The following is a 72,089-nucleotide window of genomic DNA, read 5'->3' as shown; positions in this document are numbered from 1 at the left end:
ATGTTCCGAAGCATCCTCCTTTTAAGTTCCAGTTGATGTGGCTTCGTGACTCCTCTCTTCATGATTTTGTTTTTTGTTGGTGGAAAGATGGTGCTCCTGCATATGGTACTGCAATGTTCTCATTTTCTAAAAGGCTTCGATATGTTAAAAGGCAGCTCAAGATATGGAATAGGGAATGTTTTGGGAATCTTCACTTTATGAAGAGGCTTGCTCAAGAAAATCTTGATGTCATCACAAGGGAGATTAGAGATCGAGGTTTCTCAGAGGATCTTGGCCAGGCTGAATCCCTTGCTTCTAGAGCTCTAGAAGAATGGGAACTTCAAGAGGAAATTTTTTGGAAGCAAAAGGCTCAAGTTGGTTGGCTCTAGGAAGGTGATCGAAACACTGCTTTTTTCCATAAAACAGTGCAATCTCGCCGGAATCAGAGCACTATCTCTTCTTTGGTTAATTCTCAAGGTATCCAACTGAATTCCTTGCCAGCTTTGTTCCAGGAGGCTATTTCATACTTCTCTACCCTCTTCTCTGAGGACTCTCCTCCTGCTGATAATGAAGAAAATATTATTTTGTCCTGTATTCCTTCCCTTATCACTCAGGAAATGAATGATTATCTCATGTGTCCTATCTCTTTGGAAGAGTTGGAGGAGGTGGTCTTTGGCATGCCTAAGGGGAAGGCTCCTGGTCCTGATGGCTTTCCAATTGAATTCTTTCAGGAATTTTGGGACATCATTAATCATGATTTATTGGAGTTGTTGGTGCTAATCAATTGGAGTCTTTTAGACCAATTGCCTTATGTAATGTGGTTTACAAAGTTATTACTAAGCTGATTGCTAAGAGACTGAAAAGGTGGCTTCCCATTATTATCTTAGAAGAACAAGGTGGTTTTGTTGCTGGCAGACAAATTTTGGATGGGATGGTTATTGCTACTGAGGCTATTCACTCTATGGCTACTTCAAGGGAGAGAGCCATGTTTGTTAAGCTAGATATGGCTAAGGCCTACGATAGAGTTAAATGGAGCTTCCTAAGGAGTATTCTTCTTTCTTTTGGATTTAGCTCTGACTAGGTGAGTTGGATTATGAGTTGTGTTGCTTCTGCCTCTTTTTCTGTTCTTATTAATGGTCAACCTTCACAACTATTCGGTGCTTCTAGAGGCCTCCGCCAGGGTGACCCTCTCTCCCCATATCTATTCATCATCATGGCTGAAGGCTTGGGTAGATTCATTAAGCATCAAGTGTCCCAGAATTCTATTCAAGGCTGGCGGTGGGGTAATGGCTTACCTTCTCTTTCCCATCTTCAATTTGTTGATGATTCTGCTCTTGTCGGTCTTGCTAGGATCAAGGAAGCTGAAGCATTTCGACATGCTTTGGACGTTTATTTGGCAGCTTCAGGCCAGAAAGTTAATGAGCACAAATCTTTCATTTACTTTTTTAACACTCTTGATTCTATTCAGCACAGGATTGTTGGTATCCTACGATTTTAGATAGGTTCACTTCCTTTGACTTATCTTGGCATTCATATTGCTGTTTCTAGGCAGCCACGTCTCTTCTGGAAAAAATTGATTACCAAGCTTCAGGATAAGGTAAATCATTGGACTCATAGATGGCTTTCTACTGTTGCCCGGGTTACTCTTCTTCAAGCTAGTATCCAAGCTCTTCCTACTTATAGAAGCATGGTTCATGCTGCACCTATTTACTTTCTCAAGGAGTTTGATGCTCTTTCTCGACAATTCCTTTGGAGTGGTAATTTGCGTAGTACTAAATGGAGCTTGGTTAATTGGGCAACTGTTTGTAGGCCTAAAAAGGAGGGTGGTCTTGGTCTTCGATCTGCTCTATTGAGTAGTCAAGTTTTGGCTGCTAAACTTTATTGGCGATGGTGCTCTGGACAACATCAACTTTGGGCTCGTATTATCACTCATAAATATTTTCATGGTGTTGATCCTTGCTCTGTTTCTGCACTTCCTCTTGAAGGTCGTGGCTCAATGGTTTGACATACTTTGAAGACAGGTGCGATGTTGGTGAAGAGGGGTCTGTTCTGGATATGTAAAGGAGGTTCTCAGGCTTTGTTTTGGTCTGATGCTTGGGATGGATTCCCTTCCATTTTATCCATATACCCTCATCTTCAGCCTCTTTGTGACTCTTTTCTTGCCGCTGGATGGGATAAAGTGGCTCATTACAAGACTCCTTATCAATTGGGACCTGTTGTTGGTTACAGATGGAAGCATTCCTCTGATTGGCCTCCTGGAGGTACAGACATGGATCGTCAGGAGCTTTCTCAAATTCTGGCCTCTAGAGAGTGTTCTTCTTTGCTTGGTCCAGATGTTTTGGCTTGGGGCGGTACCTTGTCTGGTAAATATCATGTCTCTGCTGGGTATCAGGAGATAACTAGACAATTATTTGGGGATGCTGAGGTCCCTTGGTGGAAGCAAGTTTGGAATAAAGTTTCTTGGTCCAAGTGCAATTTTTTCATGTGGCTAGTGGCTCACAACCGTTGTCTTACCTGGGATAATCTTTGTAAACGTGGATTTCAAGGCCCCTCTTATTGTGTTTTGTGTGGTAATGGAGAGGAGTCTGTCTCCCATCTGTTCTTCCATTGCTCCTATTCTACTCAGATATGGCACCTTTGGTGGATCGCTTGGGGTTGCTCTTGTCGGCATGCTTCCTCTTTGCCTGAGTTCTGGGCCCACTTGGTTAGTGCTCCCTCCAAGTCTTCTTCTCTCCATGCTACTTGGATTGCTGGCCCATCTTTCATGCTTTGGCATATCTGGTTGGAGAGGAATCGTCGCATATTCCAAGATGTTCGGCTTGGTGTTTTGCATCTTTGGTGGAAAATATCACATTCTCTTCAGGAAACTATTCTTGTGAAGTGTGAGCTTGATGGGGGTATGGATCCGGTTGATCTTGCTATCTATAATCGCCTCAATTTTCATCTGCAGGATGGGGTTGCAGCTCATAGGTTTCCTTCTATGTCCAGGCAACTTCACCATCAGAGGAAGGCTCGGGTTAACCGGGATGGGCACTGGACTCCTCCTCCCTGTGGAGTTCTGAAAATTAACACCGATGGTTCTTCCCGTGGGAATCCTGGTCCGACTGGTATTGGCGGAGTGGCTCGTTGTAGTTCTGGGGATGTTAAATTTTTCTTCTCAGTTCATAAGGGTGATTATACTAACAATCTCATGGAAGCTCAGGCTATTTTATATGATGTGGAACAGTGTTGCTTGCGGGGATGGAGTAAGATTATTTGTGAGTCTGATTCCCAAGTGGTGGTGAACATGCTTTCTTCGCAAGAGCTTGAGGATGTTAGTTGGCAGCTGGCCACTGTTGTTAAGCAAATTCTTTTCTTCTCTTCCTCTTTTCAGTTCATTAGGTTCATGTATATTCCTCGTGAATGGAATAGAATTGCTGATTGTTTAGCCAAATGGGCTTCTAGTCATGATCCGGGTTGGAATATTAGGGATAGGGGGCAACTGTCCTTTGAGATGGTGCAAGAATTTGATGGTCTTGTTGCTCAGGATCGAGCTCCTTGTTGAGCTCTCCTTGTTGTATTCCTTTCTGTCTTAATAAATTTTTATCCCTCTTTTTGCAAAAAATGTTGATCATTTTATAATGTAAAATTTGACAAGATATTTTTTAATTAAAAAATACACAATTTAAATTGGTTGAAATGAATTTTCTTCATAAACATATGTCTAACAACAAATACAAACAAAGAAAATAGATATTCATCTTAAATATAATAATACTATTAAATCATCATTTTCAAAACTTGGTGGTGTATATATCACAATGATCTTTTATAGATATAAGAAAAAGAAATAATCAATCAAAGAAGAATAATCTTTTATAGATATAAGAAAAATAAATTTGATTAGTTGTGAAAAAATCTCCTACTTATCACTTGATGAGCTAAAAGGGCTTTGTAATAACAGTTCATAAGGCATAACACTTGTTGAAGGTTTTGCAAATGAGGTTGCAAGCAAAGTGAGTTAAGTGTGCTTGAGATGGAATAGTAATGCAATGGGTGACCTCTTGGGAAGTCTTGGTGCTTCACTTCTGTAAGCATCACCTAGATCCCGAAAGCAATATCACCATTTGACTTGCTGTGGAAATATCTCCTACTTGTCAATTGAAAATACTTGTGATAAAAACTATTAGCAACTATCTTGAAGAATATTTAGTTCATTTTTCAGTTTAATGTCACAAAATTTACATCTCTCAAATAAAAATTAACAAGTGGCATGTACAGGTCTTTATAGTAAATTGTAATAGTAATAAAAATCTTAAACTAGTGAGATTTATTTTGAAAACTATAAAATCTAATATATTTTATAAGAGTAAAGTTGTTTAAAATAATTGAAATTATCAAGTTCTATATTGTTGAAACATAAACAAGTTTATAGTTATTTTCTAAATTTTAATTTCATATCATTAATTTTATATTAATTTGATTTGATTTTAAAATATAAAATATTATTATTTTTAAAGAAAGATTAGAAAAAAAATATTTTAAAAGGATCACATAAAAATAAAACTTATATATAATTTTCTTTTAAAATTTTGGAAAAAATAATAGAATACATGATAAAAAAAATCTAATTTTAAGAAAAAAATCAAAATAGTTAATCGAAGTAAAATAATATTTTTATTGATTTATTATTTCTTTAAATTTAATATTTATTTATTAAGCTATATAATTACTAAATTACCATAAGTACTTTCTTTCTTATATATATATATATATTCCAAATCTTAACAATACTAAACCTACTAATATCATTGATTGAATTTGTTAAAAGTACAGTAACATAAATTACATTAAAAAAATAATAACATTATTTTTTTTTTAAATAACAAAAGTAATTGCAAAACCAAAATATCTTCTTTATTTATATATTTAAATCAAACCAATCTTTTTTTTTTTCTATTAGATATAAGAGAATCAAAAAAAGACCAAAGGTCACCAAAGTTACATCATGAGAGCATCACGAGAGCATACATAGAGGCCCAGCCTCACAATGAAGGAGCTGAAACAACTGAACAGCAAAAAAAAAAAGACAGGACGAAACTATCTAACTGAGAACATCATGGTGAATGTCGACCCAGGCCGTCCAGCCTAATGGACATTCCATCCAAACAATACTTTTGTGCTCTTGTATATGCATCAGCATAGCAAGCTCCTCTTTCCTAGCATTCCCCTTTTCTCTGACTTATTTGTTCAGCTGGTTTCATACAAACTCAAAGATATGAAAGTCATCCAACGTTCTTCGCCACTGGTATCCATGTTTGAGTTCATAGAAGTAAAAGGTAGCATGTCCATCACAGAGGAACCTCCACATCTTATCCCGCTCAATCACCATAGTAGCCTGCACCTGCAGGGATATTTTAAAATAAGTGAATTTTCGAAAAAACTCAGTAAGATCCCTATGCTTACCTTGATACCTTTCCTCGTTCCTGCACTTCCAGAGCTGCCAAAGAATGTTAGACGACAAAATATTCCAAAAAAGATTGGTGTCTTTAGGAAGACCATTAATATAACCAGAAATAATTTAGTTACATTTTTCATTGAATAATGAATAATAGTATTCTTTAATATAATTATATTGATTAATTTTATTTAAATAAGTAAATATAAACTTTATTTGAAGTATGATATATGATTTAAATTGTAATAAGGAGTTATTAGTTGGTAGTTCTTTAATGTGGGATTGTCCTTGTACTTTTTGTGTGGAAAATTTGTCGGATGTTGTGAAACTAATTTAAAAGTCACAAAACAACCTTTAGAAATTTGTAAAACTATTTTGTAACGATGAGAAAATGTGTTCACATTAAAAGCAATGTCAAACATTATATATTTTTTATTTATTTTGAAAAAAATTCTTCTTGTCTATTTTTTAATGAGTAAAATAGTTATTACTAATTATCTTTTTTATTAATCAACTTTTCAAATAAAAATAAAAACAACATTGTATAAAATAATAAATAAAGAATGGATAAAATTAATTCTACAAAACTTAAGATTTATGCTTTTAAATAACAAAGAAATGTATATTTTTGATAAAATATAATATAACAATTTTATTTCTTCTTTAATTTAATTGTTCTTTGAGCAATAAAAGAAAAAATAAAATAAAAATTATTCATTAAAAATAATAATCTTCTTGAGTTGATAAAATAAAATATATATAAATGCAATGATAATATTTAAAGAAAACAAATTTTAATAATATCTTCAAAACTTTAAATAGTAAATTTAAGATTATTTTCTATATTAAAAATTAAATAAATATTTTCTCTAATTTTTTAATTCTTATTAGAAGTATAACTATCATCTATTTAATTAATTTAAACAAACTTATATATGAAAATTAAGAATTTTTTTTATCAATTTTTTTTTAATGTTTTATTATCATAAAAAAAAATATCATGTATTTAATTAATTAAAATATCCTCTATAAAAAAATTATTAATAGAAAAATGTATGACTCTATTTTTAATTTTATCTTTTTTATTAATCATTTTGAAAATTAAAATAAATAATAATATTGCATAAAATAATAGCAAATAGATAAAATTAATTGTATAATACTTAAAACTTATATTTTTGAAGTAAAAAGAAATGTATTAATTAAATAAAATATTAAATTTGAAATATTATAATTGTAAAAAAAAGTTCTAAATTAAAATAATATCCGTCAATGAATCAAATAGAAAAAGTCTAAATGTAATGATAATATCTTCACTTTAATATATATATATTGAAAAACTTTATATAGTAAATTTAAGATTACTCTTTATATGAACAATTAAATAAATAGTTTCTAAATATTTTATTTTCGTAAAAAACAATTTATAATCTATTTAATTAATTTAAATAAATTTAAATTTAAGAGTTTTTTTAATTAAAAATTATATATTTTCTCAATATACAATTTTTTTCTCTATTTGTTAATAAATAAAATAATCAAAGTAAAGTGTTTTTTTTTTTTTTTAAATCGATAAAGGGTCGAAGCCCTATAGATTATATTATTATAGCAACTTTTAGAGTCTTTGTTCTAATGGGTACTGGTAGGAAAGAACAGAGAAAAAAAATCTCTAATATTGCCTGGTACTAGAGGTTTTATACAATGTACAAAAAAAAAAATTAAAAATTATTAAATAAAAATATTTGAAATAACCATAAATTTGAGAAGACTCACATGCTGAAAGGTATTTGACATTCGTATGAATGAAGTTCAAATTTTATTTTTAATTGTCAGTATTTTGGTAGTTATCTATTTTGTATAGTGTTAAGTATCAAATGTCCATTCAATATATTGATTACTTGTAAAATTGAACAACTCCTGCAAGTACTAATATTTAGGATTTGTGAGTTTGAGTTTTAAGGCCTTTTGAATAGACCAAAGATATTTTGTCAAAGACAAATTATCACCTGATAATACCAACCTGTGTTTTAAATTGTAATATTTGTTTGGTTTACTACGTAGTATGGTTTTAGATTCAAATTAGTCCTCTAAATAATCTTGCAATTGTTTTGAATTCGATTTTAGTAAATAATTATTAAATGGATGGTTATTTTTTGGGGTGTACTAATCTTTACGTTCTTTCCTCTTCAAACCTTTTGATCAGGATTTAATAGCTTTGTATGTTTCATTAGCATCTCTATGATTGATATCAAAAGTAGATTGTTATAGACACTTGGTTTATTTGAGCTAACTTGTATAATATTTTTCTTGCAAATGAGAGCCTTTAACCAATGTCACTCTAATTTTCTCTTCTTATTACATTTGCAGGTTTGCAATTATGTGGAGAGATTCTGGTAGTCGATCATCAAATATTTTTCATACCTTCTTAAGAATGAAGGGGAGTTCTATGTCCAAGATTAGATAGCAACATGTGGGAAGGGTTCACTCGACAATTCTCAAAATATTAAAGTATGATATATGTTTTAAATTGTAATAAGGAGTTATTAGTCGGTAGTCCTTTAATGTGGGATTGTCCTTGTACTTTTTGTTTGAAAAATTTGTCTAATGTTGTGAAACTAATTTAAAATTCACAAAACAACCTTTAGAAATCTGTAAAACTATTTTGTAACGGTGAGAAAATGAGTTCACATTAAGAAAGCAATGTCAAACATTATATATTTTTAATTTATTTTGAAAAAAAATCTTCTTGTCTATTTTTTAATGAGTAAAATAATTATTACTAATTATCTTTTTTATTAATCAACGTGAAAATTAAAATAAAAAATAACATTGTATAAAATAATAAATAAAGAATGGATAAAATTAATTCTACAAAACTTAAAATTTATGTTTTTAAATAAAAAAGAAACATATTTTTTTGATAAAATATAATATAACAGTTTTATTTCTTTTTTAATTTAATTTTTCTTTGAGCAATAAAAGAAAAAATAATTATTATTTTTTAACTAATTAAAAATAATAATATTCTTGAATTGATGAAATAAAATATTTATAAATGCAATGATAATATTTAAAGAAAAAAAAATTAATAATATCTTCAAAATTTTAAATAGTAAATTTAATATAATTTTTTATATTAAAAATTAAATAAATATTTTTTCTAAATTTTTTATTCTTATTAAAAGTATAACTATCATCTATTTAATTAATTTAAACAAACTTATATAATAAAATTAAGATTATTTTTTATCAAAAATTAAATTAATATTTTTTTAATGTTTTTATTATCTTAAAAAATAAATATCATGTATTTAATTAATTAAAATATCCTTTTTTTAAAAATTATTAATAAAAAAAGGTATGATGCTTTTAATTTTATCTTTTTATTAATCATTTTGAAAATTAAAATAAATAATAATATTGCATAAAATAATAGCAAATAAATAAAATTAATTGTATAATACTTAAAACTTATATTTTTGGAATAAAAAAAAAGTATTAATCAAATAAAATATTATAATTGAAATATTATAATTGTAAAAAAAAATCTAATTAAAATAATATCCAATAATGAATCAAATAGAAAAAAATATAAATGTAACTATAATATCTTCAATTTTTAAAAAAGATTATAATAATTGAAAAAATTTATATACTAAATTTAAGATTGTTTTTTATATGAACAATTAAATAAATAGTTTCTAAATATTTTATTTTCATTAAAAAAAAATTATAATCTATTTAGTTAATTTAAATTTAAGAGTTTTTAAATTAAAAATTATATATTTTCTCAATATACAATTTTTTTATCTATTTGTTAATAAATAAAATAATCAAAGTAAAGTGTTTTTTTTTTAAAATCGATAAAAGGTCAAAGCCTTATAGATTATATTATTATAGCAACTTTCAGAGTCTCTATTCAAACGAGCACTGGTAGGGAATAACAAAGAAAGAAAATGTCTAATATTGTCTGGGACTAGAGGTCTTATACAATGTACAAAAAAATTTATTTTTTTATTAAATAAAAATATCTCAAATAACCATAAATTTGAGAAGAGTCGCATGCTAAAAGGTATTTATCATTCGTATGAATGAAGTTCAAATTTTATTTTTAATTGTTAGTATTTTGGTAGTTGTTTATTTTGCATAGTGTTAAGTATCAAATGCCCATTCAATATACTAATTACTTTTAAAATTGAACAACTCCTACAAGTACCGATATTTAGGATTTGTGAGTTTGCATTTTAAGGCCTTTTGAATAGACCGAAGATATATTGTCAAAGACAACTTGTCACCTGGCAATACCTACCTATGTTTTAGATTGTAATGTTTGTTTGGTTTACTACATGGTATGGTTTTAGATTCAAATTAGTCCTCTGAATAATCTTGCAATTGTTTTGAATTCGATTTCAGTAAATAATTATTAAATGGATGATTTTTTTGGGGGGTGTACTAATCTTTACGTTCTTTCATTTTTGAACCTTTTGATTAGAATTTAATGGCTTTGTATGTTTCATTAGCATCTCTATGATTGATATCAAAGGTAGATTGTGATAGACACTTGGTTTATTTGAGCCAACTTGGCTAATATTTTTCCTGCAAATGAGAGCGTCTAAGCAATGTCACTCTGATTTTCTCTTCTTATTACATTTGCAAGTTTGCAATTATGTGGAGAGATTCTGGCAGTTGGTCATCAAATATTTTTCATACCTTTTTAAGAATGAAGGGGAGTTCTATGTCCAAGATTGGATAGCAACATGTGAGAAGGGTTCACTCGACAATTCTCAAAATATTAAACAATCAAGCAAGAAACTACAAAACATGAAAGGATGCTTAGGGTTATGCTCTAAATCAATTTTATTTTTTTAACCCATAGTTTGTCACTTCCAATCATCGGGTTTCCTATGAACAAAGTAAAGAGTGTTGAAGCTTTAAAAGGAAAAACACTCTTGCATCAATAGAACCATGACAAATGGCAAGGGAGACGAGAAGGCTTTGTCTTAGAGGCATCCTTCAATGTCACAATGAAGGAGAATAGACTTGATGCTCCCTATAAATTTGAGAAGCAAGATAGTGCGTGGTGGTTTTCCCTAGAATTTCTAGCAGTCGAGCAGATTGAGATACCTTTCCTTTTCTTATTTCTTAAGTTATTGGGTCCATCTGCCATGACAAGAAATTGTGTCTACGTAACCTATCTATTGGGTAACTTTGTTTTTCATGCCAAGACTACAGGAGCCAAGAAATCTCTTTGGTTGGGGCAAATGATGCATGCAGTAGGAATTACCTGGATAATTTGTTCAATTTTACACAGTTGGACATGCAAGTAGTTAAGTTAAAAGATGTACAAAATTGCCTATCGGCTATTCCCTTGCACCTCCTCTAGCACTAGTGTACTAGAAAATAGTTATATTTAACATGGTAGATAATTAATATTCTAAATTTTAGATCTACAAATATAGACATTGTAATGCAATTAAATTTTCATAATCTTGATAAGATTAAGTTCTTTTGTTTGTTTGTAGCAAAAATTTAGCCAAGAAGAAATACAATATGGAGAGCCCTATGAATAAAGGGCTCCTATAACACAAAATCAATTCACCCAATCATATAATTTGATCTAAAAATAATTGTTTGTGATTTGTTGAAACTATTTAGTAACCAAACAGAGTGAATGCAATAGTGCGTTGCCTACAACAAGTACAAAAATAGAAACAAAACATTAATTGTTAACAATGCCAATAATTTATCTTAAGCAAGATAATATGTTTATGTAATTAAATATAAAACTAGCTTTTATATATATATATATATATATATATATATATATACCGAGAGGAATCATTATCTATGAACTCTCTTTCTATAGAAAAATATAATAATATCCTTTGCCTCTCTCTTTAGATATGCCCCCTAATCTCTCTCTCTCTCTCTCTCTCTCACACACACACACACTCGCACTCACTCATATACTCACACAAACACACATCCCTTTCTATTCTCTCTAGATATTCCCCCTAATACACATCTCTCCCTTTCAACCCCACCTCTTCTCACCGTCATATCAATCTATGTCTGTATCCTCTACTCTTGATTGTCACACTTATCTCTTCTACCTCTCTCACTTTTATCTCTTCTACCATCTGTCACAAACTCTCCCTCCCTCCTCTATCCCTTCCTCCTCTCTATATATACCCCAAAATCAGCCTCCCCCACACTCACTCATTCATGTATATCTTCTATTTCTCTCTCAATGGTATTTAAATATCTAATATATTAGATAAATAATGATTAATATTTAATTAGGATTAGGGTTATTATTATTAAATTTAGGTTTCAACATAATTTAATATTAAAGTTAAGTGAATTTTATTAGGTCTATTTATATTTGTATGTGCAAAAAATAATAAATGAGATGAAATGATAAATTTTTATTAAATGTCAAAATATATTGGTTATTTTAGCAATTATTGTAATATTGCTATTGGATAGAAGTAATTTACTAATAATAAATATCTCTACTATTTTAATATTTATTTAGAAGAAACTAAATTTTGTTTTAGTTTTAGATGCAACTTTACAAGGAAAAAAAATTGATTAATCTAGTTATATAAATATACAACTTTTCTAAGTAGTTTGCTAAAACTAAAATCTAAATAGATATAAAATTTTCTAATATCTTTCTAAATCAATATATATTCTTAATAATTATTTTAAAAGAGAAATATATATATATATATATATATATATATATATATATATATATATATATATAATTGAATATATAAATTTTTTTTAAAACTTTTCTAATTTCTTGTAGTAGATAATATTTCGGTAAATTTATATCTATTTTCTAAATAATAAATTTAAAACAATTTTTTTTAAGAATTAGAACATATCTAACATAGATTATAATTTTAAAATATGACCCCTCTAACAGCAAGTAAAACATTACAAAATATAAATGGAATTTTTTCTTTTCACCAACAAACAATATTTACACTCCCATAAATTAATTATTATTACAATATTTACACTCACATAATAATTAAATTAATTACTAATTATTATGTGAGGTAAAATCTCCTTGAGGCCTTTTAACCAAAGGACTTCCATACAACCATTGAAAGCACATAAATACAGGTCAGAAACCCTTTTCCTTCCATTAAATGAAGTTCAGAAAAGATTTACACAACAAATAAAATATTCAGAATTGCACCTCATAAAAATTGAATGGATTGATTTATCACTCTTTCTCTTCTCAAAGAGATCGTATGCCTTAACCATCCCATTAAATAAAAGTTCAGAAAGGATTTGAATAAGTATCTACTATTGTCTTTGAAGAGTCTTCAGATAAATCTGTGTGCTGATTTTTCATATCAATTTTTAGCATCACTGCAATATCCAGAATTTCTTATCCAGGATTTCCAATCTGCTGCAAAGGACCTCCTGTACTTTGAAAGATTTGTTTATCAATCCTGTCACACAACCATTATTTCTTTCAGCTTCAGATCAGGAGACGTTTCGGTAGGTATTTGAATTCCATCCTTCAATCTTCAATCTTTATGATATTGCATCTCACTTGTTTGGACATTAAATTTATGTGTGTTGTACAGGAAGTATATCCTGATCACGTTCATTTTAAATGTTTGCAGCAACTGAACCTTACAAAGTAATGTGCAATTTAAGCTCTTCAAACCTGTACTTTCAGAATTTTTAATGGATGACATTTAAATCGAAGTCTCATTTACTATTTTTATGGAGAAGATCTCAAGCTATCAGATGTAATCCTGCAACAGCAGTACGAGATTGCCATTTCCATGATGACTCGTCTCTGCAGTTTTTTTCCGTCTTCACGCCTATATCGTGATTTGTCATCAGTCACGTTTCGCTCAAAATCGCTATTGTACTCGGTAAGTTGGAGGAAATCATGGCAAGTTGAGGCAGTCCTTAAAACAATTCATGCGCTGATCAAATGGGTATAAGAGAACAAAACATTTCATCCAATCATTTACAATTCATGCGCTTGACGTTGAGGCCTTTTCGTCCGGAAGGTTTAAGGAACCTTTTTAACCAAGTTATTAATGGCGGATCGAAGTTAGGTGCACCTCGATTGACATAACCCTCTCAAATTATGTTGTTTCTGTTCAAAAATTCCATAGCCTGTTTCTTATTCGTTGACTGATAGAGACGATCAATTCTAAAAGCCAGGAGAGAATACACGAACTTCAGATAATAACTGGAAATATCTGTAGGCAGTAACTGGCCGCAGATGTTTTACAGTCTGTCGTATTCAAAGAAAACGATTATTTCAGAAATCAACCGTGTATAGTTTTGTACAAAATAGATTTTTCCAGGAATCAACTGAGAGATTCTTTCTCAGATCATTTATGAAAAGGATTATTTCTAACTGAGCAATTCTCTCTCAAATAGTGTATATTTTTACTGACAAAACATCCATACAAAAAATATAAAATTGATTCCAAAGGTTATCGTCTCTTTTGAATATTGAACGTAAACTTTCCTCGGTTACACTTTCAGGCCCGTCGATGGACTGGAGATGGAAGGGAAAATGCTAATGCTGTCTGTTAGTTTGATTCGAAAACCTAACAAACTATTTCTTCCACTGTGGCGACGTGCCAGATAAACTCGCTTTAAAACCTGTAAGTCAAAAAATAAAATGATCCATTTGAGCGAACGAAAAAAAAAGAGATCGTTACCGAAATAACGATCTAAGAATTCCTGCACGACAGAAGTTGTGGCTTCTGATTATCGCGAATTCAAACACTCCATATACAAACCTAAGCTAAAGATAAAGAAGCGCCTCCGCAATCGCCTTAAAAACATGCACAGAATTTCACTTCTCTGAAAAATTGTTCGTAGCAGTTATCCTCGCATCTAGGGATTTAAAATTCATTAAAAGGTATGCGCTGTTTCAGAATACGATAAGTAGTGCCATAATTTTCACAGTAAACAAAATGGAGATTTAATCGTATTACAGAACTTCGTTTGCTCGTTTTATTGTTATAAACAAAAGGGAGATCCATCCGTAAATTTGCAGAATTCCGTTTGCTCATTAATAAGGTAGACAAAATGGAGATTTAACCGTATATTGCAGAATTCCGTTTGCTCATTTTACACTAAACAAAATGGAGATTTAATCGTATATTGCAGAATTCCGTTTGCTAATTTTACAGTAAACAAAATGGAGATTTAGCCGTGTATTCCAGGAATTCCGTTTACTCATTTGACAGTAAACAAAATGCAGCCCTAACCGTAAATTGCAGAAATTTGATAACTCGTGTCTCAAGCGAGATTCGCATTAAACAAGAACGTGGAGAGATTCAAAAAAGATGAATTGCACCGATATTTTTCAATTACAGCGGCCTTAAATTTTTTCCGCTTTGTTTCTTCTTTCATTATCTTCTTCTTTCATTTTCCCTATACGAATGCCAAAAGAAAGAAACATGTCTAAGAAATAATAACAAATGAGATTACAGTAAACCAAATGAGGTTTTCCGTAAAAGCAGCATCCATACGTATGAAGAACTATACATATGCTATGCGCATCCGATCCTGCTGGTGCTACAACTGCCGCTGCTGGTGCCGCCGCCGCTCATGGATCGCTGCTGCTGAAGGCGGCGAGGGATGCTGTGCGTGTCATGGCCGCTGTAACCCCTCGAATTACTGTTGTTTCGATTATCGTAAGCCTTCGAAGTGGTGGCGTAGGGTTCAGATGCGGCGCTTGCAACAGGCGAAGAGGAAGAAGCGTTTAAATCCCAGCCATCTTCAACGTGAGCGGTGGTGGAAGCAGCAGTAGCAGACGATTTATGGGGAGCAATGTGTCCTCCCATGACCAGAGGCCGTGTGAGTTGCTCGCCATTACGCGGCGGCGAGAATACAAGCGGCAGATACTCGTCTGTGTCACAGGCAAACTTGGAGTTTCTGAAATGCTCCTCCAGTGCGAGTCGACCCTGTGACATCTGGTACGTCAGTAAACGCACAAACAAACAAAGGAAAATGCTAAAAAAAAGCAAGAAAGAAAAATTCCTATTGATCAGAAAACCAATCAATTACTACCTGGACTCTGGCGTAAGTGACTTCGCAGATCTTCCGAGAATTGAAAGCCTCCCAGGGCTGCATGTGAAACGCCTTGTACAGTTTCCAGGTGGCCTTGGACGTCGTCATATTCACGAATGCATATCCCAGGTTGCACTTGTTTCTGAAACCATTTGAATAATTAATTTCAAACAACAGATTAGCCAGAATCAAAGAGCCTTAGCGAGAATCAAAGAGCCAAAAGTTGAATCCAAACCCTGCTAATATAATTCAATGGAAATGCTTCTTTATTTTCTTTTCCCTCCACTCTTACTTGAAATCGATGGGCAAGTATACAAAATCATATGCAGATAACGGCTCGTTGGGGTCCGTGATTGGCTCGTTGCAGCTCATGCAGTGCTGATCCAGCATCGATAGAAGCATCTGTTGACTGAAAATCCAAACCAGGAACAGAAATAAAATAAAGAATTAGCTGATCCTCCTACCTATAAAGGAGCCCTTTCAAACTACGAGAAATGGAGGCAGAGAAGTTATGAGCTGGTTTCACGGTTACCTGTACTTATTGGGTATGTTTTTAATCATGACGGTGGTTCTGGCATCGCTGGAATTAGACTCTGCCTTGGCCTCGTCAAACGTGAAGCTCGAACCGGCCTCATTGCTGTATAATCTTGAGCTGGTCATGTTGGTGGTGTTATTATCATTGTTATTATGATTGCCATTCTTGGAAGATGAATCTGCAGCACCAATGCCATTGCCTGAATCACAAGGGGAAGAAGAAGATGCCCTCATGCCATGTTGACCACCAATTCCTCCTCTCCTCCTCCTCGTGAAAAACCCACCACCAACATGACCGCCATTGCAATTGTTCATGTTGCTACCGATAATGGTATTGTTTTTGGAGGTGGCGCTGCTTCTGCCTGCAACAATGGCGCCTCCTCTCCCCCTACCCCTGCCATTGATGACCTGGCCATGCCACGTGGAATCGACATCGCTGAGATTGCCCCAGCGGGGATAAGCCACTTGCTGACGTGGGTGGTGGAGAAATGGCGGGTGCTGGTGGATTGCATTGGCTCTGGTGCGTGATGGTGGTGGCGGCGGTGGCGGCGGAGGAGGAGAGGGGCGTATTAATGGCCGCTGTTGAAATGGAGGCGGAGAACGTCTTCTGGTTTGGCCGCCGGGTCGGCTGAATTCAATTTTCACACGCTTCCCACCAATCTCCTGACCATCCATCTGCTGGAGCGCACGCGCAGCGTCCCGCACATCAAAAAACTCTACGAACTTGTGCTGCCGCTTCGCTGGCGTCTCCCTGAGCTCCTTCACGGCACCTGCAACAGAACGAAGCTGTCATGCATTTTCATTTTCATTTCTATCTCAAACGTAATGCTCACTGCCATACATCTTATCTAACGCTCAGAGCGCCTCAGAGGACACGCTGGCAGGACAAAGTTTATAAAGGAGAAAGATATGGCATGATTCACCATGTAAGGTTTCAGTCCTACAATCAGAATATAGCTTTGACTAGGGCTTTATGAGCTGGAAAAGGCAGTTCATCAGTCAAATTCTTGCAGACAAAAACAAACTTGCACCAGAAACAGTCTTACAGTTCTATACGATCAACTCTGGAAAGATCATTATCATAGAACCAGAAAAGGATTTGCAAACGGAACAGCCCAGTTGGGAATTACAGGTGAAGCATTACATTCATTCTTGTTGTCGTAGAACTAGAAAGGGATTGGGAAACGGAACAGCCCAGTTGAGAATTACAGATGAAGCATTACACTTATTCCCATTCATGGCTCAAAATTTTCTTGATTCAAAACTAAATGATCCTTGTAAAATCACAACAACATACATGGACGAACCCTATGTGAAGCATACATTCATTCCCGTTGTCATAGAACCAGAAAAGGATTTGGAAACGTAACAGCCCGGTTGAAAATTACAGGTGAGGCATACATTCCTTCACATTAATGGCTCAAAAATTGTTTGATTCAAAGCTAAACCACCATTTCATCTACGTGAGAGAACCACAACATACAAGGACGAACCCTATTTGAATCATGGCGTGAAAGGCTTGGGTTCTCCCTGAGAATTATTGGCAAGGACATCACCAACCCGTTCCAGAAATGATCACAGACCAAAAGAACAAAAGAAAACACTAGAGAGTTTGAAGGCGTGCATACCGAAGGCCTCGAAGATTGATCTGAGAGTGCCAGCGTCGAAATCCACATCCAAATTGAAGACGACAAGCGTACCCTGGTTGTGCCTATCCGGACCAGGGGGAAGCCCAACGGGAAGCGAAAACTGAGCCCAAATTGCCTTCCCTCCAATAAGCCCTCTGGACAAACCCACAGGCGGGGGTGGTGGTGGCGGCGGCGGGATTCGATCACCGTCCTTATCTTCCTCTCCTTGCGATTGCAAAAACACCTGGCTCGTATAATGCTCCCGCAATCTCATCTGTTCCATCAAATGCTGCTCCTGGATATCACCCAAGGCCGCCTTGGCATGTCTCAAGTCATAATAATGCACGGTGACGAACCCTTGATGCCTCCTATCCATTTGAAGAGCCCGTACGGGACCCCATCTTTCCAATTGCTGTCTCAAATCCGAGTCACTCAATTCGCTCGGCAGCGGCACTGAACGGAGAAGAAGCGTTCTCGAAGGGTGCTCCCTGGCAGCCGAAGTTCCAAGCTGCTGCTGGTAATGGCAGGGATAGAACTGCCCGGGATTCGAACCCGGGACGTTCCCGGGCACCGAGCTACGAGGGAAAAACCCGCTGTTCTGAACAATATTACTGGTGCAGTTCACACCAACACTACTATTATACCTGTAGGGCCTTGCAAAGCAAGAACCCGGGCCAATCTCTCCACCCCTAAATGCGGCCTCTTCCTGAGATTGATGCAACCCACTCTCCCAAACCTGCGGAATTGCTGTATACGCCATACCCAACTCGGGGCTGTTGTAAATGGGGCTAATGGGAATCGAACCCGGGGCGTGAGGGGACTGAACATAAGCTCGCCCATCCAGCGGATACGAAGGGTAGTAGAGCGGAGGAGGAGGAGGAGGAGGAGGAGGAGGAGGAGGGGGGCGGAGAAAAGAGTAGGGGCCAGGCGTAAACTCCTGGGCACATGGGTCCAGGTGACCAGAGGGCAAACCGCGACCAGCCGCTTGATTGTTCATCTTAAATACAGCACAAATCTTCTTCACAACCCCGAAATCTTCTCTCTGCAAAGCCCAAATTATTCAGCTCATCTTCTCATCATCATCATCTTCCGCCTTCGCCTGCACAAATTTTCGCCCCCAGCAGAATTAGATTTCCCTGATAAAAAAAACACGCAATCCCAACTCTTCTGACTAACTTTCTAAATTCGCAGGCATTAAAAAGCATCGAAGGGGCCGTGAAAACACCCGCTACTTGCGCGCTGGCGATGCAGAAAACCCCGCAAGAACAGCACACAAAACACAAAGACCCGAAAATCAACAATGTCGGAAACACCCACTCAAAATAGCATCTCCACAAAAACACTTTCTCAAACTCAAAACCCACAACAACAACATACCCAAAAGTTGTAAACTTAAACCCCCATTTCCAATCACTCCCTTAAATCATAGAATTATTATTATCAACTCCCTTTCTGCTTCTGCGACGAATCGACAGCGTGACGCGAAATATCCATTCATCCAGGATGGCCAACAGAGTGGGACAAAATAAAATAAAAAATTACAACAAAACCCCTCTTATTAACCCATCAATCTCAAATACACACAAACAAACCTACTCTTTTTCTTCTGCAATCTCACTCCCCTTCTTCTCCCGCAGATCCTCCCTTTTCTAACATCTGCTGTAAAAACCACCCAGTTTCACCGCCTCCTCAAAAATAAATAAACCAAAACGAGGCCGTCAAAATAACAAACGGTGTAGTGTCCCACAATACCGCTTTCCGCGTGTCATTTCAAGAACAACCCGCCCACAAAACTAGCCTCTCAAAGCGGTTTCCCGGCAGCCGGTTCAAACCCTAACAATCGGCAGCCGTCGATCTTCGTCATCTCCTGCAATGGGCGCCGTCGGATGGACCCGGAGAACAAGTGCCCCCTTTTTCCTCTCCTGCTGGCGGCGCCGCCAGAACGTCATATGGGCAGTGGGAAAAGATTTGCCACGAATATGTCCGTCAATTAATTGAAAGCGTTGGACGGAACGTCGGAGTGGGCCCGTAACGCCGTTTTCCCTCGCACAGTCGCCGCCACTTTGTTAACCCCCCCCGGCAAGGCGTACCGCCATTCAGGCGAGTGCATTAAAGAATAGCAAGTCCGTTTAAAATAACATTAGTGGGGCCTTGACCAATTTATGGGAGACTGCATAGACCATGCGGGGATAATTTCTTTATTTTCTTATTTGGGCCCTCCTTTCGAATTCCCCTTAATAAAAAACAAGCCTTTCTGCCATTCCTTCTATCAAGACCACACAAATCTCGGAGTGGAGTTGTGCTGTTTTTGGTCTGCGAAGAAAGAGAGAAAAAGTCCCAATGCCATCTTTCATTCCTTGTCTTACCAATTAATCTAAGCTATTCGCTAGGGAAGTGTGGCTTTATTCGTCTTCATGCATTGCTCTCTATTACTTCTAAAGTCTTACACCTTTGCACTTTATGCCATGCACTCGTGGGTATGTTTTTTCCTTTTCTAACCTCCATTAATCTGACATCTTTGCCTTGGAAAAAGTCTAGCCATGGATGGACACTACCCATATAATAATATTATGCTTCTATATATGATTGTTAACAACATAGTGTTATGGTTCTAAGACATTATTTTAATAGTATGTTATGGTTCAAGGGCAATAATAATGTTGTGGGTGTTAGGGAGCTTGATTTATGGCAGACAAAAGGTGACATGCAAGCCCAAACAAAAAAAAAACACAAGTGAAATACAACTTTGGATAGCGTTGAGTAGGGTGGGAAACAAGGGACAAAATGGGATTATAAAAATTGCAGAGGCCAAATCAAAAACTCTGTTGAAAACAACGGGGAATGGGTGATAATTGGGGTCTTAATCAGAAGGTACACAAGACATGAAGATGTGGGCTACAAAGGCCCCCCAAACTACTCACTCTTGTTTAAAAGAGCATTCATTCTTTGTTTGTTTGGTAGGTATTTACGAGAAAGATGGTGAGTATGAAGATTAACATGGCGAACATTTGTTCAAGTGAATTTGCCATCGGTCCTCTGATCCACACAACATGCACATTTCCCCACAAGGACCGTTTTCCAAATTCAAGGCATGGAACAAATATTATAAGTACATTAACTACTCTTTGAACATGTCCAATGTGCCAAACCAAAGCAAATGGAGGCTCTTTTTTATAAGTAAATTCCAAAATTTTCTAATAATAAGGTTGGGTTCCATTCAAGTCTAGCTTTGATCTTTTGTTCATGAATGTTTCATATTTTACAATTTTATAATTTATGGATGTGACATAATTGTTGTATGAGGTTTTGTAGTATTATTTTTTATCACATTTTATAATTTGTTGTTGCATCAAGGAAATAAGAGCTAGAAAGATGGTAGATGGATTTGATCATAGATCATAGAGTCTAATTTTGTACTTTAATACAAATATAAATCATGGTTTATGATTTATGATTAGGAAAAAAAACCTAAACACAAGAGGAGGAAATTTTATTATATGTTTATATAAAGTTTCTATGTAATATTTACTAATTTATACTCTCTTTTTGAATTTTACATTTTATATCAACTAAATTTATTATTGATCTATCTTTATGAATGACATATTTAAAATAGTTAATGAGTCATAAGTGTTTAATAATTAAATTATCATTATAATATAATTTAATGTGAATAAATCAAATTATAATTAATTTTTCAGTTTAAGTAAAATAAAAAATTTAAAATATATTTTAAATAGATTTAAAAATATTATTTATTAATATTTAATTTATCATATATGAATGAAATGATTATCTTAAAAAAAATCTATATAAAAAATCTATTATGAAAATTTAATAGGAAAATAACATATAAAAAATAACATTGATAAAAATAAGAGCAACCAAAGAAATTAAAATAATTATAAAAACTAAACTAACTTTAAAAAAAAAATTAAAAATAAGCTTAAATAATTTTTAAAACAAAAAATGAATTAAATTTTAAAAACCAAAATCATATTTGAAATTTCTAAAAGAAAACATAGATTAACTTGTTATTTCTAAAACCACGTGCTAATTTCTATAAAAAGAGAGAAAGTTAGAGAAATTGATTGTAGCCAGAAAATAAAGCTTAGCTTTTTGGAAAGAGCTTTAACATTATAAAGATAAGAGGGAAAATAAACTAAAAACTAAAACCAAAATCATATTTGGATTTTCTAAAAGAAAACATAGATTAACTTGCTATTTTTGGAATCACCTACTAATATCTTATTAAAAGAGAGAGTTGGAAAATTTGATTGAATAATGTTTTTGGGGGAAAGCTCTAACAAGAAAAAGTAATTTGAAACAAAGTTCCCACATAAAGCTAAATGTTTTTTGTAAACAGTTGAATGACATTAAAATGACTAAATTATCATTAAAAAAACCTGATAGGTAGGGGTGAAGCCCGTAACAGGCATGGAATTTGGGAACTGGCTACGCTGCCGACCAAATTGACCTTTTACCATAATTATTATTTCAATCAAAATTTAAAAATAGTTCTTGTGTAATTTTTGATTGAATTAATAATTATGATAAAAGGTTAATTTGCTCAGCTGCATGGTCGTTTCCTGAAATTTGATAGTTGTATTGGCCATTTTAGCACTTTTGAACCCTACATGACATGCTTAAAATTTGTAAGACTATATAGATTGACAAGCTAAATTTTTAGAAAACTGTCAATATGATAAATAAATTTATTACTAAACTATCAATATTTGTTATAGACAACTTAGTATCTTATTTAATAATAAAATATATATTATTTTATATTATATGTTTTTATTTTATTTTAGATATGTTTCTATTTTGATGATTGTATATTTATATTAATTTAGAATCTTGTTGAAATAGAATATAATGAATTTTAAAATTTTATTTTTAGTATTTTACATATGTATTTTTATATTATTTGTTTTATAATTATATTAATTTAAAAATTTGTTAAAGCATACATGAACTTAACAACTTGAAAATTATCTAAATTTAAAATGATTTTTAAAAAAAAACGTAAAATAAAAGGAATAAAAAAAATTAGCTGTCATTAAAAAATCATATGACAGACAAGGCGATGGCAAATTCTAGGCCTTCCTGGTAATGAATATTAAGACTACATTATTAGAATCATGTTTACAACTAAAAGGCAACATAAATTTATAATTATTAACATCAATTCATTATTACATAATAATAATATTTTTACTTTTCTTTATTCGTTATCAAAGCAAAAAAAGGTTTTGAAGGGATCTGAAACTCTTTACATCATAATCACACAAATAAAAGTGTTGAAATGCACCTATTATGAATCTTAGATCAAGTGTCTACAAAGAGGAACAATTTGGAAATAGAAACAAGTCCAACACCAAAAGCCTAAGAAAGTTTTGCTAAACGAAAAATGGGTTTTACCAGTAGGCTTCCACAACTTGACACAAATGTTGCACACAAAGAACTAGCAAGCAACAACAAAGAAAGGACTAGAGATAACTCCATCCCAAACACCCCCAAGCAAAAACCATCAAGATTTGACTTCACCATCACCCTTGTAACAATGTAGAGTCACACCAAAAGAAGTCATGGAGTTCTTAGATTTATTTCCTTTTACAGTGATCCATCTCACTTCCTCCCTAACAGTTGTATCCTACCAACCCAACAACCCATCATGGAATTGTCACCATCTTGAGAAAGGCAGCTAGTAGAACCTTTCCTCACAGAGCATCGTCACAAATCTTACAAACAGGCCCGACAGCCCCAAGGGAGCAACTAGAATTAGTAGTCAAAGCATTATCAAAGGATGTAGCCACCAAGGGCATATTCTCACTTACATCTAGAGAAGCAACAAGAGGGTCAATAGACTATGAACCAATTGTGTGTAATGGAAACAAACCAATGTGGATCAAACTCAAACATGCAAACGTTAGAGATATGTAAATTTCAAACTATACTAAGCATGTTAGCAAAACTTAAATCAAACTACTAAGTTTTCATCACAACCTCAGATGAGCTTAAATAGGGGCACCCAAGTGTTTTTTATTTTCTCTTATGGAGGTTTGTGGGTGTGCTTTCCCAACACAAGTAAATAGTCCACAAAGATTGAATGATAATGCTACTTAAGTGCAATCTAGATAAGAATTAACTAACTCAAGGAGTAGTTATGGAACAACCACCCTCAAAAATTCAAAGCAAATGAGATAAGAGTTGATATGAACCTAAGAGCTATATGGAACAAATTAGTAGTAAATGCATGCAACTACTAAACTAGATAAACATGAAACTATCAATGAATGCAAATTTACCAATAAAAGGGCTAGTAATGAAATATCTATGAATGGTCTATAACAAAACTAGATAATAACTCTAATGCAAATAAGAGAGGGCTCTATCGACAGGTTTTTGGGAGGCCTTTAGGAGGTATCTATGTGGCATCCACAAAGGTGCCAAAAGGGAGACACGAAATGTATGTAAAGCTCAATGTGAGATGTGATGGGTCAATGTGTACTCCAAGTACACATGGAAGAGTGTGTAAGAGATTTTGTAAGAGGTTTTGTCCAATAAAATACTTTTAGAAAGTGTATGAGATGTAATCAAAATTGTAAGAGAGCCTTGTCTAGACTATTTTAGTAGTTATGAAAACTCAATTTTTGGAAATTTGTTCACACGTGTAAGAAACTAATTAGGACTAAAATTGGAATTGATAAATTAGCCTTATCAACCTTATTGAATTAGTGGGTAGGTATATTAGCTAGAAAGTGATTGGCATAGGGTGGGATCTAGTTCCAGATTAGAGCTAAATTAAATAAGATTTAATTAAACCAAGTTTAGTAAAATTTAAGCATGTAAAGGAAATAAATAAATGAATTTTATTTAAAAGGGGATTTATGGAGAAACATGTATTAAATTTAATTTAATACATTAGGGAAAGTATTTAAATCAGATTGAGATACATTAACAAGTGAATGTATTTATTAAATATATATTAGAACATAGATAATATAATTAATTTATAATTAACCTTGGTGTTGTAGGAGATATTAAATAAATTAGTATAAGTGTGAAGGAACAATTTTGGGTGTCCACATTTTACCCCTCTTTAATGTAGTGTCAAAATTAGCATTGCATTAAAGAAAAAGAAAAACACAATGCCCTAGAGAGGAAAGGAGACCTAAGAGTCATGGTGAAGTGACAATGGTGTGAGGGTGCACCCTCTTGAGAAAATAACACAAAATATTAATTTTGGTGAATTTTCTCAAAACAAAGGCAAAAAAGGGAAGAAAATGGGAGAAAGAAAAAGAAGAGGAAAGGAATATGCATGATCAATAAGAGCCTTAAAATGCAAAATGCAAAATGATACCTAAAATGCTATTATGAAATACAAAGAGGATTTGGAGATTATATCATGTTTAAATTTGAGAGCATGCCCTAGTTTGATTTTGGAAAAGGGAGGTATGCATCATGTGTTATAAAAGCACATATGACATGGTTTCTTTGTGTGGACAAGGCTCTTAGAGAAATTAGCTAGATTTAGAAACACAGATGTAGCTCGCATAGCTATGATGGAACATATGTCATATACTCATTAGTTAGGTCTTGGTATGCTCAAGTCTTTTTAGGGATAGACCAATACTGGGGCAAATAATAAGAAATATTTAATACTTTATAATTAATTCAATATGGTATATACGTGTTAATCCAAGGGTGTAAGCTTGTGAAAGGTGTCATAAAAATATGTCATCAAGTGGTGCTAGTTGTGAGTTGAATGATTATGGATCTAGCTAGAACACACGAAAATAAACTTAGAAAACCAAAGAAATTTTGGCGATAGGAACTATCACTTCCTAGTGATAGAAACTTTTATATTCTAATTAACTATAAGCAAAAACTAGATTTGGTTTGCTTCTATTAATGATCCAGAACTAATCTAAAAATTGAAACTAAGAAACATCAAAAAATTGCACATACTTCAGAGATATTTGAATGTTAGATTTAATACATCATTAACTAATGATGGTCCATGCAATGAAACAATACCAAACTTGCAATCACACAAAAAATTAAACTATAATTTGAATCTCGTTGACAATAATATAAAACTAGTATTTATATATTAACATAGTACATATAACATTACAAATAGAATTAAATAATGTAAACATATTAAAACATTAAAAACATAATAAAATAGTACAAACAAAATTAAATATTGCAAACGAATTAAAATATTTAAAACATATAAAAAACTATACCAAGCATTCTGAGAGGGGGCACTTCCTCCAAGTCTATGAGGTGAATAGTACACAGATATCTTCTACACTACTTTGATCATAGAAAATATTATTATATTCACCAAACACATTATAGAATTTGTACAAAAATTGTTGTTCTCCTGAGTCTATCAAGCATTGTTTATATACATGCAGCTTGTAACAACTACACATGAGGATATATAATTTGTTTTGGACTGTAGTTTAACATAGTTACATTAAATTGGTTGGTAGCCACAAATGCAAAAAAAATAGTTTCAATCATTACATGAGAAAGATGAAAATAGGAATAAATAGTTTTGCAACTATTTCCATCATGCAACACATGATATCTCCATAGACCCCTCCCTTAATTAAATATGAATGACTCATCCGACATGGAAATAATCAAATTGTTGGAAAATAATTCATTTGTTGGATGATGGAGGGCAACATCCTCTAATAGTGTTGATTCTTATATGGAGGTCAATATTTAATAGTTATTTTATAATAGCTAGCAGGGGTATATTTAGTGCATCATGTGAACATCTCCTCTATCGAGCTTCCAAACAATAAGGGATATGGTGTTTATGAGATGTTTAAAATAGAGACATGTATACCTGAATAATTTTGAGTGCAACACCAAAATAGCTAAGATGGATATTCATGGAGAAATAAGTCCATGTGGCAATGAATGGAGTTGAGTTTGTAAGAAGTGTCAGTGACAAGAATATCCTTATCAAGACTCTTGTGAAAAATGCAACAAGAAGTGTGCATGAAAGGTGACATGAGGCTCCTTAAAAAAAAGTAACAAAAATTCCACATATTGCGAGATATATTTTCAAGAGATTAGAATTAAAGCATGTATTAGTAAGGATAATCAATAACTATTTTTCATATTTTCATCCCAAAAACTAAATTGAATAACACTCATATATATTTAATCGTGTGTATCATGAAGTGGTGAAATGTAATGATAGGATATGAAGATGGGATTAAGTTATATGAAAAAGGCTAAACTATGGTATAAAATAGGACATAAATACTCTCATCAAGAGATGTTGGTGGAAGTGTGTTAACTTGTTGTCATTATTAATATGCACATAACCATAATTGATAATAAAAAAGAATGCATTAAAGAGTCAACAAATAGATCATATTTCAAATGAAATGTGCATAAATATAGACCATTTAAAATATACCAAGATATTGAAGATCAAGACAATCGTGAGTAGGTGTCCACTGACACACAAAAATAAAATAAACAAAATATCCTCATGACCAAGCAATAATTGCTCCACAGTGCTTGTCATGATGGTGGATCTTACAAGATGACTTAGGGAGGAAGCATTGTGAAGGGTAAAGATTGAATTTATATTTTGTCAAAGTGGGTACTCACTAGCTATAGCTATGAAAGGAATTATGACTCAAAATTTTGATCTTAGTATTGATTTTGATAAGCACTCATGTCGTCATTGTGTTTTTTAAAAGCTTAGCTTAATGGAGTTAAGCTCATTGCCATGGGATCATTGTAGGATCCTTATTATGGGATCAATGTGGGATCCTTATTATGAAATCAAGATGGAGTGATTGCCTCATAGACTAGAGGTCTTTGAAAATGAGAATAAGTGGATCAAATAGGTTGTTGCACAAACATGGGACAAGTGGAGGAATTCATAAGTGGATGGGGAGGGGGGAATAAGCATTTCTTATAATTAATGGATCTAAGTTTGTTATACATGATGCTTGAGATAGGTTTTCACCATGGTACTTATTTAGAGCACTTGATTATCAAGTTTTCACTACTAGATGATTTATTTCTCTTCACTTTTTTCTTTCTTTTTCTTTTCTCAAATTTTTTGTAATATAATATTTTGATATTTTTATATCACAAAGGTCCTTGCTTACCAAGTTTTCACCAAAGTCATGATTTTTTCAACAATTTTTCTACTCTTATACTTCCTTGAAGATGTTTTGTATTATTTTTGGAATTTTTTGAATTAAGACTGTTTTGGATTTTGTTGATTTTTTATTTTTGGGGGATTTTTGTTGTTTTTCATTATGCATGAACCTTAGATTGAACTACACACATAAGCACTTTAGATGTTGGATATTAATAGGTTCAGGGAACAAATCTCTCACTGAGGTTGCAATTTGATATGTTCTAGAGCTAAATTTTATTGTTGTGATAAAAGGTCCCAACCAGCTAGGCTTGAACTTTCCCTTTTTTCTCAGTTCTAGAGGTTCTTAATGTTGTGCTTTAGGACTAGATCTCCAACCTTAAATTCGTAAGGCTTGGTCTTCTTGTGAAATTGTATGTGTAGGAAAATTTGATTCATGTAGAAGTGGTTTAAGGCATTGAGGATCAACCTCTCATTAAGGAGTTACAAATCTTACAATTGGGAAACTCAATATTCTTCTTTGGACATGAATCATGTGTTAATTCATCTATGTAATTCGAGAAGTGATTGAAGAACTTCAATAGAGTATGGTTGAGTAAATTTGATTCATTCACATGATCATCAATATGTAGGTTAATTTCATCATTAGGGTAATAAAAATTAGGCTTAGCTATTGACAAAAAAAATTGATATGTTATTTTAAGAACAATTTTTAATTAAAAATCCTCATTGAATGCTAATTGTTCTTTATTTTGATCACATGATGAGAGAGATCTTGAAGAAGTTTTGATTTTATAAATCAAATACAATTGAATCGATTAATATGTTTTATGATGTTTCACTTGCAATCTTGTAAATATCATAATTTACAAAAGGATTTTTAAGAAATGTTTTAACCTTCCATAGATCAACAATTATATTCTTTTCTAATCTCCTAGAATATTAAAAAATGCCTTGTCACACTTTCAAGAATTTTAATTGTTCACTCGCTTCATTAGTGTAATTAATACTTATATACATGATTTATCTATTGACAAATGCTCAAAAAACCTTTGAAAAACTTCCAACTCCAAAAATGAAAAATATTCTCTTGGTTGATCTAATTATTCTTGTAATACTTTTTCTTGTTCAAAATACATTTCTTGTCACTTTTCCTCCTCAGAGTTTATTTATTCTCTGTAGCCCTTATATGTAAATCTCCTTGTGACATGGGAATATAAGGAAACCCAACAAGTTGCAAGGTTGGAATAAGAGTAGGTGATTAATATGTTAACAAGAGAGGAATCAGTGGGTTCAAAGGAAGGCAACTCTTAGTAAAAATGAGTACACAAATCTCTTCAACCTTAAAAGCTTGATATAAGTGAAATAGAGGATTAGGATGTGGTTGTGTTGAGCTATTGGTAGAAGGTCAAAGGAATCAAACGTAGTAAAATCATGAGACCTATAGGGATGATAAAGGGTATGGTTAATCATTTTGATTTTGTTGGTATAATTGATGTAGTGATTCTACATGTTATATTGATGAATATTGGTACATATTTGATGAAAGTCAAATCATTTATTCAGTTGTGATCAATATTGTCAACTGATTGATTTAGTATATTTAACATGTTGCCAAACATTGATTGAATATAGTATGAGTCATAGTGAGGTTGATATACAAGAAGGCTATGTTATGTACCATAATGTTATGTTTGTGATATGAACTATTGATATGAAGAATTGAATGAGTTGTGTTTAATGAGATCAAATGGTGTAACTACTAAAACAATCAACAGATAGACACCAAGTGATTTGAATGTTATTTTATATTGCTACTATATTAACTAGAGCAGTTATAAGATATGATTATTAATAATGTCTAGATAATGTGGTTATGATAAAACCTTATAATGCGGATTGTTCAATAACTGAGAGGGGGTGAATGAGTTATCCTCAATCCCTTTAAAAAAAATTACCACACTTACAAAAACTTTGATTTATCAACAATTCAACTTAGTAAACACAATAAACTTAATCAACCTTATGCCAGTAAACATATATGTACTTTCTACCAAGTATTAACTTCATTAATCAAATTACAAAAATAACAAAAATTTTAACATGTAAACATAAAATTGTTGGAAGCATTATTGTTGTTATACTTCTACGGGGGAGTATTGTAGAAACATGATTAGATCATTATCATGATGATATGTTACATTCATGATTGTGTTTGTCATTGATGTCAATGTAGCAATTTTTTGTGGTATCTAACAGAAGAACAATGGTAAAGATCAAGTCGGTATGAACAGATCGTTAAGCATTTTCGCTAAACAAGGTTAAAGGGAGATACTACTAAGTGTCCAATATATGCAGCTAACCTCGAAAGCATAAGATAGAGTTTGGAAGAAGTTATGTAAGTTTTGGTGAAGATTATTCTAAGATAGAGTTTACAGAAGCATGTTTTGGTAAACTTGTTATATCTCTTAGCAGATTTGTTATTCTAAGAAGCAAGGTTAAAGGCATGTAGAAGACATGTTGGAGATGATGTGGTTAAGCTCACCCATCACAATATTACACATATAGAAAGTTGTTCAAGTTACAAGGTGAAAGATTAATGTTATCACTAAGTATAACGTGTTCTTAATGAGGTTCTATAATAATTAATTGAGAAGGTGTAATAGCTGACTCAAGGAATTGTTTTATGGATTTAGTATAAAGGAAGAACATTTTCCTTTTAATGTATGAATGATTGCAAGAATCATGAAGAGTGGAATAGAAGAGAAACAAGTTGATATGCAAGGATAAGTAGAGGAGAGTGAAGTTGGAGAGAACTTCGTTGTCGAGGTTTTATTCTGAGATCTGACGTTTGATATTTGGACTCGAGGGTCATGACCTAGTCTACAAGGTTTGATAGTTATTGGTCTAGTTGATAGGATAGACGAAAGAGGTTAAAGCATAATACGAACAAGTATTCTACAAGGAATAGTTGAGAAATCAATTGGACAATGAAGTTTAGTGGTCTTGCCCCAAAAGTTGTTCGGACAGTAGGTCCTTATGCCTTCTACAAATAGCAGGGTTGGCACAACTCCTAACAGGGATTGAAAGTCTCCTAATAGGGACTCTTATGTATTGAATGTGTTTATAGACTCCTAATAGGGTCTATCCTCTAACAAGGAATATATATCTTAGTATATCTTTGTGGGCATCATTTCTATCGAGGTTTTCCCTCTGATCAAGGGTTTCCCTAGTTAACAAATCTAGTGTAATTGTGTATGTGCATCTTGTTATGGTTGTTGTTTACTTTGATTGGATGGTTTGGAATAATTAAGGTCAATAAATGTTTTAATTAGATAACTGATTCACCCCCCCAATTATCTTGGTGGACTATTGTTTCTAACAATTGGTATCAGAGCATCAGGTCCTTGAAGATAAAGTTTAACAACTTTGGGAGATCATGGTGAGAAAAGATAGTCTTAAGTTAGAGGAAATTTTGACACATAAGTTATCAAATTTGTGTAGAGATTAGAGCATTGAGTTTCTGGATAGAAGCACAAGTATAGAGAGATCCAAATCCGAAGAAGACATGAAGATCAAAGAAGGTATTGATCTGCTTATGAAAAGAGAAGGTATTGAATTTTTTTCTTGTTGGATATGTAATGAGTTTGGTCAGTTTTCATCTACATGCCCTAAGAGAATAAGGAAAAATAGAAAGAGTTCACTTTTAGATGAACATGAAGAATTTAAAGCTAGTACAGAAAGATTCTTGAATGATATGATGATAAGAGTGAATTGAAAAAGGAAGTATTAGAAGAGACAACTTTGGTAGCTATTATTGATGATTATGAAGAAGAGGATTATTCTGGAATTGTTAGACAGAATGATGAAGTATTCTTTGAGACTAATAATGATTTGTAGATTGAAGGAGAGCTAAGGCGAGAACAAAGTTTAGAACCTAGAATAGAGCTAAGAGTTGAGATAACAACTCCTACTTTTGGTAAGAATATGAAAAAGAATTAGATCATCGACAATAGAGATAAAGGTGTGATGACAAGAAACAGAATCAATGAAGAACTATGTCTGATATCTCAAGTAGAACCAAAGAATGCAGTTGAGGCATGTAAAGATGACAATTGGAAGCAAGATATGAAAGAAGAATTGGATCAGATAGTGAAGAATGAGACATGGGAATTGGTCCCTAAACTAGTAGACAAGAATGTGATAGGAATAAAATGGGTATTCATGAACAAGGTGAAGTTGTAAGGAACAAAGCAAGATCAGTATGTAAAGGTTACTCACAACAAGATAGAATAGACTATGATGAAACCTATGCTCCTATGGAAAGAATTGATGCGGTAAGGTTATTCTTAGCCTATGTAGCACATAAGAAATTTAAAGTGTATCAAATGGATGTCAAGTCAGCATTTATGAATGGAGAACTTAAGGAAGAGGTATACATAGAACAACCTGAAGGTTTTCCTTTAATAGATGACAAAGGCATGGTATGCAGACTAAAGAAATCATTGTATAGCTTAAATCAAGCACCCAAAACTTGGTATGCAAGGTTGGACAAGCATTTGACAAAACTTGGATTTAGCAAAGGTATGGTAGATAGTAATCTATACTGGAAATAAATAGATGATGGATTGATGATTTTGGTAATATTTGTTGATGATATCATATTTGGAGGAAATGATGATGAAAGTGACAAGTTTGCAGAAGAAATGAAGAAGGAATTTGAAATGAGTATAATAGGAGAGATGAAATACTTCCTAAGATTGCAGATTGTGTGGGATAAAGAAGGAATCTTTATTTCTTAGATTAAGTATTTGAAAGATCTATTGAAAAGGTTTGGTTTGGAAACATGTAAACCAGTTGGAACACCTATGGTAACTGGACACAAGTTATCTACAAAGAATGAGACACCTATTATTGAACAAAAGAAGTAGAGATCTATGATTGGAGGATTGCAATATCTGACTCACACAAGGCGGGATATAACAAATGCAGTTGAAATTCTTGCAAGATTTCAAGCTGATCCTAGAGAAGCACATTATGTAGCAGTTAAAAGGATATTTAGATATTTGAAAGAAACACCAAAGTTCAGATTGTGGTATGTTAGATCTAATTATTTCACTTTATATGCTTATATTGATGCTAATTGGGCAGGCAGTATGGATGAAACAAAGAGCACCAGTGGTGGAGCCTTCTTTCTTGGAGGAAGATTGGTTTCTTGGTTAAGCAAGAAGCATGACTATATCTCACAAAGTATAATAGAGGCAGAATATGTTACAATAGCAAACAATTGTAATCAAGTTGTTTGGATGAAGTAGATGCTGAAGGATATAAGAATAAAGTTCAGTGAACCTGTTGTCATACATTGTGATAACACAAGCACAGTGAATATGTCTAAGAATCTAGTGTTGCATTTTAAGACTAAGAACATTTCTATCAAATATCACATGTTGAGAGAGAAAGTTGCAAAAAAGGAAATTAGATCAAGTAGTATGTAAGCACCAAAGAGCAAATTGCAAATATTTTCACCAAGCCTCTTCCCAAAGAGACTTTTGAGTATTTGCAAGGTATGCTAGGGGTTATGCCCCTACCTACATCAGAGTAGATGATGCAAGAGTACATCAATCTAGTGATACATAGAACTATTGTTTGTTTGGACTGAATGTTGATGCTTCCTATATGGGGGAGTATTTGTGATGGACAAAGTCATCTAGGACTTCTGATAGATGTTGTTTTTGAACAGTGTCTTTGGACACTTGAGCAATTCAAAAACAATTGTTGTAGAGATAGATGGTTGCTGAAACCTTTGACATTGATGTCAATGGGGGATAGATTACAACACGAAAAATAGTTTGATATAAAGCACATTGCAGTATATAAATGGGGGAGAATGATTGATGAAGAGGATTTGAAAAGAAAGGATAACAATCTTTTACAATTGGTATTCTTGGAACTAGATGTTTTTCATTTATGTTTTCATCAATGCCAAAGGTGGAGAATGTTGGAAGCATGAATGTTGATGATACTTCTATGGCCAAGTATTGTAGAAACATTATTAGATCATTATCATGATGATATGTTACATTCATGACCGTGTTTTTCATTGATGTCAACATAGCAATTTTCTATAGTATCTGACAGAAGAACAATAGTAAAGATCAAGTTGGTACATACAAATCACTAAGCATTTTCACTAAGTGGGGTTAAAGGGGGATACTACTAAGTGTCTAGTATATGTAGCTAACCTCGAAAGCATAAGATATTGAGTCTGGGAGAAGTTATGCAAGTTTGGTGAAAACTATTCTAAGATAGAGTTTACAGAAGCATGTTTTGGTAAACTTGTTATATCTCTTAGCAAAGTTTTTATTCTGAGAAGCAAGGTTAAAGGTGTGTAGAAGAAATGTTGGAGATGATGTGGTTAAGCTTGCTCACCACAATATTACATGTACAAAAAGTTATTCAAGTGACAAGGCAAAATATTAATATTATCGCTAAGTATAACATGTTCTTAATGAGGTCCTATAATAATTAATTGAGAAGGTGTAATAGATGACTGAGGGAATTGTTTTATGGATTCAATATAAAAGGAAGAACATTTTCCTTTTTTATGTATGAATGTATGAATGATTGCAATAAGCATGAAGAGAAGAATAGAAGAGAAACAAGTTAATATGTGCAAATAAGTAGAGGAGAGTGAAGTTGGAGAGAACTTCATTGCTAAGGTTTTATTCTGAATCTAAGGCTTGATATTTGGATCTAAGGTTTGTGACTTGGTCTAGAAGGTTTGACAGTAATTGGTCTAGTTGACAGGATAGAGGAAAGAGGTTAAAGCACAATACGAACAAGTGTACTACAAGGAATAGTTGAGAGATCAGTTGGACAGTGAAATTCAGTGGTCTTGCCCCAGAAGTTGTTTGGACAGTGGGTCCTTCTGCCTTCTACAACTCCTAACAAGGTTGGCACAACTCGTAATAGGGTTGGAATCTCCTAACAGAGATTCAAACTCTCCTAACATGGACTCTTAAGTATTGAATGTGTTTATAGACTCCTAATAGGATCCATCCTCTAACAAGGAATATATATATATATATATATCAGTATATCTTTGTAGGCATCATTCCCACCGGGGTTTTCCCTCTAATCAAAGGTTTCCCTAGTTAACAAATCAGGTGTAATTGTGTATGTGCATCTTGTTATGATTTTTGTTTACTTTGATTAGATGGGTAAGATTAATTAAAGTTGATAAATGTTTTAATTGGATAACTGATCCCCCCCACCCCTTCTTAGTTATCTTGGTGGACTATTGTTTCTAAGAAAAATTTAACGTGTAAAAAAGTTATGCACACATTAAAAACAAAATTTAATGTGGAAACCTGGTTAGGGTAAAAACCACTTGGGAATTGTCACCCAAAAATAAGTCACTCTTATGAAGTGAGCTTGGTTAAGAGCCAACCCTATCAAAGGTTACAAGCACACTTGTTAGGTGTGACCTTATTAGGGGATTTTCACCAAAGATCATCTACACCTTGTACCCTTCAATAAGTGGCATATCTAAAGGACTTTAAAACATTTAATGGAATTCCACCTTACAAAAGGATTTATAAATAGAACTGTTAAGTCCACTCAGTTAAGAGATTTTTTGCTATAATATTTAGAGAGTAATAGTTGTAGAAGTTGTGAAAACCAACTTCACAGATCGCCAAGACCACCCGCATGCAAATAACCTGTTGAAGAGAAACCAAAGAAGGAAAGGTAGGGCTTGGAGAATCTCAACGGAGTGAGAGAAAATATATTCCAACAATAAAAAATGACATTTTTGTACAAAAATACAATAGGAAAGCCTATTTATAAAGGCCTCTAGGAAGCTTCTAGAATGAGCTAGAAAGTGCTAGTAGATAAGTATGACAACTAAGCATACATCCACAAAAGGTGGATTATCCTCCACGTAGACGAGAGGATAAGTATGACAAGGTAGGAACAAACTCCCATGTTGTCAACAAGTCAATATGTAAAAGTACGCTAACTCCTAGATGACAACTAATAACTAATGCATTTATCCTAAGTAAACTTAAGTAAAACATAAATAATAATTATTTACACTAACACCCCCCCTTAAGTGCAACTTAGGGGAATGCACTTAAGATCAAAAAAGTTATTATGAAATGCATAATGGGTCCCGACAATGAGACCATGTTAGGTACCCATGTACAAATGCAAAGAAATGCAACCTCTAAAGATGGGGAAGAGGGAAAACCACATGGGAAAAAACCTTCCCCAAAAAGAGGTAAGTATAAACATGCTAAAGAAAACATGAAGGAAGGAAGGCCTCAACAAGACTGCCCAAGGACAACTTCCTTAATCTGAAACATAGACCTGAAATGGCTCAAGAGACTCTCTCAAAACCATAAGTACAACCAGCCCCCCCATGAGAAGAGACACCAAAGCCCCCCTACAATGATGGAATCCCTGTAGAAATAATCAAACCAATGAAACTCCAATGTGGAAGAAACAAAGGCACAAAACAAGGAAACCCCAAAAGGAGAGGTGAAGTTGAAAGGCCTAACTGATGTTGAAAGGAGAAAACATGAGGATCTTGAATAAGAATCCTTAATGCAGGTGTGCTGACACTGTCATGAAAGAGGAGATGAATGTCCTATGTAGAATCTGCAATAGGTGCACCTAGAGGCTCAATGAATGCAGCTGGAGGGTCAGATAGAGTTGAAGAAGATTCTTACTAAAGAGAAAAAGCTTTAATTGGATGTGGTGTGGTGATCTCAGGAATAATACAAAGGTTCAAGTGTCCTGACATCACCACATGATGCTCTCGTGAAAGAGAAGTGTGCTTTGATAATGGAGATGGTGGACCAAAGTACAAGAAGGTGTAGAGACAAGTGGAATGATCAACTATCCCTGTAGCAATAGGACCTCCTATTGCACTATCTCGAATGAAGACTGAATCTGTAGTGAACTAAACTGTCTTCCTTGATCCACTACATGTAATATGAGAAATCGAGAGAAGGTTTGCAGATAGAGATGGAGCATACACTACATCATTGAAGGTGCCATCTTGAATGCTAACTGAACCTTTCTCATAGACTAGTAGGGCAGTGTTATTCCCCATGAGAATATGAAGAATAGGAGAAGCCTCTAGAGTAGAGAAGGCACCATGAGAAGATGTCATATGGTGAGAAGCCCCTGAAACCAGTATCTAAGGGGCCTGGGAAGGGAATGCAATGGATGCCCATAATGCATGACCCTATCCAAAATCCAGTGTAGATGTTGAAGATATGGAAGAAGACTGAAAAGTAGACCCCTGTGAGGTAGAAGAGGATGGAGAGGGAACAATGTTTTTCAGAAGAAGAGCTTGCAAATCTACAATCTGTTTCTCATAGCCATCAAATCTCTTTTGAAAATAATGTGACTCATCATGAGGTCCTTTCTGACAATAGGAATAGGTAGGAATCTTAGTCTTCTTTTTTGCCTTCTTCATAGAATAAGATGATCGACCAGTAGAGTGATGAGAGGAATCTAATATCTGCTTTGGCTTCTGCTCCTACGTATCCTTGGCAAGCAATACCTATGATGGTGAATCTATAAGTGAATCCATTTGAGTGATCTTGGACTATTCCTATGTCAACCAATCACAAAATATCTCAAAAGAAGGCATCTAATGTATGTTACCCAAGGCATCTATAGTGGAGTAGAAAGTAGACGAGAAGATATGATACTATCTTGGTAACTTTGAGAGTATAAAAAAAATACACTCATTATCTATTTTGTTTTTCCCACATCCCTACAAAACTATACACAGAGATTTGAACTTCATCAAGAAGTCTTCAATGGTGGGGAAGCTGGATGGTGTCAAAGAAGTCAACTCTGAATCAAACTGTAGTGCCTAGAACTCATTCACTATGCCAAACAAGTTGTGAAAATTGGTCCAAATAGCTTGAGGAGTGGTCAAACCATCCAAGTGAAATAGGAGACTATCTGAGATGTTCAATGCAATCAATCCCATGGCTTCATCCATTTTGTTTTTGTACTAAAGAACCTCAAAAGGGCACTGTAGAACAGGTTGGTTCTCATCCACACATGACCATAAGCCTCATGACATGAGAAGCCTAGTCATTTGTGCTTTTCAGGTGTGATAGTTGTGTGGCATGAGCCGGGTCACAGAAGGATCTAACATTGAGAGAAGAAGATGAAAGCAGAAGGGTCTAGTCTGAAGTAAATTACAAATCCCCCCACAATGTATAAAGATATCCCTCAAATACCAAATAAAAAACTATAGAAAGCACAAAAATTGAGAAAAGAACCTAGATTCTGGATGTAGAGAGGGAGGAAACTGAAGCCTCTACTTCAATGCAAAAAATGGGAGCTTAAAAGGATTTAGAAAGAAATGAAATCAATATCATCATCTCCATCTCAGAACTAGCTTTTTGGTGCTTCTTTTGGATAGGAAAAAGACCTCCATATGCTCAAGTTATGGCCAAAAAACCAATTGTTGCTTTGGTGAAAGCAAAAATTCTAGCAACCAGAAGTGAGGGCTCACTAACTACAAGGGCAACAGATCTAGGTGCGGAAGCAGATCAAAGTGGATAGAGGCAGCTATCGATAGAAGGAAGATTGACTGCTAGGAAGGCCACAAGAGGTAGATGCAGGGCTGTAGGGACAGTAGAAACACTAGCTGCAGTGGTAGTTGTGACCCTTGGCATTTTGGTGACCTCTACGAAAAAATGAAAAAATTTTGGTGGTGAAAAAATAGGCAGGTAAACACACACACACACACACACACACACACACACACACACACACACACACACACACAATTTTCACAAAAAAAGTGTAAATACAAATTTATTTATTTAAAAAAAAAAATGCCTCAATCTGTGATCCACGTGCAAGGGCAAAAAAATGCCTCCCTAAATCCAAACTCTGAAAAATTGCTCCTTCAAAATCTTCAAACCAAGAAGTAACAGGGATGCTCTGATACCATGTAGAAGTTGTGAAAACCAACTTCACAGATCGCCAATACCACTTGCATGCAAATAACCTACTGAAGAGAAACCAAAGAAGGAAAGGTAGGGCTTGGAGAATCTCAACAGAGTGAGAAAAAATATATTCCAACAATGAAAAATAAAATTGTTATACAAAAATACAATAGGAGAGCTTGTTTATAAAGGCCTCTAGGAAGCTTCTAGAATGAGCTAGAACGTGTTAGGAGATAAGTATGGAAACTAAGGTGGATTATCCTCCATGTAGATGAGAGGATAAGTATGACAAGGTAGGAACAAACTCATGTGTTGTCAACAAGTCAATACATAAAAGTATGCTAACTCCTAGATGACAACTAATAACTAATGCATTTATCCTAAGTAAACTTAAGTAAAGCGTAAATAATATTTATTTACACTAACAATAGTAAAATGATCTAATAAATATGCAAATCACTTTCGTTGTTCACATCTCCATTCCACTCATATCATTCCTTACTAATTGACCATCACAACGAATTTCCACTCCACTTCAACTTGCACTTTAGATCTTCTCAAAATCAACTCCTCGACAACTTTACTACCAACTTGCCTAGCAAATAGACTTGTAGTATTTTCCTTCTTGTATCTTCTTTATATATACATTTTTTATCACTTTATCTCAATCATTAGAGTTTCCATGAATTCCTCTCATCCATACAATCATTAAACAACTCAGATATAATGAATCTGGTGCTAGGTAAAATGTTTTTTGAATCTTTCCTACTATATTTCCACCTTCAAACTTAAACTTTTCTTGGATCTCAAAACATGTCTCAAATCTTCACCATCATATCTTGCCTTATTTATTTCATCCATTGATCTTGATAACTAACTTTTCCCTTATCTTAGAATTTTCTAGAATAGTCTAGATCTTCCCTTGATGTCATTCTTTACATGATCTTTCACAAACTATTCTCCTTTACCCAATTATTTTCTTCCTTTGTCGAACATCTCCATGACTCGGTTAATACTATGTTCAGTTATCACTATTCTTGCTTGGTAACCATCCTTGCTTGGTTACAATTTATTCGTGATTAATATTGTTATTACTTTAACCTTTCTTCCTCTTCATTTTTTGACCACCTTTTCCAGCTCAATGCAACTTAGTGATTCCTTATCTTTTCACTTGCCAACTTCATTCCTTCCTTTACTAACCAAAGAAACTTGCATGTACATCATCTCAACACTCCATTAAACCATGTAAAATAATCAAACCACTATTATATTGGCATAGACCAATTCACTAGTTATCCAATTAGGTTCACAAACTCAACATCACTTCTACATCTCATCTTCCACTTCTCTATTAAAAATCACATCCTTCACATGTTTGAAACTTATGTAAATTAGTAATGTCAATCAACTTCACATCAATGACAACATAAAAATTGATCTAACTCTTCTACATACAACTCATAGCTCGATTTTACCTTGTTCCTCATCAACATCACTTATATCCAACAATCTCCCCTTTTCTTTCATTAGCATTAGTTATATCCAACAATCTCCTCCTTTGGAATTAATGGAAATACATTATGAAACATACCATCCCATACCAAAACTCATCATCTCACTTATCATTAAGTCTCCTCTTTTGGTTATGCTCCCTTCTTCTTTCTTCCATCTCTACCCATCTCAAGTTCTTATTCAACTTTGTTCTTTTGCAACTCAACAATCTGTTAGATACAATTGACTAATTGTGTATTGTATTTGATGTTACACAAATTTCATATCATTATCAGTTAGTGTATGTCGAGCTCACTCGGGCAGTGAATATAGTTTTCTATGTCTACCATGTGTTGTTATGTTTGCCTAGTTTAGAAGGCAATATCTACCGAGTTCACTCAGGCATTGAAGGCAAGTCTGTAGAAGATGAGTGTTAACCAAGCTCACTCGGTTATTGAGGAAAATTTGGATGGAACAAGTGTTAGCCGAGCTCACTCAGTTGCCAAAGGATCTTTGCAAGTTTGCAATGTTAACTAAGCTTCTATTGGTTAACATAAGAAATCATTTATGAGTTAATGTCTATCGAGTTGGGTCGGCTAACGAAGGATTTTCTTATTTTAGCATAATAAGCTTAATTGATTTATCTATTGGTTCTAGCCGACTAAGGTGATGAATTTTAGTTATTCTAAGTTGTATATGAGACAACTTGACAATATGAAAGATATAAGTATAAGGTCAAGTTGTGGATTCAATGGAAGTAAGAAGTTATGAATGTATTGAAGATTTAATAATGAAAAGAGGAAGAAAATTTGAAGGATAAGCAAAATATTCTTGTGGAGCAGAAAAGATATATTCGATCAAGATCTATAATCAACAACTCAGTTGCATCCAAATAAGGTAATCTCATTGTTACTCTCTAACCATTGTAGCAGTGATCTAAATCTCTTAACGAAGTTGGCTTAACAGCTATTTGTAAATCCTCTAACAAGGTGGTAGTTCTATTGAATTGTTTTAAGACCTCTAACAAGGCTACTCCTAACATGGTGATTAAATCCTTTAACAGGGTCACACCTAATAGTCTATTTTGTAACCTTTAATAGGGTTGGCTCTTAATAGGGCTCACTTCAGAAGAGTGAAAATAGTAACTAGTTTCAATTGGTGGTTTTTCCCAAATTGGGTTTCTACGTTAAATCCTAGTGTCAAATGTGTTCATGCTATTTTCGTTTATATGATTGCATCTAAGTTAAGTAAGGGTAATCACAAATAACATTTAAAGATTTACATAATCAGTACTTACTGAGTTACAACATTTTATGTGTGTTTACCAAGCATCAACAATATTTAGTTTTTAGACTTTATTTTGTATTGACATCTAAGGGATCTGGGATTTATTTTAGTAGTAACCAATTCACCCCTCCTCTCTCAGTTACTCCTCTTATATTTCCAACAATTGGTATCAGAGCTTTTGGTGCTCGTAGAAAAGGTTTCAAGGACCTAAGCTAAAGATCATGATGTCTTACAGAAGAGAGATTCCCAAGCTCAGCAGAGACAATTTTGCAACATGGCAAGGAATTATGAGGTTACATTTGGCTACTATTAGTGATTCAAGGTGCAAATATCTTGATGTTGAATACAAAAATCCCATTGGAATATTATCAGTTGAAGATATTGTTGAAAAGAAGAATCATAACATCATGATGATTGATATTGCATATGCTCTTAGTTATGTTGGATTTGATGAAGTCAAAGACTACAAAACAACTCATGAGATGTGGACCAAACTAAAAGACATATATGGAGGAAATGTCAATGTAAGAAGAGCTAAGGCTGGAAGTCTTAGAAGCCATTTTTAAAAAATGAAAATGAGAGAAGATGAGAATATTGCAAAATATGTGGAAATAATCAAAGCAAGTGTAAGTGCAATCAAAGCATCTAGAGGAGACATTGAAGAGAAAATAGTTGCAAGCAAGGTACTTAGAACTCTTCATCCTATTTATGCAATTAGAGTATCTACTATTAAAGAAATGGGATGTGATCCAAATAATAAAATATCTTTGGATGCTCTAGTTGGAAGATTGACAACTTTTGAGTTAGATAACTATGTTCCTAGTTCAAAGGTTATTGAGTTTTCTTTTAAAGCTAAACTCTCACTTAAAGAAAAGGCTAAGAAATCAAAAACTAGTTAATTAGGAAGTGAAGAAGAAGAAACAAAAGAAAGTTCAAATAGTGATTGGTTCGTCTCACAATAGGTGTATCATAGTCATGCTTTGGGCCATGCTTAGGAATAATATATTCAAACTAAGGACTATATTTCCCACTATGAGCTGCATTTAATCTTGTCAACCCAAGGAAGTATACTTGAAATGGTCGACACAGTATATGCACTAGGTATCTTAATGAGTCACTAAGCTTATGCTATAGGAAAGTAAAATGCAAGGAAAAGAATCTACACTTGACTGAAACAAATGCTAGAAATGAAATGAAAAGTTAACATCTATTCCAACTCAATTCATCTACTATAAGTGTTCTTACAGATGTTGTAGGAACATTCACAAAGTATGATGCTACAGAAAGGAATTTACAACTTCTACTTGCAAAACTAGGAATACTTAGAAATAAAGCTATACTAACCTAATCTAATCCAGCTCCCAAGTGGGCCCCCTTGGTTAGCTTCTTCTTCTAATCTACTAACATAGGATAGAAGCCAAATCTATTTCATTACATTTCAGAAATTCATTACATGAGAACAACACATAGAAACTCTAGCAAAACACAACTGTAATAGTTCCTTCTTCTTCTTACTTCCTACTAACTTCCAAACTTACACACAACTGGTCTAATCCCTATATATAGGAAATCGACACTTATTCCAAAAATAGAAAAACTAACTAACTAACTACAAATCTATAGGCGAGAAAGAAGGAAGAGTAATAGCTCAAGGGGGGAAGAATAAAGTCTAAACAACAACTGCTTCACATAAATGCAAAGAATATAGTAAGTCTTTAGAGTTCCTCCATTCTCATAGCCATGCCCTTTGGTACTAGTATGATTATTCTCCACTATGACTTAAACTTCAACGTTCTTTCTTCGCTTGAATGCTATTAACTATATTTAGCATTCATCTTTGAATTCACCCAATCATCTTTTAGCTTCATCACTAATATGTTAGCTATTATGCATAGACATATTTGCAAATAAGCATTTATCAAATTAAATTCAAATACAAGAACACACATTTTGCTAATTATATGAAATACTACATAATATATATAATACTAGCAAAATATGGCATAGTATCTACCCATAGGTTTATCACAGGTTTCGATAGACATAGGTCCACAAATGTTTTGATGAAAATAAAACAGAGTATCAACAAAGTGTTTAAAACTATCATGAAATAAAAGCAATATTTGGCCTCATCATCTACCTCCTACTAAACTAATGCTTGTCCTCAAGCATTGCACTTTCTTGTTAATGTCTTGAACTCTCCAATCTTAGTCCTTCCTTTCCTGTTGCTCTTGAAGATATAGTAAAATCCTCTTGTTCTTTCCCGCACTTCCCTTTTATGATCTTCCTACAGTTTGTCAAGTCTATCGACATTAATATCATATAAAGGCCATAGGAGCATTGGAGGTTGCATGGTTAATGGATACCATAATTCTGGTCAAGCCTGCTTTAACTTTATTCATCTTTTTCCTGTCTTCTTCTCATAAAGCCTCAACTAACATATGTTGTCCAAACAATTGAAAAAGGAGTTTCTGTAATGTAATAGAACCATTGTCTTCTTCATGATTTATTTTCCTCTTCCTCTATTCCTTCCACAAATGTTCTACAAAACCAGTAATCCATGTTGATTTATGGGGAATTAGGGCAGTGTTTAGATCAACTTGCTCAGAAATTGTTTCATCTCTACAACTTGAAGTACCTGGCTAGTCTACTGGGGTATCATTTGGATTTTCTTTGATTTCATCCCTACATTCCTCATTAAAACTTTCAAGAACATTTGTAATTTCAGGATGGGGAGGAGAGTGATTAGACACAATTTGTATAGGGGATTCTTTAGTAGATTTTTTGGATAGAGTAGAATTTCTAGAAATTGGCCTTCTCATCCTAGGGCTTTTCCTTACAGGGGTTTCTTCTTGTATCACAACCTTTTGCCTACCTTTCCCTTTGGGTGTCTCTACTACAAGAGTAGTTGTTGCAGGACTTTTCTTAGTTCTCTTTTCTCTCACAACTGTAGGGTTTGACTCTTCCTTTTCCTGAACATAGATTTCTTCTTGCAGTTTTCATTTCCTCTTTGCTTTGCTAGAAGTAGGTTTCTGGGTTTCTTGAATAGTTAAAGGTATAGTCTCTTGAACAGGGATAGTTTTTTGCACATTTTATTAGGTAGTTTTGGTTTCAACCTCTTGGATATTTTGTTCAGTAGGCTCATTAGTGGGAGCTACATTTTCCTCACTAGGCTGTTCACTAGGGGCAGCTTGGAGTTGCAAAGTTTTGGCTTGTACAAATTCATCCCACATCATGGGAGACACATCCCTAAGTGACCTTTCTATCAGTAATTTAATTAGGGCATGATGGGTAACATAATTATCTTTTCCTTTTTGAGATTCTTCCACACTAATACAGAGCATATTGTACAAGAAATTTGGAATGTTTACTGAAAGATTATGCCTTATACAACTAAGTAATTTAAAATAATGTGCATGTAAATATGACAATTGCCCTTCGCATGTAAGGTACCTGATAATGTGCATGGCTAATTCATGGTATGGTGGCAATAGTGACATTCTCTTGCAACCTTGCTTTGTAATGTCCATTTGAGGATCAGTTAGTCTAGTAAATTGATTTATTGTTGACCTCACATCATGTGTGTTGGGATAATGTTCTCCAATTGCAGGCAACCCAATCACTTTAGCAATGCATTCCTCTATTGAAATCACTGTTAAACTCCAAACGAAAGCTTCACCTTCATCAAATTTCCTTGTAAATTTTGCAACTACCTCCTCATCAAATGCAGTCAAACTCAGAAAATACCCTAACCATCTGCATGTATAAACCTTCTTACGACCTCTACATCTGAGAGCAACATGATATGTTCCACTGGTTCTCTCCTCTGCAACTGTCCACCCATTTTCTTAACACTTTCTTTGTTTGCTCTATTTTCCCCCTTTTGAATTCAAGCTGCTTCGTTGTTTTACAAATTCAACTCACATTTCTTTGTTTTAACAGGCAATTAATGTCATAACAAATTGTTATTTACAATAATATGGCTTTTAATGAAGGTAAACCATGAATATGTGTGAGAATTTTCTGAAAACAAGGTTTAGATCACATAAAATTTAAACACAAGTCACATCATAGCTTGACACAAAAAATGTACGACATCTCACTTGTGCACTTATGGCAATTAAATTCCATCAATGAAGGAAATACTAAGATTTGGAAAAATCTTTATGGATAATTAGAAATGCCATTGGATATTAATGACCTTCCCTACCCCCTACTAAATTTGGACAAGTGTCCACACTTGTCAAACCTAGTATGGGTAAGGGACTGGCATAACACCGCCATCATATAAACTATGCAATATTAAATAGAATTAACAAAATCTATGTATTATAAGTGAATAATAATTTGAAAATGTTATACCTATCAACTGATCATTGCGCGTACTCAAAAAGGTGGCAGAAGTTGCATTAGGAGTGATAGCATTCATTAGCAAGTTGTGGCGTTTATTGAAAACATGAGAAAATTGATGATGTGGAAAGTGGGTGGATGGAAGGTAAAGAAATGAGATGAGGTGGATGGGTGGAAGGTAAAGAGATGAGATGGAATAAGAAAGTGAATGAGAAAGTGAACTTTATATGGACATAAAGTTTTTATTATGAACATGCATAAAGGAATTAATGTTGAAGAGCGGCAGTTAGAAGGTTGACACCTTCGGCTGCAAGAAGAGTTACTTGATTTTTATTTGAATCCGGTTGCTAAAACTATTATAGGAAGTCCTCTTTTGTTTGGAACCATTTATACAATTTCAATATGTGACCATTGACTAATAGTTTGAAAGGTACTGGATCAATGGTAGTTAATTGGATAGCTCCATTGTCAAAGACATGAGTAACTTTGTATGGTCCCAACCATCTAGTCTGCAGCTTTCCTGGCATATATTTAAATCTAGAATCATATAGTAGTGCCTAGTCACCATTTTGAAATTGTTTACTGATAATATGAGAGTCATGCCATTGTTTCCTTTGTCTCTATATATTTTTAGTGCACTTCAAAGTAGTTTTGCACATCTCATCCAAAGAGTTAAGATGTAGAAGATGTTCTCTTTGTGCTACAGGAAGTTCAATATCCAATGCTAATGTTGTCCTTAAAGTTTTATGTTCAAATTCAATTGGAAGCATTACTAATTTACCATATAAGAGCTCAAATGGTGTGAATCTTGTAGTGGTCTTCCAGGTTGTTCTGTAAGCCCAAACAACTTCTTGTGATCTGCTGGTCCAATCCCAAGGGTGCAAATGGACTATTTTTGTTAGGATGTTCTTCAGCTCACGATTTGTGACCTCTACTTGTCCATTAGCTTGAGGGTGATAAAGATTGAATTTTTGGTGCCTGATGTTATACTGTTTCATCAACTCTGAGATCAAATTAGAGGTGAATTGTGCACCTTGATCAATGACTAGCTCTTTGGGTACACCATAGCATGTAAAAATTTCTTCATATAGAAATTCAACAACTTTTTCATCACGAGCATGCTTCATAGTCTTAACTTCAACCCCTTTTGTTAGGTAATTGGTGCACACAAGAATATAGGATTTCCCATTAGATGGAGGATCAATTGGTCCAATGAAGTCCATGCCCCATTTGTCAAATGGTGCTAATGCCATTTGTGGGTTAAGAGGCATTTCATTTGTTCTTGTTGGTTAGCCCATCCTTTGACACTTGTGACACTTTTGTGTATAGTTGACTGCATCCTTGTGAAGTGTAGGCCAATAGTAACCAGTTGTCAAGATTTTCAAGGTTGTTCTTTTTGCTATAAAGTATCCTCCACATGGTTCATTATGACATGCATGTAGAATGTCATATATTTCATCTTCTCTCACACATCTTCTCATGATTTGATTAGGTTCAGTGTAAAACAAGAGATTATCTATCCAAGAGAAATGGAAACTTTTCTCCACAAGTAGCTTCCTTTCCTTGTAAGAAAAATGTGATGGTATTTTATTGGCTATGATGTAGTTAGCAATGTCTGCATACCATGGAGTTTGAATAGTGATATGAAATAAATGCTCATCCAAAAATGCATCATCTACCAAAGTAGTGTCAGTATCATCATGATGGATTCTTGACAAATAATCAGCTACAACATTGGCTTTTCCAGGCTTATCAATAGTAATTATATCAAATTCTTGCAACAATAGTAACCATCTTGCTAACCTACCTATTATAGCAAGTTTATTCATGAGATATTTGATTGCTACATGATTAGTATCAACAAATATGGGGTACCCAATTATGTAATGCTAAAATTTGTCGAGGGCATAAACTATTGCTAGCAATTCTTTTTCAGTCATAGTGTAGTTTAGCTTTGGTCCATGAAGGCTCTTGCTAATATAATATATTGCATTTTCAAGATTTTGGGATTGCTATGCTAGAACTGTACCTATAGCATAGTCATAGGCATCTATATATATATGAAATGGTAAATTCCAATCAGGGCCTTGTAAGATTGGGACTGTAGTTAGAAGTTTCTTAAGCTGTAGGAAGGCTTCATCACATTTGGATGTCCAACTAAATTAAACTTCTTTTGTGAGTAACTTATACAATGGACTAGCTATTTTGCTAAAATATTTTATAAAACATCTGTAATATCTAGCATGACCTAGAAAAGATCTTACATCTTTTGATTTTGTAGGTATGGGCAATGTTTGAATTACCTCTATCTTAGCTAGATCCACTTGTATTCATGTAGCTGATATGAAATGACCTAGTACCACACCTTCCTGCATGAGCATGAAACACTTTTCACTGTTAAGTGCCAAATAATGTTCTTGACGTCTTACCAAAACCTTTTCAAGATTCACCATTGCTTCCTCAAAAGTGACTCCAAATGTTGTGAAGTCATCCATGTATATTTCCATACAATCATGTGATATATCAGCAAAGATGCTAATAACAGCTCATTGGAACGTTGCAAGAGCATTACATAGACCAAATGGTAAAACATAGTATGCAAAAGTACCCCATGGGCATGTAAATGTGGTTTTGTCTTGATCTTTAGGAGCAATATTGATTTGATTATAACCACTATACCCATCTAGAAAAGAAAAATATTTCTTTCCAACTAGAGTGTCCAGAACTTGGTCTATAAATGGTAAAGAAAAATGATCCTTCTTGGTAGCTTTGTTCAACTCTCTATAATCTACACAAATCCTCCATTTTCCTCCCTTTTTAGGCACTATGACCGGGGGTGATACCCATCTACTATCAGATATAGCATAAATAAAAACAACATGAAGCAATTTTTGCAATTCAGTTTTAACTATCTCTCAGGCTTGGATTTATCCTTCTCTGAGGTTGACGGAGTGGTAAACAACCTTCATTGATGTATATCCTATGGGTGCATAGTGTAGGATTCAACCCTTTCATATCACTATAGTCCCATGCAAAGGCCTTCTCATGCCTTTGAAGAAACTCTTTTAATTGTTCCATCTATGTGGGTGTTAATTTGGGATTAACATGGAGATTGTGACCTTTAGTCAGTTCAATAGTAGTGGTGGACTCTATCATAGCAGCTTCAAAGGTTGGACTTGTTTCTAATTCACATGGTAAGAGTGGATAAAGAATATCAGGTTCTTTGAGAAAAGTACAATTCTTATCACATTCTTCATATGTGATTAATTCCAACACAGAACTTTCAGATACATCTTTTTTTACCATACAACTATTAGTGAGGATACTCTGGAGTACTGAATCTTCCTCTTGTAGTTTTAGAAAAGATTGTCTATGCAACATAATGAGTTGTACTATAGAATTTAACTCTTCTTCTTCATCCCCTAAATCTAGCCAAATAGATGTGCTCAAATCTGGTAATGGTTGTGCTAGAGGATATAAATCAAATTGCTTTGTTGCTTGGCCATTTGATATGGTCATATTCCTAATTTACAACTTATATCTGCATCAGTTGTGGCTAACCATGGTCGACCTAGGATGACAGGGTAACTAGATAAATTAACTTTTGGGGATAAAATCATGAAGTATATAGGATACTCTAGAGAATCTAAGGTTACAACTATGTTTTCTATCATTCCATCAGGGGTGACAATAGAACTATTTGCAAGTTGCAGAATTGTTGGTGTAGCCCTTAACCCTTCTATTCTCAGCTTCTTCATAGTGTCTTTGGTCATGACATGTATGGCAGCTCCAAGATCTATTAAATAATTTTTAACACATTGACCATTTATATTGACATTCACTACTGGACTTCCTAGATTAGAATATTTTGGTGTGATCAATTTCCCTAATATGATGTCAACCAATTGTCCCACAACATGGACTGTGGTGTGGTCCTTTTTCTTCTTTCCAGGCTTCTTTAGGCAAGCATCTCTAATGGCTTTTCCATAAACTAGAACATCTTTAATGGCTTGAAACAGGGGTATTTGGACATGCATTTTCTTCAATTGATCATGCATGTCCTTCAACTGATTAAGAATATCAAAAGGTTGTTCCTCTGTTTGTATAGGTTTCTTTTGTATAAGCTTTTCTCGAAAAGGAGGTTCTACTACTAGTTGAGCTTGTGTTGACATGGTAACATTGGCTGGGTCTACTGTTTCAACAACTGAGGGTTCTAATGCTATAGAAGAGTCTGGTATTTTAGTTATAGGAGGCAATTTAGGCACTGGTAAAGTTGTACTAGATGTTAGATGTATATCTACAACATTCCAAGTGTAAGCAGGATACTGTTGAGCATCAACACTATACTGGGTTATTGTGGCTATTGGTTATTTGGGTTTGGCTGAGGTCATGTAGGTAACTATGTATGCTTTTGAGGTCTAAAATTTGTAGGTGGTGGCATTAGAGTAGGTTTTTGAACTGGAGGTGGTAATTGTGGAGTATTAGTATTTTGGTTAGGCCACTATTGAGATCCTTCCATTGGTTTGTAGGCTAGTTTTGCTAGTAGTTATGTTGGTTTTGCTAGTTTTCCTAGTAGTTCTATTGGTTATGCCATTAGTTACTTTGTTGGTTAGGCCAGGGTGGTTGGGAATTCTGAGGCCATTGGGATTGTTGCAGGTTTTTTTGTCTAGCATTGTTCCAATTAGGTTGATATTATGGACCTTGGGGATTACGATTTTGCCATTGATTACCATATAAATTTGAATTTTGCAAAGGGTCTTGAGGCATACCTTAACATTGAGCCCATGGTCAGCTCGGCATTGAGCAACAAAAAATACTTGCTCATCATCTCCATCTATCTTGAGGTACTCAGTTGGAAGATGCTGGTTCTCCATGCTTGCAACCAATTTACATTGGCAATCCTTCTTCTGCTTTTGACAATGAGGGCATTATTTAGCTAGTTGTAATTCAGCTTCTGCATGCTTCTTCTTTGTAGTGATTGTGCCAAGATGTGTAGCAACATCATTGATAATGTCTTTTTTGAAATCTGACAATAGGTTAGATATCTCAAGCTTTGAAATGCCTTGGCTGATTCCTTTAGTGACTGTAGACCAAGGTTCTTAGCCTTTCTTCATTGTTGACCTTGAATAGTTCTGATAGATCTTCTTGAGGTCATCCCAGGAAGCTTGATATATGTCACCACCAACCATCAGGTCCAATGCTTCTAGACAGTCATCATTCACACGTCTCAGAAAGACAAGCTTTTGTGAATCTTTGAACAATGTATGCTGAGGGTTCTTCTGCAATGTATATAAGAAACGTGAAACATAGTCTTCTAGTGTTTCTTCCTCCTATGTTATCCTAAAGACATCATCCCCTCTTGAACTAGATGCTTTGCAATATTCTTTATACTTATCTAGAAACAAAGTTTGCATTTCATCCCAAGTTCCTATTGCATTAGCTCCTAAGCTCATGAACCATCATAAAGCGAACTCTTTCAATGTTGCTAAAAATAATTTGAGCTTGTGGGCATTAGTATTGTAGTCAAAACTATGACAAAGTATATCAAACTCAAACAAGAAAGTATCAAGGTCTTTAGTTGCAAGGCCATAGAACTTTGGAAGAGCAGTGGGAGGTATGTTTTTAAGATTAGCATTGGTTACAAGACTTGGAAGAGGGAATGGAAAAGTAGGTTGTGCCATTACTGGAGGTATTAGATTTTGAGGTTGTTGCTGAAAAGGGACTTTGGGTACTAGGATATTAACAACTGGTGGATTCAAGGTGGTATCATCAAGAAAACTGGCCAAAATTTCAGCAAAAGGTCGAATACCACTTGTATCTAAAGTTTGTGCTCTTGAGGATGATTCTGCAGGAAAAACAGGGCTTGCATCTTCAACAGGTAACTCAACTTTTTGTTCTTCAATTTCTTCGTTCACATTAACAGACTCCTATGGAAGAAATCTGCCATATTCATCTTGTCATCTTCCTCTTTGATGCATGCAATTGAATTCTTCACACTGGTGAAGGAAGTTTTAAAACTAAAAAAAACTATCTAAAAACTGTCACTCAAAAATGCTCCTAGCTTGACACCATTCTTGGCAACGATGCCAAAAATGGTTTGCCTCACAATAGGTGTATCATAGTCATACTCTGGGCCATGCTTAGGAATAATATATTCAAACTAAAGACTATTTTTCCCACTATGAGGTGTATTTAATCTTGTCAACCCAAGGATGTATACTTGAAATAGTCGGTAAGTATGTGCACTAGGTATCTTAATGAGTCACTTAGCTTATGCTACAGGAAAGTAAAATGCAAGGAAAATAATCTACACTATTACTATAGGAAATGAACACACTTGATTGAAAAAAAAGTTGGAAATGAAATGAAAAGTTAACATCTATTCCAACTCAGTTCATCTACTATAACTGTTCTTACAGATGCTACAGGAACATTCACGAAGTATGATGCTACAAGAAGGAATTTACAACTTCTACTTGCAAAACTAGAATTGCTTGGAAATAAAGCTATACTAACCTAATTCAATCCACCTCCCAAGTGGGCTCCCTTGGTCGACTTCTTCTTCTAATCTATTAACACAAAATAGAAGCCAAAAACTATTTCATTACATTTTAGAAATTCATTACATGGGAACAACACATAGAAACTTTAGAAAAACACAACTATAATAGTTCCTTCTTCTTCTTACTTCCTACTAACTTCCAAACTTACACACAACTAGTCTGATCCCTATATATAGGAAATCAACATTTATTCCAAAAACAAAAAAATGAACTACAAATCTATAGGTGAGAAAGAAGGAAGAGTAATAGCTCGAGGGGAGAAGAATAAAGTCTAAACAACAACCGCTTCACATAAATGTAGAGAATATAGTAAATCTTCAGAGTTCCTCCATTCTCACAGTCATGTCCTTCGGTACCAGTATGATTCTTCTCCACTATAACTTAAACTTCAACGTTCTTTCTCGTCTTGAATGCTATTAATTGTATTCAATGTTCATCTTTGAATTTGCCCAATCATCTTTCAGCTTCATCACTAACAGGTTAGTTATTATGCAGAGACATGTTTGCAAATAAGCATTTATCAAATTAAATTCAAATATAAGAACACATATTCTGCTAATTATATGAAATACTACATAATATATATAATACTAGCAAAAGATGGCACAGTATCTACCCATAGGTTTATCACAAGTTTTGATAAACATAGGTCCACAAATGTTTTAATGAAAATAAAATAGAATATTAAAAAAGTGTTTAAAACTATCATGAAATAAAAGCAATATTTGGCCTCATCATCTGCCCCCTGCTAAACTAATGCTTGTCCTCAAGCATTGCACTTTCTTGTTAATGACTTGAACTCTCCAATCTCAGTCCTTCCTTTGTTGTTGCTCTTGAAGGTATAGTAGAATCCTCTTGTTTTTTCCTACACTTCCCTTCTGTGATCTTCCTGTAGTTTGTTGAGTCTATCGGCATTAATGTCATATAAAGGCCACAGGATCATTGGAGGCAAAGAAAAGGCTAAGAAATAAAAAAACAAGTCAATTAGGAAGTGAAGAAGAAGAAACAGAAGTAAGGTTAGACAATGATCTTGAAGTTGTTGAAGCCCTACTTGCAAGAAAGTATTCCAAAGGTAGAGGAAAGTACAAAGGTAAAGTTCCTCTGATCTATTTTTCTTGTGAAGAAGTTGGTCACTTTATTGCAAGGTGTCCAAACAAAGAAATCAAAGATGAAAAGAAAAGCAATAAGCACAAAGGCAAGAAAGATTCCAAGAACTACAAGAACTACAAGGACAAAGGTAAGAAATCTTGTTTTATAGCTAAAGATTATGATAATAATGAAGATGAAATGGTATATATTGCTGTAAAAGATGAATCTGATGTTGAAGGAGATAAGATGGCACTTATCTCTCATGTTAACAAAAATGATATATAGATTATTGACAGTGGTTGTTCACATCATATGACTGGAAATAAAACAAAATTTGAGTGATGCAATATTATAATGGAGGTAGTATGAGATTTGAAAACAATGAACCTTGTAACATAAAAGGAAAATGATGTATTTCATTGATTAAAGAACTTGTATGTGACAATGCTTATTGGGTTGAAGGACTAAAGCATAATCTACTGACTATGGCATAATTGAATAACATTGGATTCAAGGTAGAATTCATGAATGGATAGGCCAAACTGCTAAATGGAAAAGGAAACCTGGTTGGATCTAGCAAGCAAAAAAAGAGGTAATCTATTTTATCTTGATCTCAGTGAATGCTCATGTTTTATTGCTTAAGTAGAAGAAAGCTAGTTATGGCACAAAAGACTATGTCATGTAAACTTTAATAATTTGGTTAAGGTAAGCAAATGTAGAAGAGTAAGAGGTATTCCTAGTTTTAAGAAACTTGATATGGGTTTATGCAAGAATTACCAAATTGGTAAGATGGGAAAGACTAGTTTCAAAAGAAAAAACTATTAGTCAAAATAAGTCCTAGAAATTGTTCATACAGACTTATGTGGACCTATTTGAATAGAGAGTTATAGTGAAGAAAAGTTTTTCATTCTTTTTATTGATGATTATTCTAGAATGATGATTGTAATGTATCTAAAAGAAAAATCAATAGCCTTTCAAAAGTTCAAGTGGTATCTAGCCAGAGTAGAAAAAGAAACTAGAAAGAGGTTGAAATGTTTAAGATCAGATAGAGGTGGTGAATTCATTTCCAATGAACTCAATAATTTTTGCATTGAAAGAGGAATTAAAAGACAAGTATTAGCCCCTAGTACACCACAATAGAATGATATTGATGAAAGAAGAAACATATCAATCATGGATTGTGCAAGAACATTGATGATTGAAAAGAATGTTGCTATCAAATACTGGAAGGAAGCTGTCAACACTACAGTTCATACCCTGAACAAAGTATAGTTAAAGAAAGATTTAAACAAAACTCCTTATCAACTATGGTATGGCTACAAACCTAATGTAAGTTACTTGAAAGTATTTGGAAACAAATATTATATCTTGAAAGAATCTAGAAAAGACAAATTTGATGTTAAAGGTGATGAAGGCATATTTCTAGGATACTCTTGCAGAAGTAAAGCATACAAATATTTGAATTTTTCCACTCATAAAATAATAGAAAGTGCACATGTTAGAATTGATGAGTTTGCAAAAAAGAGTGAAGAAGAAAGGAACAAGGAGCTAGAGGATTACAAAATATTTGTTTACTATGAACCTGATACCCTGCCAAACCTATTTGAAAGAAAGGAGGCTTCATCTCCCAAGTCACCAAAATCTCCAATAGTTACCGAGTTGTAGACAGTGCAACCTGAGTCACAGTCTAAAGGACACGAGTCATAGTCAGAGGCTACTGAGCTAGTTCAAACTGATTCTAATGGACTTGAGTCACAGATAGTGGGACTTGAGCTTAATACTGAAGTTCATGATGAAAATAGTGAAACTCATTCAAAACCCAAAGAACTTGTGTTAGCAAGATATGTTAGAAGGCATCATGCACCTGATCAGATCATTGGAGACAAATTTGATGGAATAACGGCAAGAAGAAAATTAAAAGGTACATGTTTACTTGTTGAATTTGAACCAAGAAATGTTAAAGATGCTCTGGAAAATGAAAGTTGGGTTGATGCAATGAATGAAGAGATAGAATAGATAGAAAAGAACAAAATTTGGACTCTTATTCCTAGACCTAAGGATAAAAATGTAATCGGCACAAAGGGGGTGTTCATAAATAAGTTGAATGAAGATGGAAAAGTTTTCAAAAACAAGGCAAGACTAGTATGTAAAGGTTATTCTCAAGAAGAAGGTATTGATTATGGTGAGACTTTTGCTCATGTTGCAAGATTAGAAAGTGTTAGAACTTTACTAGCATATGCAACACAAAAAGGATTTAAAGTATATCAAATGGATGTTAAATCTACATTCTTGAATGGAATTCTTGATGAGGAAGTCAACATTGAACAACCAAAAGGTTTTGTATATCCTAGCAAAAGAGACATGGTTTGCAAGTTACATAAAGCATTATATGGTCTCAAGTAAGCTCCCAGAGCTTGGTACGAAAGACTTCATAAATACTTGGTATAGATTGACTTTCAAAGGACAAATGATAACAATAGTTTGTATATAAGAGAAGTACCAAACAAGAAGATTGTGTTGGCATAAATATTTGTTGATGATACGTTATTCACAGGAAATGATGACTTGTGCAAAGCATTTTTAGAAGAAATGAGTAAAGAATTTGAAATGCCCATGTTTGGAGAGATAAGATTCTTTGTTGGATTGTAGATTCAGTAGAACAAAAATGGTATCTATATCACTCAATCCAAGTATATCAACGAGATACTCAAGAAATTTGGAATGGAAGTTTCAAGACTAGTTCAAATCCCTATGTCTAGTGGACATAATATTTCCAAGAATGATGATTCAAAAGAAGTAGATTAGACCACATACAGATCAATGTTTGAAAAATTGTAGTATGTAGTACATACAAGGCCTGATATTGCACTAGCAGTTGGTATGGTGGCAAGATTCTCAACAAATCCTGGAGAAAATCACATGATGGCAATCAAGAGAATCATGAGATATCTAAAAGGTACTAAAGACTATAGCTTATGGTACAAACTTGGAGGCAATTTGGACTTGAAGGTGTTTACTAATTCTAATTGGGCAGGAAATCTTGATGATAGAAAAAGCACTAGTGGTGGATCATTCTTTCTTGGTAAAAGACAAGTGTCTTGGACAAGCAAGAAACAATATTGCATCTCTCAATCCACAACAGAGGCAAAATATGTGGCAATAATAGTTAATTGTTCTAACATTATCAAGGATTCAATAGTCATATACTGTGATAACACCAGTGCAATCAATATATCAAAGAATCTAGTAATGCATACCAAAACAAAGCACATTGTTATAAAATATCACTTCTTAAGAGAGTTGGTGTAGAATAAAGAATTTAGATTGGAATATGTAAATACAAAAGAATAGATTGCAAACATATTCACCAAGCCATTACCTAAGGATGCATTTATGTATCTAAGAGGTAAGCTAGGGGTCATTCCCCTATCTGAAGCTCACTAAATAAAGTTTAGTAATGCATCAAGTAGAGCAAGTTGAAGATCAATTAGTTGGTGTAGAAATGATAAGGGCATATTGCAAATGAATTAGTACTTAAGGTACATTTATATTAAAGAGTTGTTGTCTTTGGCATGTGTTTTCAAAGAGGGAGAAGTTTACTGTCATATCTCATAGAAATTTTTGTCATTCCAAAAGAAGGAGAAGTTTGTTGTAAGAGGGAGAAGTTTGCTATCATAGAAACTTTATGAAGAATTATCTATGAGGAAGAATGAAATTGGTAGAAATTGTTATAGACAGAGGGAGAATTTGAAGAAAGGAAGAGCTCACACTGATAGAGGGAGTTCTCATGAATGAAAAAAAGGATATGTTCCTTACTTTATAACTATTCCAAAATTTCATTGTGTTATGACATGTTGTGTTTCCATCAATGCCAAAGAGGGAGATTGTTGGATACAATTGATTAATTGTGTATTATCTTTGATGTTACACAAATGTCATATCATTATCAATTAGTGTATGCCAGGCTCACTCGGGCAGTGAAGATAGTTTTCTATGTTTATTGAGCATTCCTGTGTTTGCCTAGTTCAGAAGGCAATATCTACCAAGTTCACTCAGGCATTGAAGGAAAGTTTTTAGAAGATGAGTGTTAACTGAGCTCACTCAATTAATGAGGAAAAGTTGGATAGAACCAGTGTTAACTGAGCTCATTCAGTTGCCAAAGGATCTTTGCAAGTTTGTAGTGTTAACTGAGCTTCTGTTGGTTAACACAAGAAATTGTTTCTAAGTTAGTGTCTACAGAACTGGGTCAACTAATGAAGGATTTTCTTGTTTTGGCATGATAAGCTTAATTGATTTATCTATTAGTTCTAGCCAACTAAGGTGATGAATTTTAGTTATTCTAAGTTGTATATGAGCCAACTTGACAATATGAAAGATATAAGTATAAGGTCAAGTTGTGGATTCAATGAAAGTAAGAAGTTATGAATGTATTGAAGATTTAATGATGAAGAGAGGAAGTGAATTTGAAGAATAAGAAGAATATCCTTATGGAGAAAATAAAAATTCTATCAGGAAGGATCAAGTACAAGCCAGAATAGAGATCTATAATTAGCATTTCAGTTGCATTCAAATCAGGTCATCTCATTGTTACTCTCTAACCATTGTAGCAGTGATCTAAATCTCTTAACAGAGTTGGCTTAATAGCTATTTGTATATCCTCTAACAAGGTGGTAGTTCTATTGAATTGTCTTAAGACCTTTAACAAGGCCTCTCCTAACAGGGTGATTAAATCCTTTAACAGGGTCACACCTAATAGTGTGTTTTGTAACCTTTAATAGGGTTGGCTCCTAATAGGGCTCACTTCAGAAGAGTGAAAATAGTAACCAGTTCCAATTGGTATTTTTTTCCCAAATTGAGTTTTCAAATTAAATCCTAGTGTTAAATGTACTCATGCTATTTTATTTTATATGCTTACATCTAAGTTAAGTAAGGGTAATCGCATATAACATTTAAACATTCACTTAATCAGTACTTACTAAGTTACAACATTTTATGTGTGTTTACTGAGCATTAGCAATATTTAATTTTCAGACTTCATTTTGTACTAAAAACTAAGGGATCTAAGATTTATTTTAGTAGTAACTAATTCACCCCCTCCTCTCAGTTACTCCTCTTATATTTCCAACACAATTAGTATTGAATCTCTCCATAGTTGTATGTATCATATCTTTTTATTCTATCTCTCCTCAACAAAATACTCTTTCTTACTCTTTCTTTCCCCCTTAGGGTATATATTTAATCACTTTTGCTTACCATATTCTCTCCCTTATAGTGTCCATCTCCCCCTTTGAAAAAAATGCCAAAGGTATCAACAAACTTCTCTTAAAAACTTATTTTCCATGTAGTTATACCTTGTACCTTGCATGTGTTAATCACTCCTACTTCTTTAAATTATTTTCACAAACTTAGGATGCCTAAAGAGTGAACTCCTACATCAACTCACAAATAGATATACTGATAAAGCATGAATTGATGTGATCTAGCATCTTTTTTTAGCAAACATTGGATAGGGGAATGACTCCTAGTTTACCTCTTAGATATTCAAAGGTATCCTTAGGTAATGGCTTAGTAAAGATATCAGTTATTTTTTCCTTTGACTTCACATTTTCCAACCTTACTTATTTTTCCTGAACTTTCTCTCTCAAATAGTGATACTTAATAGATATATTCTTTGTTTTTGCATACATCACCAAATTCCTTAAAATATTTCTAACACTTATGTTGTCACAATAGATTGTTATAGGATCAATTAGTTCCTCTTGCATACCTTCTAGTAATTGTTTGATCTAGACAATATTAGTGCAATTGATTGGAACATCTACATACTCTACCTCAAAAGTAGATTGTGATATACAAATTTATTTCTTACTTATCCATGTCACCAGTCTTTCTCCTAAAAAGAAAAATCCACTAGTTGTACTCTTTCTATCATCCACATTACCTACCCAATCAATATTAAGATAGATTCTTAACTCAAATTGTCCATCTTTATTGTATCATAAAGAATTATCCTCTATCACTTCCATATATCTAAAAATTCTCTTCACAATAATCATATGTGTTTCCTTGGGATTAGAAGAAAATATTGCCATAATAATCATATGTGTTACCTACAACATGAGCAATATCTAGTCTGTTATGAACAACATACTGTAGCCTATGAATCGTAGATATATACAATATTTTATTTACCTCGGTAGTATCATCTTCTTTTGATATTTTATATCCTATGATCATTGGTGTTCCAACTGGTCTTGACTCTTCCATGCCAAATGTTTTGAAAATCACCTTTATATATTTGGATCAATTTATATATATACCATCCTTCATTTTTTTAACTTATAATCTAATAAAGAATTTAGTTTATCCAAACATAGACATCTCAAAATCTTTCCTCATTTCATTAAAAAATGTTCTACACATAAGTAGGAAAAGTAAACTTTGAGGGGGGGGGGGGGGGGGTGGTTAGTGTGAATCATTCCTTCAAAACTTTATCCCTTAAAACATTCACCACACATCCATCTCACAAATTGCATGTAAACTGAAATAGCTAGGTAAACACATTCATCCATAGCATGAAATCAAATAACATTCAATACATATATGACACAAGATAATTCATTACCCAAAAACCCTCCAATGAGAAGGTAAAATTGGGGTGGGGATGACACCCACAAATCTTCACTACTGTAGTAATAAAGTACATCTAATGAAGACTACAATGTTTGATCATAAACTATGATCTACCTTGTGAAAGGTCTATCCTGATAAAGGCTTATAACATTGTTAGATCTTACCCTATTAAAGGATTTCAACACCCTATTAGAAGTATGCCTGATTAAAGGATTGAAAACTTACAATGAAGCAAGCACCCTATTGAAGGATTTACAATAGCCTATTAAGACTACTCTGTTAAGAGATTTAACCGATTCACCTATTAGAATGTCTCAACAATGATCCTATAGTTAGCACTCTGCTACTAGATAATAGATCACCTCTTTCCTAATGTGTACTTGGTCCTCTCTGATTAGATGTATCACTTATGTCCTCTAACTCCTTTACTTTGTTCTCCTTTAACTGATTTTGCAATGTATCACAATTCACAACTCCTTAGCCACCATGAATGCTCTATTTGTGCATGCAAACTTTTCTCTTCGCTCCTTCCACTCTCTTTCTTTTAGGGTTTTTCCTCCTTATGAAGGCTTAGGTGACTTAGGGTTAGGAAAAAATCAATGATTGTGATTCACCCATTTTTTTGCTTAAAATATCCCTTCAACTAATTGGTTGCATGTACAGCATAGGGATCCTCAATAGAGATTTTTCCTTATCATCTAGAATCACAAAAAATCCTTAAGTCAGCTAAAAAATGGCTTACATAAAAATTTGTGCCATTACAAACAACTATGTCCAAAACTATTTACTTGACACTTGAAGTGTTTGATGCTCGACATCCACTTTACCTTCAATATTGTAACTCAGCCTTTGAATGACTCGACATCCATTAATCACTGGGCATCTAAATGACTCATCATCTACTAGTTACTCAGCACATACTGTATAACTCACTTGACATATAGTATTTGACAACTTATGCTTAACATACATTACTTGTTCAACATAAACTAAGTAAATGACTTAAGTATATTGTCACTCATATGTCAAAACCATTCTAAGATTAATAATCTCCCCCTTTGACATGAGTGGCAAAAATATTTGGTCATGCATAAATAGCCATAGCTCTTGGGCATAACTCAAATAATCTCCATTTAATACTTGCCTTACATACAAAATTTGAAAACTTAAAATTTTGCAAAAATTATGACTTATCAGTCATACCTCAAAATTATATAACTCCCCCTGAGTTGATTGTTCTATTCTAAAAATGGAACTAAATACTCTTGCTGAGTAGATCTATTATGCTGGCTTTGTTTCTGTAGTCTCTATTTCTATAGCCTTCCCCTTTGTTTGGTCTCCCCCAAAACTTATTCTCTCTATTTAATTCTTCCCCTTTCTTCATTCTTCCCCCTAATTCTCCCCCTTTTGACACTTATGCCATGGGTGGTACACAAATTTTGTGTTTGCCCAAGAATGATTTATGGACCTCCATCATAATCTTCAGTGCTGCATCCCAGTTGTCACACGCTACCTCCAGAGATTTGATCTAAATGTCCAACTCGGTAGCAAGGGTGACTAGGCCTTCATGAGTAGAAAGATGGAGATCTTTCTTCATCAATGTCTTTGCATAGGCTAGTTCCTTGTGTAACACCTTAATGTGAGGGGTTAACATGGATTGGATGTTGATTAGTGCAACCCTAATATTTGCATCTTGAGCTTATAAAGCTACTAATTGACCTTGTGCTGACAATAAATTTATGAAATGAGACTGACCTTGACTAGGAGATTGTTGTAGAATGTTAACTATTTTCTTCAAATCTTGCACTACACAGTCAATGTGTCTTTGCACTTCTTGTGTGAATAGGGGAACATCACACAACTTGGTGTAAAGAGAGAAAATTTTCTCTAACATCTTCTTCTCACCCTTAATTTTGGTTGCTAACTCAACCAAAATTTCATTCCTCTATCTTGTCCCTCTTACTTTTTCATTTTTTTAATCATTTTAATAAAGAAACTTATAATGGGACAAAAAAAAATAGATAGAAGTGTTATCACCATACCTTAAGGAAATTATTTTTGTGTGTAGGTGGTGTTTATGTAAACAAGACCAAGCTTAGTTGAAGGTGGGTACACCATTTCAGGTGCAGCTACTAACAACTGGTAATCATGCTTGAATAGGCCAATAGAGTGAAAGAAGAGCAACTAGGTGTGGGTCGAGAGGCTAGGTGTTAAGAGTAAAAGACCATGCAAGAAAATTGTTTACAAGAAGCCATTGCTAGAGAAAGTTGTACGTTAATGCGTAGGAGTAAATGAATCTGTGGGATTCCATGTGCTTAGAAGATAAAAACTAACCACTGGATGACAACACTGGCATCCTAATTTTGATAGTAGAAATATCTAGAGTAGTCATTCTAAGCGATACATATAGTCACATGGTTGATCAATGATGCAGGAGCATCTTGGGTTTCTTTGCAATCCTACACTTTTTCTCTTTTTGCCAGTGACTACAGAATTCTTAGTTGTTGTTGAGTTCCTCTGGTTGTCAAGTGGACTCTTTGGATGCTGAGTCATTCTTAGTTGATGCCGAGTAAATTCTTTGGATGCCAAGTGAATCCTTTGGTTGTCGAGTGCCTTTGGTTGCTGAGTGATATCCTTTTGTTGTTGAGCATTGGAGGACTTTGAGTTTGTAGTTTCTGTCGAGTAATTCCTTTGGATGTCGAGCTCATGTGGATGCCAATTGCCAATTTTCATTTTTTGAGTTGTCTGTGTCTGGTTCCAGTTTGGGCCGACTCTGATCACATTTAATTTCTATTAGGTAACTAATATTTGTAAAGAGCTGACTTGTGGCCTTTCCATGTTCTAGAATCTTTTGTAAGCCATTTTGGAAAAGTATTTAAGGAAGTCTAAGGTTAGGTTTTAGGGGGAGCTAAGAAGAAGAAGATAGAAGCTAGAAGAGAGATTACGAATAAATGATATGCGCTTGTAAGTGAGAATTTAAAGATTGTAATTGTTTTGGTCATAACCCAGAAGGCCTTATAGTTGGGCATGTATGTTGAAGATATTTTGATGAATCAATAAAAGAATTTCACTCTTCTTCCTCCTTTGGTTGTTGTTCCTTGTGTTTGCTTCTATTGTGTTAACTCTTGCAGGGTGGTTTAGATAGCTAGGTGAGCCTCTGGCCCTAGTTCTTCATCCCTCCCTACGTCAGTTGGTATTAGAGCTTGAGGTTCATCCTTGCAAAGATTGGATCGTGTAGAACCCTAATTTGGATTTGGTTGTAGGTGGCATATCTATGGATTTGACCTATAACTTGCAGAGGGTTACGATCTTGTAGGAACTTGATTTATAAAGATGGTTCATGGTAGAGGAAATAATGTTGATAATGCTATATTGGATCAGTTGAGACAAATTGCAGCCAAATTAGATGCTATAGAGATAGCCCAAAGGAGAGGAACACATCTTGATGATGTAAGTGATGATGAAGCAGTAGCACCAAACCATAATCCAGAACCTAAAGAAGATAAAGATGAGGAAAGATTATTGCGAGTGTTGTCTAGGGAAAATTTAAAGCCTACTGTAGAAGTTGTTCCTTATGATAGAAAATTGGATACCAATGCTATGTTGGATTGGATCTCAGATGTGGAGAAGTTCTTGGAGTATGAAAACACTCCTGATAATAGAAAGGTGAAGATTGCAGTCACAAGGTTGAAAGGTCATGCATCACAATGGTGGGAGCACTTGCAAACTAATAGACAAAGGAGAGGAAAGGAGAAGATTAGAACTTGGCCAAAGATGGCGAACAAGGTAAAGAACAAATTCCTTCTTGTTGATTACCAAGTTAGCTTGTTGAGAAAGATGCAAAATTTGAGACAAAAGGATGAGTGTGAAGGAGTATACTAAGGAATTCTATATATTGGACATCAGACCTGGACATTTGGATGATGATGTTGAAAAAATTGCAAGGTACATTAATGGATTGAGATCTAGAATACAAGATGAAATAAGTTTTGTGAAGCTAGAAAGTGTAGAAGAAGCATATCAATATGCCTTGAAAGTTGAGGAGATCTTGATAAAGAAGCATGAACAAAGACAAAGAGGTAGAGATGGTAGATTCCAGAGAGGCATAGGTAGATCTTATGGAAAAAGTGGCAGATCTGACAATTCTATGTAGGATAAAGGTAAATCTAAATGGAAGAATGATGACAAAGGCAAGACCGAATGGAAAAGTGGCAATTCTTACAAAGGAGGTACTAATTATTATTGAAGAAGAGGTAATTATTATTCTAGAGGTGGATTTTATGTTAATTTTTTCATATGTGGTAAAGAGGGACATAGATCTTTTGAATGTAGATCTTTTGAAAGTGGGCAGAATAATAAAAATAATGTGATATAAGGAGATGGTGAGGGTTCAACAAGTGGACTTGAGGTTGGAGAAAATTTGATGGTGAGAAGAACCTTATGTAATAAGGGTAGTGATGAGGAACCTATTTTAAGGAGAAGTCTTTTCAAGACCAGATGTAGCATGGCTGAAAAATGTTGCAAAGTGATTATTGACAATGGAAGTTCTACAAATTTGACATTAGAAGAGTTGGTTACAAAGTTGTAGTTGTAGAGGCTAAAACATCCTAAACCCTATCATGTTTCATGGATCAAAGATGAGCATAAAATTTTGGTAAGTGAGCAATGCCTTGTGAAGTTCAAGATTGGACATTACTTTGATGAAGTTTTGTGTCATATTATGCCTATGGATTGTTGTCATATTTTGTTGGGTAGACCTTGGAAATATGATAGATTTGCTATACATGATGGAAGATTGAATCAATATACCCTTTGGATGAATGGGAAGAAGCAAATATTGCTGCCTTTGATAGAAAGACCAAATGAGGTTAATTGTATTGTTATAAAAATTTGCATGGTTAATGGAGAACAATTTGAAAAGGAAATGAAAATGAATCAAGTGTATTTTGATATAGTTCCTAGAGGACCAAGTGTTGGTAGTAATGACTGAGTGACAACAGATAGTGATAGCGAAATTACAAAATTGTTGAATGAGTATAAAGACATTATTGCTGATGATATTCTCGATGGTTTACCTTCAGTAAGAAGTATAAGTCATTGAATGGATATGATTCCTAGAGCTAGTTTTCCAAACAAAGCACCATATAGATTGACACCTATAGAGAATGAAGAACTTAACAGACAAGTGTATGAGTTGTTGCAGAAGATTTTTGATCAGAGAAAGCTTGAGTCCATGTGTTGTACCTGCTGTATTAGCACCTAAAAAGAATGGAGAATGGAGAATGTGTATTGATTCTAGAGCCATTAACAAGATAAAAGTGAAATATAGGTTTCCTATGCCAAAGATGGATGACATAATGGATTATTCAAGTGGAGAAAAGTATTTTACAAAGAATGATTTGAAGAGTGGCTATCATCAGATCATAATTAGAGAAGGTGATGAATGGAAGATTGCTTTCAAGACAAAAGATGGTTTGTATGAATGGTTGGTTATGCCTTTTGGTTTGACTAATGCACCTAGTACTTTCATGAGGTTGATGAATGAAGTTCTGAAAAGATTTTTGGGTAAGTTTGTGATTGTTTATTTGGATGATATTCTAATATTTTTTAAGACTAAGGAAGAACATCTTGAGCATATTAGACAAGTATTGTAGAGGTCGAAAGAGGAAAAGTTGTTGATTAATTTTTAAAAGTGTTGTTTTATGCAAGAGGAGATTGTGTATTTGGGAATTGTGATTTCAACTAATGGATTGAAGATGGATCTTGAGAAGGTTAAAGCAATTTTGGAATGGCCTACACCTAAGAATGTGGGTGAGGTAAGATCATTTCATGGTTTGGATTGTTTTTATAGAAAGTTTATAAAGAATTTCAGTTTTGTTTGTTGCTATGACTGAGACAATGAGGGGAGATAAAAAGTAATTCAAGTGGATGGAGCTGATAACAGTTTTGAGACTTTGAAACAAAAGGTTCTTGAATCACCTATATTGGCTTTGCCTAATTTCAACAAAGTATTTCAAGTTGAATGTGATGCAAGTGGTAATGCAATAGGAGCTGTATTAAGTCAAGAAGGAAAACCTGTTGCTTTCTTTAGTGAAAAGTTGAATGATGCTAAAAGGAAGTATTCTGTGTATGATCAAGAATTTTATGCCATTGTTCAAGCATTGAAGAAGTGGAGACATTATTTGATTCCTAAGGAGTTTGTGTTGTATATTGATCATACAGCTTTACAATACTTGGGAAGTCAACATAAATTGAATCAGAGACATATGAAGTGGGTTGAGTATTTGTAGAGTTTTCCATTTGTGATCAAGCATAAGAGTGGAGTTATTAACAAAGTTGCTGATGCATTGAGTAGAAGACATTCTTTGTTGACTAAAATGAATGTTGAAGTTCTTAGTTTTGATGAAATGAAAGAGTTGTATGATGCTGATCCTAATTTTTCTGAGACATGGAGAGAGTGTAGAGCACCAAATCTAGCAGATCACATAAGTAAATATGATGAGTATTTTATTCAAGAAGGTATGTTATTCAAAGTTATTTAGTTGTGTATTCCTAGAAGTTCTATGAGGTTGAATCTAATTAAGGAAAAACATAGTGGGGGATTAACTAGACATTTTGGAATTGATAAGACATTGAGTTTACTAAAAGAGAAGTATTATTGTCCACAAATATATAAGGATGTTCAGAAATTTGTAAAGAGTTTTGGAGTTTGTCAAATTGCAAAAGGAGTGAATCAAAATACTAGTTTGTATACACCTATTACTATTCTTGAGAAACCTTAGACTGATATCAGTATGGATTTCATTTTTGGATTACCTAAGACAGTAAAGGGGTATGATTCCATATTTGTTGCAGTGGATAAATTTTCTAAGATGGCTCATTTCATACCATGTAAGAAGACATCAAATGCTGAGCATGTTGCTAAACTTTTCTTTAAAGAGATTGTGAGATTGCATGGATTACTAAGAAGCATTATTTCAAACAGAGATAGTAAGTTTGTTGGTTATTTTTGGAAGATTTTGTGGAAGAAGATGGGTACTGAGTTGAAGTTTAGTTCTACATTTCATTCACAAACAGATGGATAGACATAGGTTGTGAATAGAAGCTTGGGTAATTTGCTAAGATGTTTAGTTGGAGATAAGCCAAGTAATTGGGAAATGGTATTAGCACAAGCTGAATTTGCATTTAATAATTCTTTGAATAGGAGTACAGGGAAGAAACCTTTTGAGATTGTTACTGGAATGCATCCTAGAGGTATATCAAATTTGAGAGATGTTGCTGGTGAAGAAAAGAGAAGCAATGCAAGAGAAGAATTTGTTGATTTTATGGAGTCTTTGCATAAGGAAGTGAGGTTGAGGTTGGAACAAAATAATCAGAAGTATAAGGAGAATGCTGATAAGTCTAGAAGACACCATATTTTTGAAGTTGGTGATGAGGTAATGGTTCATTTGAAGAAAGGAAGATTTTTAGTTGGAACATACAGTAAGCTGAAGATGAAGAAATTTGGCCATTGTAAGATCTTGAAGAAGTTTGACAGTGGTAATGCTTATGAAGTTGAGTTACCTGATAACATGGATATATCTCCTATATTCAATATTGCTGATTTATATAAGTATCATGAGTTAGATGATGAAGTGGTTGTACCTAATGATTATCCTAAGAAGTAGATTGAAGAAGTTGAACAAATATTGGATTAGAGAGTTGGCAAGAGCACAAGAGGAAAAGATTACTATGAATATTTGGTGAAGTGGAAGAATAGACCTATTAAAGATGCTTCATGGATCTCTCAATCTGAGTTGGATTTAGCTCAGGTTGTGACATCTCAATAATTCAGGAGAATCATTTTCTCCAACCCTAGTTGTCTAATGTAGGAGCATCCTGGGTTTCTTTGCAATCCTACACTTTTTCTCTTTCTGCCAGTGAATACAAAGTTCTTAGTTGTTGTTGAGTTCCTTTGGTTTCCAAGTGAAATCTTTGGATGCTGAGTCATTCTTAGTTGTTGTCAAGTTCCTTTGGTTGTCGAGTGAATTCTTTGGATGCCAAGTGAATCCTTTGGTTGCCGAGTGCCTTTGGTTGCTGAGTGATTTCCTTTGGTTGCCGAGCATTGAAGGAAGTCAAGTTCATAGTTGCTGTCAAGTGATTCCTTTGGATGCTGAGCTCATGTGGATGCTGAGTGCCAGTTTTTATTTGCCAAGTTGTTTGTGTCTAGTTCTAGTTTGGGCCAACTCTACTCGCATTTAATCTCTTTTAGGTAGCTAATATTTGTAAAGAGTTGACTTGTGGCCTTTCTATGTTCTAGAATCTTCTATAAGCCATTTTGGAAAAGTATTTAAGGAAGTCTATGGTTAGGTTTTAGGGGGAGTTAAGAAGAAGAAGATAGAAGCTAGAAGAGAGATTGCGAATAGAAGATATGCGCTTGTAAGTGAGAAATTGAAGATTGTAATTGTTTTGGCCATAACCCAGAAGGCATTATAGCTGGGCATGTATGTTGAATATATTTTTATGAATCAATAAAATAATTTCACTCTTCTTCCTCCTTTGGTTGCTATTCCTTGTGTTTTCTTCCATTGTGTTAACTCTTGTAGGGTGGATTGGATAGCTGGGTGAGCTTCTGGCCCTAGTTCTTCATCCCTTCCTGAGAGAGGAGAGTTCAAGAGACTACATAAAGACTAGAACATATCACTATAAGGAGTTTTTTGAAACTAGATGCATAGATGTGTAAGCTTTGGAAATTGTAGAAAAACACATTTTTAGAAATAAAGGGGAAATGAAGATGATTTGGGAAGGAATGTTCAAATTGGTTGGCCTAATATTGTGAGCATGATTTTTGTGTGTATTTGTAAATCTTGTATAATGTTGTAATATTTTATTGTATACAAGATACTACTAATGCTTGTTTGTTTACATTTTCTATGTTTATAGCTTAGATATTTGCCTATGAAGAAAGACCATGCTTGGAAATATGAACCCAAACAATAATAAGGAGACAATTGCTAGATTGTGGTCTCAAATCCAAAGAAAATTTGACAAATGTAATTTTCCTTACAAAAAGTGTAAGGACTTAAAGAATTGAATAATTCTAATCACAACAGCCTAGAGTCATTGTAGGTAACATCATCACCTTGAAGGGAGGCACAACTTTTGTCAATTAGTGAATGTGGATTTCCAACTAAAGGAACATGGAGGTGTCAATATCCAAGCCAAGGATAATGCTCCCATGAAAGAAGATAATTCTACGACAAAGAACAAAATTGAAGATGATGGTATTGATGTAGTTGATAATGTGCCAAAGGACATGATTGAAGAATATGGTATTTGTGTAGCTGATCAAGATGATCATGATAATGGTACTAGAAAATCTACTAATGATGATGAAGATGATCTTGATATACCTATACTTGAGAAGGCATACACACCCCTATACCAAGGCTCCCAAACAACTCTTCTCTATGCTATAGCATTGTTGGTGTACTTGAAGGATATGAATGGTTTATCTAATGTAGAAATATTGCGTATGCTAAGGTATGCCATTTTTCCATCTTCAATGTTAGAATACCATTTCTATTTATTATATTAACAAATCATATTTATTTTTTTAGGTTGATAGGTGAGTTTTTATTACCACCATAAATATTCTACCTCAATCCTACCAAGAATTATCTAATATTATGAATCAAATTGGAATGAAGTATCAGAAAATACATGAATATCCCAATGATCACATTCTATATCATAAACAATATGAATTTGCAATAGAATTCCCTGATTGTCATATTAGTAGATATCATTCAAATCAAATTAAAAAAAGGCACCTCACAAGGTTCTTTGGTACATTCGCATTATTCCACATCTTGAATGATTATTCATGTGCACTAGTTTGGCACAATTTATGGATTACCATGCATGCAATAAAAGTGAATATGACATTATGTGAATTCCAATACTTGACTTTTTTGGCATGATTCAACTTCATTTTGTGTGAGTATTCTCTTCTTGAATGTGTCAAATCGACACGGTTCCTCTTCTAGAGATCAACTTTGCAATTTGACATTGAGATTAAATCCTTTGTATATGAAAATTATGACATTGAGAAATACCATATATGTTTTGTTTAATTCTAATATGGTTCTCTTTATTGGTATTATGGTAATTGTTGCAATTAATGTTAGATTAAATTGAGACCACCTTCCACGTATGATTGATGAGATGCAAGCTTTCAAGGTTTGTTCAAATGATTTTCAAATCAATAACATTTCCTTAATCCCTTATATAGATGCAAATCAAAGATCAAGTATAGATTGAAATTAATTACATTTAACTACCAAATGTATCTTTCTTTTTACTAATATGTATATTTCTTTTTCCCATGAGACATTTTCACATAAGCTTTGTCAAAATTTCAAGAGAAATGCATGGTTTAGATAAATACAAACCTCACCTCACTAACTTCACAATTAATCACTATAGTGGTAAAGTGAGAAACTTCTTCTTTGACTCATATTTATGATACCTTATTTCTACAAGTCTTGCATTTGTATAATAGGAATGCTCATCTCCTCTTTCTTATGGGTGTGACATGTTACATACCAGACTCATTTATTCCTTGAAAAGAAAAAATATTATGATGTTGGAAGGCATCAAGATCTATTAAGTTCTTCAAAATGTACCTTTCTTAAGGAACTCTTTCTTCCTCGATATAAGGACCCTAAGGAACCTTCAAAGTCATCCAAAATCAACTCAATTAGTGCATATTTCAAGGTAGGGTAGATGCTTTCTCGTACACAGGTGATAATGTTGGTTCTAAATTTTAGACTTTCACGATTTTAACTTATTTTGTCTTTCTTCTTACCTTTTATAATTTATTATTCTTGGAATTTTTTATGGGTACACATATGCATCTATAATTCTATTGACATTAGAAATCTTCAAAGTATTGAAATGTTGATTTATTCTTTGTTTTTGTTTAAGAACAACTGAAACACTTAGCCCTACTATTTGAATTTTTAGTTCACTTCCTCATTAATCTGGATAAACCTTACAATTTATATGACTTTTTCTTCATTCCAAATTATCCTAACATCACTCATTTTATTGATTAAAGAGAGTACCAATAACCTTACTATCAACTTTGATAGTCCTAAATACCCTTGCAAACAATGTGTAGATGTCCCTTACCTTGGACCACAATCTTCTTCAAGGAACTTAGCATCCTCCTCCCCTAACCATAAACCATCTCACAACTGATTAAAGAGAGTACCAATAACCTTACTATCAACTTTGACAGTCCTAAATACCCTTGCAAACAATGTGTGGATTTCCCTTACCTTGGACCACAATCTTCTTCAAGGAACTTAGCATCCTCCTCCCTTGACCATAAACCATCTCACAACACATAAAATAATTTTTTTTACCCAATCCTTAGTCACAAACTCCACTTCCACTATCCAAATTGTGATAATGCACAATCATCTTTTACTACATCAAAGCACAAGATTTTTGTTGTATAGTTCCTTGTAACTCTTGGAGATGATAATTTATAGTCTTCCCCACATCATGCCAAGAGTGGTGTTAGATCACACTTAAAATCATAGAGAAATTACACTTTATTGGTCATTGTTTACCTTGAATATGGGTTTTGTTAGTTCAAAAAGAAAAACTTATATCTCTGTGATATAATTTTGGATTCAATTGTTTTAAGATTTTTACCATCAACATTTCAAATCACACTACATGATCCATCATTAGGATGAAGAGCAAGAGATGTAAAATATACTGATGATGGATCACGTAGTGTGATTGAAACATTGATGGTAAAAATCTTAACACAATCGAATCTAGAAATATATCACTACAATACAATGGATTGTGGAAATTTGTTCT

The 72,089-nt window shown here is 33.9% G+C and overlaps 1 protein-coding gene across 2 annotated transcripts; it reads right to left on the bottom strand.

Moving 5' to 3' along the window:
* Positions 1 to 14,754: 14,754 nt before the first annotated feature.
* On the bottom strand, positions 14,755 to 19,398 carry TEL1 (terminal EAR1-like 1). 2 transcript variants are annotated; one of them, XM_089817858.1, is made up of 6 exons: positions 19,252 to 19,397; positions 17,656 to 18,754; positions 16,026 to 16,797; positions 15,786 to 15,902; positions 15,494 to 15,635; positions 14,755 to 15,387 (listed from the first exon to the last, which is right to left on the bottom strand). In XM_089817858.1, exons 2-6 carry the CDS (start codon positions 18,650 to 18,652, stop codon positions 14,974 to 14,976), a joined length of 2,442 nt encoding a protein of 813 aa, XP_089673984.1. In that variant the 5' UTR covers positions 18,653 to 18,754; positions 19,252 to 19,397; the 3' UTR covers positions 14,755 to 14,973. The 2 variants fall into 2 exon arrangements, with proteins under 2 accessions (XP_089673984.1, XP_089673983.1); XM_089817857.1 differs by having other exon boundaries at positions 17,656 to 19,398.
* Positions 19,399 to 72,089: the final 52,691 nt, after the last annotated feature.

The sequence above is a fragment of the Cupressus sempervirens genome, chromosome 3 (assembly GCF_028749045.1).
Source record: "Cupressus sempervirens isolate cs-2001-9-10 chromosome 3, ASM2874904v1, whole genome shotgun sequence".
Classification (NCBI taxonomy): domain Eukaryota; kingdom Viridiplantae; phylum Streptophyta; class Pinopsida; order Cupressales; family Cupressaceae; genus Cupressus; species Cupressus sempervirens.
Note: the sequence above shows the minus strand (reverse complement) of the source record. Positions and strands in the feature narration are given on the sequence as shown.

Excerpts from the sequence above, each read along its gene's own strand:
- TEL1 (XM_089817857.1), bottom strand. The coding sequence starts at position 18,652 with ATGAACAATCAAGCGGCTGGTCGCGGTTTGCCCTCTGGTCACCTGGAC. Across the intron at positions 16,798-17,655 it reads ATCAATCTTCGAGGCCTTCG|GTGCCGTGAAGGAGCTCAGG; the intron begins GTATGCACGCCT and ends GTTCTGTTGCAG. Across the intron at positions 15,636-15,785 it reads TACTTGCCCATCGATTTCAA|AAACAAGTGCAACCTGGGAT; the intron begins GTAAGAGTGGAG and ends AAATGGTTTCAG.